This window comes from Elgaria multicarinata, chromosome 4 (genome assembly GCF_023053635.1).
Source record: "Elgaria multicarinata webbii isolate HBS135686 ecotype San Diego chromosome 4, rElgMul1.1.pri, whole genome shotgun sequence".
NCBI lineage: Eukaryota > Metazoa > Chordata > Lepidosauria > Squamata > Anguidae > Elgaria > Elgaria multicarinata.
The window spans coordinates 88,992,245-89,063,669 of NC_086174.1; the positions used below are offsets into that span (position 1 = coordinate 88,992,245).

The window sequence follows — 71,425 nt, forward strand, 5'->3', positions numbered from 1 at the left end:
TTTTATATTTTTCCTGCAACAATGGTAAGGCATAGAGCTACCCAGATAGGTTCTTTTCAGATTGCAACTGCATTTCATAAAAAATTGGGATGAGAGCATCAGGTCATTGCATTCAGATCAATAAGCATCTATCTGCAGTTAATTATGTTTGGTCACTACTGCTCTGGATCAGAGTTAAACCAATGATTTTGGTGAAAGGGTATGTAGCTACAGCTTACAAAAGCCCAATTATTATATGAACACAAAAAGTATGAGCCAAGTGCCCAAACTCATTAAAACTAGAGTTTTTATTTTCTTTTTTGTGGTGATATTGCAGACTCATGTTTGAGAAATTTAGCAGCATTGTGGGTAGATTAATTCAAACTCAAAGGAGAAGATGGGAAGAAATTAAGAAGCCATAGATGTGTCCTTTTTCATATCTCTGACTCTCAAAGCTGCAGAAGGCATGAGCGTATTGGCCTTGCTAGGAACTTCTTAGAAGCTAGAGTGGGACCAATGTTCTAAACTAGTTGACTTTCCTTGTGCTTCATGTGTCTTTCCAGTTTGAGATCACCTTGGGAGAGGAAAGCTGCCCCTACCCTACAATCCTGCCTGCTTTCTGGTGATGTAATAGGGAAAGCTTCACAGGCAACCTTCTTTCTGCCTCCTGAACTAACGTACAGGACATTCCTGTAAAATCTAGTAAGGGTTGCAGGAAGTTGAATGAATATGATATTCTTGCCCCCCTAACTTACTGATATTCCAGTGCAAAGGCTGTAGAGACTGGAACTGCACATCTCTGGCATTCACCATCACTTTACATCTTTACCTATTTCCCTGTAGCTGCTGTGCTCAAAGAATTAGCATGTTGGTGCTAAATGCCCTGGTATTACTGAATCCTAATTGTGCAGGAGGGTACCTTGGGCTTTAACATATTCACAGCATGCATGAACTTGCTAGAACCCCCCCCCCCAAAAAAAAATCTTACTGTCTCTCTTATACATGTTTATTTGGACATAAGGCCTTTGAGATCAATGAGACGTGCTTTCAAAGTCATGGAATCTAAGTTGGAGGTAGAGTTCCCCACTTTGCATGCAGAAGGCCCCAAGTTCAATCCCTGAGGACAATCATCTGAAATGGAGAGTTTGCCATCATTCCATGTAGAGTGGAGACAGTGCTGAGTTGGATGGATGGATTGTCTGACTCAATATAAGGCCGCCTTAGTGGAAGTGGGAAGCTTTCCTCTCCTCCTCACTTGCTTTTCTAACGCTGTTATAAAACCTTCAGCATGTTATCTTTTAAAAATCTGAACTGTTTTTTGTCATTTAGGCACTGAGATGGTTAAATTCATTAGTCTGTGGGTATAGGTCACCACAGTTTCTACTGTCTGCTCTAAGTGATGGTGTTTTGTCTATAGTCTTATCTCTGAGCTACAAGTATGCCCTTGAGATTTCTCTGAAGCAACCTTCTCTTTTCAGTTCACTATTCCTTGTAAACATTTCTAGGCAGTAATGATGCAGAAATGTCAGGGGCCATAACATGGTGATCCCTTGGTAGGGTATGCAGTGATAGCAGGGAAAGAAAAAGATACTGTAGGGTGGGTATACCATAATGTTTGCAAGCATCTATTCCATCAGGTGTCCAGGACAATGTTCAGCCTGGTAGGGAAAGTATGTATCAAGTGGCCCTTAAGAATATCTTGAATAGCAGAACTGGGAAGGTCCTCTGCATGAGCGCCTGCCAATCAAGATAGGATGGACCATTCTTACAACCCAGTATGCTAAGGACAAATCCTTATATGCTCTCTATCTGTTTTAGTCTACACTGCCTTTTCTTAATATTAAGGTTGCCATATAAACCATTTTTTTAACATGGTGAAAAAGATCACAACCAGTTGATTCTGGGTGGCTTCTTGTGTGCTCTTGCCTCACTACATCCTGATTCAAAGTGCTTTACCTGCAGGTTGTGAACAATACATTTGACATATCTGAACATTCATGAGCAACGACAAAAATCCCTTAAAATGCAAATTGAGACAGGGAGCGGGCAGAGAGACCCAATAACGTGGTGAACAAATAAGACTTAGTCAGGACATTTTTCAGAAGGTGCTGCTATGAAAAGAGAGATGGATTTTTTTTCATAAAAAAGAGTGGTGGATACATGTGGCTTATGTGATCTCAACCATGCTGATTTTTGGGGGGAGGGGGACATTAGCAAGTTACAGTGCGAAAGGGGTGTATATTTAATGTTGCTGCTGAGACTCAACTCCAGTCCTGTTGTTTCTGGTCTTTCCCCTTTTTGCTAACCTGGGGTTAAAGAGTGAAACATGTACAGGCCCAGACTAAGGTTAATCCATGGCACTGCAAAAGCCCAGACTCTATTTCCCAGTGATAACGGACTAACATAATTTCTTGTCAAAACACCATGCACAAATTCCTTTTGATTCAGAGTGAAACCCAGAATTATTCACACAGTTAAAAGTGCTTAAAGCAAAAGGGTTCTGCAACGTCGGATTTGACCCCCAAGAAATGAGGTATTTTATCTAATTACTTCCCAACGCTTATACAACATGACATGTCAGAACATGTTAGCTGCCCAACTACAATCAGGAAGGAGACCACACACACTGTGCTTTGTTTTTGACTTTGCCATTTTTGCTGGTGTGCTCATTGTCTCCGAGTTAAACATGTGGTATATACTACATTCCTTGCTATTGATCAAGGACGGTATGCTCCGATCGCCCTAGTCTGCACTCAGAGAAGTTCATCTGCAATGAGCAGCTGTGTTTCCGTTCAATGGAAACTGGAAGCGTGAAGTGTCAGTTTATTTACCTAATCTCTCATTCTAAGGGCCTTTGCATCTCTCTCTTGGTATGTGTGTAAAATAAGATACAACTGTAGCTTGTTACATGGAGGCAGCTATAATTTTATCAGCAAAGTGTTTATTCCATTTTTCCAGTTCTCAAATCAACTTTGTGAGTGAGATGTTGTTTTAAAACAACATCATTAACTAGTGTTAATCATTGCAACCAGGAGAGCAGGTGCACGAGTATTATATTGCAGCTGCATTGTTTGAAACTGGCATTTTGTACAGGTAGGATGGAGTGGAATTCCCCTGCTATCAAATACAGCAGTGCCGACAGTACATCTAGATATTAGTCTAAGCTTGCTATTTCACAAAAAAAGGCAAAACTCAGCAATGTGTTCTGCCTGTAGACTTACAAGAAAACTGTTTCTCATGTGGTCTACTAGATACCAACTATATGGTTTCTGTACTGCTGTTAGTAGCAGTGTGAACATGTTCATGCTTGTATATTCTGCTTGCCATCAAACGCGTCATCACACTACAGAATACCAGCTCCAAACTACTCACAATGATGTCTTATTCCATTTATTGCTTTCTTTCAATTATCCCCTGGCATTTTTATTAACAAGCTCTAAAGTATGCTTATGAGTAGTCTTATTTCAATTTAGATTTTATTAAGATGGATAGTAACTTGTTTAGGATAGGTCTAAATATATTGGGGAGACAATAGCAGAACAGTCCTTTTTCCAACCCCAAGGAAGAAATTAAGGATTGCTTTATATAGAAACCAATGGAACATTTACGTATCCAGTACCGTTTAGGCCAGCCTTCCCCAACCTGGTGCAGCTTCCAGATGCTTTGGACTGCTACTCCGAGCATTCATGACCATTGGCCATGCTGGCTGGGCTATGGGAGCTAAAGTCCAAAACATTTTGGACAGCACCAGGGGAGGGAAGGGTGGTCTACACTGACTGGTATTGGCTCTTGAGGGTTTCATGCAGAGGCCTTTCACATTATCGCATACTGATTTTTTAAAAAAATGGCAGATGTGAAGGTCAGCAAAGCATGTGCTCCATCATTGAACTATGGCCACTCTGGCAGCAAGACAGTTTGCATCTGCAGCTTTCGAAGTGACAGAAATTTACAGCACAATCCTATGGATGTTTACTCCAAAGTAAATCTGGCGTTCAGAAGATCTTACTCGATAATAGGTGTATTTAGAACAGCAGTCTTTGTGCCCTTTTTCAAAAGTCGTATTTGGAAATGTGTTTATTCTCAGTTTTATCACTGAGTTGTATCTTCCCATCTTTGCAATTATGTGGACGCACTGATGCCACTCTTGTCCCAACAGGAAAACAAAATTCAAGAGAATAAAGCCTGTTAACTAATGGGCAGTTCCAAAAGTTAGTTTGAACATCCCCTTTAATTTTGGCAATACCCTGATGTGTATTTTATTTATTTCTATATTCCCCAAAGAAGAAATATATAGGCATTTTGCTTACAATTGCCAGGAAAACGAACCATAAGTCAGGACAAGGGCAAATTCAGACTCAACCCATTTATTTGAAAATCATTTGTACTGACAAGGCTGTGTTTGCACACTCTGAAATTCTGCAGGACCAAAGAAAGGCAAAACACCATTGCAGTTAGTGCAGAATTCAGTCCTGAGAAAGCTCAGCTTTAATTTAGAAGTAAGCATGGTATGGCTGTGAAGATATGCTTGAAAGAGTAGGTACTGCCTGCTGAAAGCCCAGAAACTAGAGGAATGAAGGAATAAAATTTGTAGTAGTTAGATTTTTTCACTGCCTTTCCTTCCTGACTAGTAAAGCAAGCATAAATTATGCAACAACAAAAATAGCTACTGCTCAATTTACATAATTTAGACATCACAATTCGCCTTTTCTTATCACAACACTTGCATCGCTTGGGTGTAGAAGGTAAGTTTTTGTAGCTCAAAGTACATGCTACTTTGCATACTGAGTTTGAAAGAACTTCCAAGAATGCACTCTTAGGGTTGCAGTAGAGGCTAAATAAAGTACGAGGTGCAACATGCATTACCTGAATTTAGGATACTGCCCCCACATAGAAATCAGTGCAATGGCCAATTAATTTCATTAACACCCCCCCCCCCCCAAACACACACAAACACACAGAACAAAACAGGAGTCTTTAAGTTATTTTTTTTAAATTAAAACATTATGTACACATTGCACAAAATCAGAACAGAGCACCAATATCACAGCTGCAGAGTATCGACTGGTTGCAGACCTCACTGCGAAGGCTTCTCATGGTGAAAAGCGCGTTGAACGCCATACACTCATCATCACATCACAGAAATGTCAAGATCTTTGTATAAAAGCAAAAATGTGTTTTATGCTAAATCCATTCCAGTGCCTGGGCCATTATGGCAGCAACCTTTTCCTTGGTCTCCAGGTTACAGCACAGCTGCCATTGCAGTCTGATTTATTGGTTTTAAGCAGTATCTGGGTGTTGAGTATCCCTTGTTTGTCAGTGAACTGGCTTGGGGATTCTGATAATCGGTGCTATAGTCCACCATAGGCAAAGCATTTATTTTTGGCTTATCATACTCCTCCTGACTTTGTGGCGTTTGGTAGTTTCCACTCACCCCATTGGTCTGGCATAAGGCAATGAAACTGCCTGAAGAAAGGGAATATTTATGAGTAGAAGAAACAGAGGGAACGTTGTAGCAGTTCTCTAAATGAAACACCTTTTCTCTTTCTGCATGTCGTTCTATAATAGGAGTGGCATATTCAGGCTCCTGATTGGTCAATGGCAGGGCGTAATCATGGCGTCCTGCTCTCTGTGGACAGTGGTAATGGTTCTGCGTCTGTGAGCTACCTTTCTTCCCATCCTCTGTGTCCATTGGTCTGAAAGTGGATCCCTTTCGAGTTACTGTCCCAGTTCCTATCATGAGAGGCTGTTGATAATCTAGATGGAAAACAAAAAGCACTTCTGAAATTCAAGTGAAGTCAAACACTGGATGCCAACCACTACCTAAATTTACACTGATCACAGTGCAGTGAGATGGGCTTCTAACATTCTGCTGTATCATTTTTCTTTTTTAAATAGTGATAGATTCAGAAAGGCTGGCTCAGTTCAGACAACACATTTCTCAACGGTAGTTGTAGAACTCCACAGTGCAGTTTTTACACCACTGTTAAGAAATGTGTTGTTTGGCAGGAAAACTCAATGCAACAATGGAGATTTTTTTGGGGAAACTCTCCATGCAGAATATCCACACCATGCAGAGGAGAGTTCCTGCACAACTGTTGTGTTGCATGTTGTGTGGAGGGCTCTGTGGAGTTTCCTGTTGTGTTGAGTGGACTTTTCCCACTGGCTACAGAGTTCTCTGGCAAGAGCAGCAAAAGGAGTGTGTGCCACTCTAAGAGAGCCGCCGGGATTGTTTTTTAGCACCAATGGCTGATGGGATACCATCGGGAGGACCGGGGGAGGAGAGACGAACTGTCAAGCAATATCACGATGGATTTTACTCAACTCCATGGTAGCCCACAGTCACATAACGGTGGAGTTTGAACATGTTGTGTGGGGGATACCCCCTAAAAACTCAACCGCTGAGTGGAGTTTTCACTCTACGTTGAGTAATGTGTTGTCTGAACTGAGCCACCATTTGGTCCTGCTGAAAAACCAAACTTTCAGTGTGCTATAGGAAAAGAACAGGGCACTGCATTAGATACTTATAGAGCAATGGCTTTAGATTACTCAAGCAATATGAGTGATATGAAATGGGAAATAAATACATATGTACATCATATATCCACTAAGGGGGAAAACAGACAGATAACTCTAAAGTGTATCCATCGCATCCAGGAGGATGGTGCCAAAAAATTGTTACACAGTTAAACTCTAAAAAGGAATGTTGAGGTGAAGCGATGTGGAAGGCAAATTGATAGGGAAGGAAAGTGGGGGATGTCAAAGTGCTAGAGGTACCAAATGGAACTTGCAGGAAAATATCCCATCTGAAAACTGCATCAGAACTTCTAAAAAAAGAGAAGGGGATAGGAAGAGCAAGCAAACAGTGCTTCTTCTTGCAGTTGTTTAGAACATCTGAAGTTGAATATACACTTACATCCCTGTGTAGAGATGTGTCTTGTCATCTCTGTATCTGGAATATATACATATCCCCACAAGAGAAAATATGTGTGGGCTCATAAAAGTTTTGGAAGAGGAAGGACAACTCACTTGCTTACTCACTCTACACCTGTTAAGACTCTTCAAAGTCTCTCTGAATCAAGCCAAACTTTACAGACCAAGGCCAGATCTACACCAAGCTGTATATGACACTTTGAAAATGGTTTGAAAACTGTATTTGGAGTGTGTCCTGGGCCTCAAGAGTTGTCACTATTGTTCTAAACCATTTTAAAGCAGTAGTGTAGATTGTGCCTATGTCGGAAGGAAGAAATAAAATGGATTTTTAAGAGCACCAACTGATTGCAGTCTGGCATTCCTCATCCAGCAAGTTCTTGCTTGGTTAACAATGTCTACTCAGAAGTAAATCACATTGTTTTCAAAGGTTCTCATGGAAGGTGGTATAGGACTGCTAACTTAACTTTCTTTTCATTTCCAGCTGGCCATCAGGATTATCAAGAATGGTTTCACAAATTGCTACTGATCATCAAGGCAAAACATTTGATAGTCATTAATCTCAGGTTAGGAATAAAAGCAAAACAGTTTCTGAATCATCTAGCTCACTATCAAAGCAGCCCATTTTAGTCAAAATTCTTACAACTGCCATTATTATCTCACAGCAGCTTTCCGAAATGCTTCGGAAATTTCTTTTTATTTCTTTTTATTTTGCGGGATTGAGGACGCACCACCACCATTCCAACACTGCCAACAGGAGTTTAATATCTGGCAGAGTGGTAATACTAATATAGTAAATAAATAATATAAGAAATTATTCAAAGAAAAAATGATGCAAAATTATTCCGATTGTTCAAGAGGCAGGTAATGTGCTTGCAATTCATCTAAGACAGATACAAGTTTTTTAAGCAAGTAACTTACTATATTGTCACTGCAATGAATTACATTAACTTTCACTAGTTATGGATGGACAGACTAAACCTGTTCCTTGCACACTTACATTTTGCATAGTGACAGCTTTCAAAAGAGATTCAAGTTACCTGCTACATCTCTTGTGACCAGATCTAGCTTTTGTGGTGTTTCCTTTTCATTATTATAACTGATGGTGAATTCAGTAGACTGATGCCTCACAAAGGGTTGTTTGATTTGTTTCCAGAAACCTAAAACAGAAACACAGAAGTTAAAATCCCAATAGTACTAAACCTTAAAAAGTGACCCAACTTAAATACTGCACACACAGAAAATACAGTGTTGCCTTTTGCTAAATAATTCAGAAAGCATGTAAAAGAGTGGAACTACATATACTCTGGGTCAGAACTTAAGAAGCCTGCATTAGCTCAAATCAAAATATCTCTACAAGCTGCACAGGACTGAATCCAGAGACACTTGAATGGAATTGGGTTTTCCCACCTTCTTCCTCCCTGCTGTAACTGCTTGTGCTCCCCTCGGATCACACTTAAGGGTGGGGGGGACCCTTTGGGATGGCAAGAGATATGGTGTTGGAGGCTGCATCAGGTAAGTGGAAACCAGCAGAAGCCCATCTTAAGTGACCCGGATGTCTGCTCATACACGACACTTTCTGGATTCCAGCAATGTACCTCCTTGTGGAGCCAGGAAAAACGCTTTTTTTTAATAGCTTCTTTGCTGATCATTTTTGTATCCCTCCGCCTCCCCTGCAACTCTTCTCACCAGCAGTGTTTTCTAGAGCAAAGCTGAATTTGGACTTGCTGAGCATCTCATTAAAGCAGGACCGTGACAGAGGGAAACAGGAGTGTGAACAACAACAACATGCTTGTCAAATAATCTTTGTGCTTGCAATCCATGTTATTCATGTAAAGCCACAGGCGTGTGAAGCAAGTTCTCCAAAGATTCTGCTATAACCATTCCAAATATCAGGGAGGCTGAATAAGTGGTTCCACAATCGCAAACCGCTGCTGTGTATATTTCAGCTCCACTCACCCATCACCTATGAAAGGTTATTGTGCTGCAATTTACCAGATTTGGGGATAAACGCTTCAAGGGCAGTCACTCCCACTGCACCCAAAATATAGTATTGATACACAATAGACAACATCATTTCTCTCTCATTTTTGTCACATGACGAACAAAAACAAGACTTCACCACTAACCTGATTTTCCAGTGTCACATGAGCCATAAGTAATGCCTTTCTTTCCTCTCCTATAACGAAGAACAAGGTTAATGGCATTTTTCCTGAGTCAGTTCAATTGACCAATGAGCCTGTTATTGTAAACTCCTGGGCTTAAGCTGCTCTAAAAAGGATGCAGCCTCCCAAATAAGTCATGAATCATTTAAGGCAGCTCCCACAACAGTTCCCTGCTGGCAGACAGGACGTGTCTCATGGAGTTCAAGTTGGGCTTTGCATGACTGGGGCAACCGGAAGCAGCATGTCGAGCGGCTCCACTTATGCTCCAATGGATCTCGCTACTCTGTGCAAACCATAGGGTGCTTCTGCCCCCCTCTTGGAGGGCACTACTTAGGACAGTGAGTGGGTTGTCCCATCTTGCATATAGCAGCCAAGCTGGACATCTGCCCGGCAAATCACACCTATTCATTTCATGAGAATCCAGGACAGGGATGAATAGCAGACTTGAGCTTTGGCTGCAGAGATCATTAATTGCAAAGACTCTGACTAGCCCTGCAGGAGGAGGAGGAAGAAAAGGGGACCCAGCATGCTTTGCCACCGCATGAAAACTTGAGCATTATCCCAACGGATCCAATGGGTTCTCTACACACCTACAAATCTCTGCCTGCAGCTTGATCCTGTGCACGTTTACTCAAAGGCAAGCCCCAAGGAGTTCAATGGGACTTACTCCTCAGGATCACAGTCTAACAGCACAACATAGTAGTCATGGTTAAACTATAAATCTCTGTACTCTTCCCCATCTTCTTCAAACTTTTGTCTTGAGCAGCTTTTAAAAGAAGAAAAGTTTTTAAACCCCATGTTCCAGAAAGAGTGTGAATGCTGCTCTCAAGACTTTTCCATAGGTCAGGAACCAAGCATCTGTTCATAACAGCGATGCCTGACTACAAGCAACAGGAGGGGAGAATTGTACCTGACAGGATTTTCTCACTCCCCATCACCTTCTGGCTTCTCTGATAATTCAGCACTTAAAAAAACACGCACAAGTTTTTTAGAAGCGTAAGGTGACCACAGCTCCACATGTTGTGCGAAACCTCCATTCAAATAATTAAACAACAGTTAACAAATCAGTAGGGCTGCTTGAAAAAGAATCCTTGTTTATTTTTATTTTATTTATTTACTGCATTTGTAGACCGTCCCATAGCCGAAGCTCTCTGGGTGGTTCACATAAGACATGGCACATGTGTCTTGTCTTTGCTCCTTCCTGCTTTATAACTTGAGTTATTGATTAAGAACTGGGAGCTCCACTCTTTCCACGATCCAAAGTACCAATGATGGCTGAGAGCAAACATTGGGAGACTCAGATCAGTAGCAGCACCTTGCTCTGCTTATCAGGAAAGCCTAAAACAAAAAAAACCCAACAAGGGCTGAATTGAGCCCCTGAGGCAAGGGCTGAATTGTCATACAAATCTCCTTGCTACTCTGCTTGGACTTTTACCATTCTGGCACACTTGCCTATACAGTGCTGAGAGAATGCTTTTGAACAGCCACACCTTGTTAAGAGAGGCAGGCAGCTCTCCTCATCCCCATTCTTCACAATTCACAGGTGGAAGAGGGAGCTCACTAGAGGAGGAGACACCCGTACCCGCACCATTAGTGGAGTTGTGGAAGTTTGAGCAACATAATTAGAAATGCTGTGAAATAAACTGGGGATGTCAAACGAGCGACAGCCCTAGGAAACAAATACTTTTTTGTATTGTTTTTTGGTCCTAGCATTTTCCTTAGGAAATCATGGAAGAGAACCTCCAAGTTTATCATGGAATGGCCTTCTTCAGCTGGTAAATCCACCAGTTACTCTTGAAGCAAAACAAGTAACCGTGAGAAGGATCATGCTTCACAAATGTTAACCGGGGGGGGGGGGGGGAGAGAGTCACATACTTTCTCCAGGTAGCAGAGATACAAATTCCAGATATCAGGAACAGCAGAAGCACCACCACAACTGGAACAATAATGGCAGCAAGTTTCAATCCTTAAACAAATAAAAAACAAGAGCTAAAATAGGTTGGAAAGCAAATGGAAAAACTGACATGAGAGCTGGGCTATATATCAATGATCACAGCGTATGGGCAATACAAGCAGGAATGTAGTCTTTGCAAAGCCCACGCAGGTTGTTAAAACAATTACTCTTTTGAAATGAATGGCGTTTATTCCACTCAAAAAGAAACCAACATACACGTCCACTGAGTCACTGGGACTTTATTACCAGATAAAGGTGCATAGCAGGGGTGGGCAACTTGTAGCCCTCCAGATGTTTAGGCCTACTGTTCCCAATAGCCCTAGCCAGTGGTGAGGGGTCATGGGAGTTGAGGGACAAAACATCTACAAGCCACAAGTTACCCACCCCTGGTGCACAGGATAGGATTGCATGTGGTTCAAAATAACAAAGAGATTTTCTTCTCAACATATTAACAACTGATTGCTAGTTTTGTTTCTATCAAAAGATATGGCATCAGGAGAACAGAATTCTGTCCCATCCCCTTTATGCAACTTTTACAGTGCAATCCTATGCATGTTTACTCAGAAATAGGTTCCACTGTGTTCATTTGGACTCACTTCCCAGTAAGTGCTTTTAGGATTGCAGCCTAAATGGGGATACTTCTTGAATTGTAAAATCAAGCCTTGGTATATGAGTAATACTTACTAAACACTCTTTCTGGTATTTGGACCTAGTAAAGTAAAAAGCCATGTATCAAACAGACTGTAGGGATGGACAACCCTTTTACCCCTGAGGACTGTTTTCCCTCAGGGTAAATGATCAAGGGGACACACACACTTCTGACCCTTCTCTCTTTCTCTCACTCACAGGTTTAACCTTTCTCCTTACTGTGATTCAGATGAAGATTCCCTCACGCACACTATTAAACTTTTCCCTAATCTTAGTAGCAGCATAGGAGAGGTGAGGAAATCTTCATTGGGATCATGTAACAATGGAAGGATTAAACCTGACAGCGCCCCATTGTCTCCCCTGGGCTGCTCAATGCTCTTCTTTCCCTGCTTGGGCAAGGAGGGGGCTTCTTTCTCCCCTCCCAAGCAGGAAAGGCTCCAGCAAAGTCTGCCACAGCTGCCTGGGCCATGGGGTCGTCCACTCTTGAAATACAGAAGTAGGAATGTCGATTTTTGTCAACCTGAATAGGAATGTAGAATTTTATCCAGAAAGAGTATTTGGTCACAACTTTGTTCCCAGATATTTGATGATTAGAATTGTTTGCTAAATTTTTTTAGGGTTGGATCCAGATTTACACTGGATCAACTGCAATGACGGAAGTGGGCTTCCCTGCCCCCTCTTTCCCACACTAGCTCCTCTAGTCCCCTGGAAATGCCACATAGAGAATCACGAGACCCTGCTGAATGGGGTGAGCTTTAGTGTGCTGGGGAGGTGAGGGAAGACAGGTCTTCCGTGGGCAGAGCCCCTTCCCCTGTGGAAGGCAGATCCTGCATCCAACTTCATTGTGCTTCCCCTTTCCATTAGCTTGCCAGCTGTGACTATTTTTGAAAGATCATCACACTCCAAAGTAACTATGATTTCCCCCTCCATTTCATATAGATAAAATTCATGTTACATGGTGTTTAGTACCTAGGTTGTTTTCTTCTGAAGGAATAGGTTCTGTGATGGTTCGGTCTTCTTTTCTGATTGAAACACCTGTGCTTTGACTTGGTCTTTGCCACAGCGAAGGAATCAGGGAGCTGTTAACTGCAAGACAGAAGAAGAAACTAAGTGAACGTAAACACATCTGTGGGACATTCAGACCCTATTGCCTGCCAAATCTTTTTAGTGGTGTACCTTGTGCTATGCGACAACCGATAAGTTCCACCTTCAGAGCAATTCTTTTGTGCCAGGTCTGTGGAATAATTCTCACATACCGAGCTACTAAAGGAGGAATGAAATTATTCCGAACAATGTTTCCGTGATTCGAGTTACCTTTGAATACCTGCCATTCGAAAGAAAAACGAGTAATGTAGTTAGATTACGCATGTTTAAAGCAAGTGGACAACAGCACCAAAGGTAATAATGGTGAACGATCAATAATAAAGCACAATCCTTAAAAGTCATTAGAACATTCTTTAGCAGATCTCTCTCTCACACACACACAAAAAGCAGCAGATTCAGGGAAAACAGTTAACAAATGATGTTATGTATATGCAATTTGAAAGTTTAATACATAAAAAGTCTATCCAATCAAATGTGCAAACTAGCTCCTTGTACATTTCCCATGCAGTGCTCCCCAGTCCTGTGGGCTGTGGGACTGGCTTGTTTCCCTCATCCTGTAAGCTGTGGCTAATAGTGGAGGCTAGTTGCTCCAATGTCAGTGGGCTGGTGAATCTGCTTCAGGTTTCAGTCAGAACTCTTATTTATTTATTTATTTATTATATTTTTATACCGCCCAATACTGAAGCTTTCTGGGCGGTTCACAAAAATTAAAACCATCATAAAACAACCAACAGGTTAAAAGCACAAATACAAAATACAGTATAAAAAGCACAACCAGGATAAAACCACGCAGCAAAATTGATATAAGATTAAAATACAGAGTTAAAACAGTAACGTTTAAATTTAAGTTAAAATTAAGTGTTAAAATACTGAGAGAATAAAAAGGTCTTCAGCTGGCGACGAAAGGAGTACAGTGTAGGCGCCAGGCGGACCTCTCTGGGGAGCTCATTCCACAGCCGGGGTGCCACAGTGGAGAAAGCCCTCCTCCTAGTAGCCACCTGCCTCACTTCCTTTGGAGCCACCCAAGGTGTGAAGCCAGGAGCAGATTCACCACCCCACTGACATCAGAGCCACCATCCTCCACTGGTGACTAACACATATTTCCTCCCTAAAATTGTCTCATTGGGCTCAGAGGCCTCCAGAAATCAGGGAATCCAACCTTATTTCTTTGCCCCTTCCCCTTCCATCTCCCCACACAGTTACCTTTTCTTCATTGTTTACGATTCCTTTGTAAGTCCTCCATTTTGAGTTGTTATTTTTATAGCTCACAATAAACGTCTTAACATAATAGTTAAAATTGAGCATAGTGGACCCTGTGGTTCTAATTCCTTGTAATAAAAGAAAATAATAATAACAACAACAACAACAACAACAATAATGTTTTTGTTTCTTGGTTAATGGGGGGAAGAAATTAAGTACATTTCCTTCAAACAATAATTACTAATTATATCTGGACCAAGATTTGAAAAATGTAAGCTTGATGCAACATCATCACTTCGCCATTGCCTATGACCTGTAGATTCATCCCCACTTGCACATGCTGGGGCTCTCTGACTGTCTACAAGGGCAGACAAAAGTACTCCTGCACTTGTGAAGCTCCATTTGCCATAGCTGGAAACAACAACCTGTACATGTGCAAGCTCTGGATTGCAGGAATTATTTTTTACATGCAGGTGCTTCTAGCAAAGATAGTACAACCCACCATGGAGATAAGCCAAACTCTTGACCTTAAACATTGGCTTTGAAAAACTTATGTTTTTATAGATAATAATTGCAGTGATACCAGAGAAGTCTTTCAGGGTTCTTCCATAAACATTTAAAATTGTAATCATGTGTTACATTTATTACAGCCCTTCCTCAAAGATGCTCAAAGTGACATTTTAACCTCACAAAAACCTTCCAGCTTACAAGAACAGTAAGCAAGCTGCATTTTGGTGATAATTAATACTTGAAGAGATTTATAAATAACATATTGAATTAAAATAGACATGTAAGCTTGTTTGGTAGACAACTGACCTGTTATTCTTGTTTTTTCTCCTAGGTCAATTTCCAGCCACTGCCGATGGTTGCTCTGGTTTGCTGCCCAAGATGGGCCTTGAACTTTGAGCCAAGCCTTATTGGGAGACCAATGGACCACCTCCCCAATTGTGTTGGTTTCATCCCAGAATGATGATGCAGTGATTTGGCCATTAAAAGCATCTTCTCCTTCTAGGTTCAGTGATTTATTGCAACCTTAATATTCAAAATAAAGAGAGGAGAATGTCTATATGTATTATCCTGATACAGGCTGCATTCGCTAATACTGTGGAACTATAGTCATCAAGCTAGCATACTGGGGACTTTTATTCCTGGATCACATATTTTTTCCCGGTATCAGTATGAATTCCTGTAAATACTTGTTTTCCACACTGACCACTTTATCTTAGCCTGTCAGGGTTAGCAACCAATGGCTCTCCAGACATTCTGGCTTATCACATCCCTCACCATAGACTGTTCTGGGTAGGGCTGATGGGAGTTGTAGGTCAAAACATCTGGAGGGCTACAAGTTGCCCACCCCTCCCTTAAATCCCAAACACAGAGCCCGTGCAGCTGAACATAATTCTTGACCATGATGCAGAGCTTTCTTGAAGCACCTATAACTATTGGAAGTAAAAGAATTTGGTGGGCTAGAGGGAGAAGAAAAAGGAGACAAACAAGGAATCTTTGTTGCATTAGGATTCATGTACAGAAGCCTTTGGTTAGCATCCAGAACACGATTCTCTGACAATTCAGTGTCCATGTAATCTAGCATTTCTAGCCCTGGAAAACAGCTGGGACTGTTGACAGTAGCCTGAGTTGACAGTTATCTGCTAGATGAGTGGTTTTCAAATTGTTAGGAATCCCAAAGTTCCTCCAAAGCTTAGTTCTTCAATGAGAAGAACTCTAAAGGCAGAAAAACTACCAGAGATATACCATTGTTCATAATTTACACACCTTCAAGTGTGTAGGCCGGCTATGGCCTTCTTCACATTCTGAAATCAAACTCTAGAACCGGGGGGGGGGGCGGGGGCGGGGAGGGGGCTGAACCTCAGGCCCACGGGCCAAATCAGGACCCCAACTGGCCTTCCCAGGGTTCTTCAGATGGCATCCCCCATTCTGTCAGCCCCACCTACTTTCCCCCAACTGTCAATTGTTTGATGCTCTCCTGGCTTTTGTGCGGTTCCCTCCACTCCATTCTAAAATGCTGAAGGCTTTGTTACTGATAGTAAGAGCTTTAAGCTAAAATTTACTGGAACTTTTGGTATTTTTGCCCCATCCATCATTAAAATTCCTCCCCTCCCCGGATCTTTTCTGAAATTGAATTCAGCCTTCAGGATGAAAGAGATTCAACATCCTGTCCCTAGAATAACATACATAAAGGCCTCTATAAAGCACAGAGGTTCTGCAATCTGGCTGACACACAGATCTTCTTCAGCAGATAAATTGATGTAGAAAGGCTCCCTTGGGTACAGAGCTTAAGAATCACTGGGTTAAAATAGACTATTGGTCCAACTCATCAATCATACCAACAAGAATCAAGAATATTTAGGCTTTAAGATATGTGTTAAGTTCCACTGAAATAAAAAGAGACAAATGTACACTTCAAACTGTAACAGTGTGATCCTATACACGCCTACTTGGCAGCCACTATAAAATTCAGTCTGACTGTGAGTTATAATTGTATTTGGCTCCCAAGTTCTATTTAGTTTAATTATGCTTTATGTATAAAAACAAAAGAACATTTCTTACCATTTGAGTTAAAAATAAACCGCTTATCTGACAGAGAGCCACTGTAAAGAAAGGAAAAAAATGTGGCATCATAATCATCATTATCTTGGTCAATTATTTTCACATGCAAGAAGGATAATTTGAAGGTGAAATAGTTCTGTTTATTTCATTCCTAACCTGCCTTTTGATCTAATTTAATCCTAAAACTTTCTGCACTGGGATAGAGCACTATACCTGCATAATTCAATAAAACATTTACCTGGTTTGTTTAACCCATGGGTTGCTGAATTCTGGGTTGTCGTGATGTTCAAACCCAATGGCACTAACCATGGTTTGTTATTCACGAACATCCCAGAAAGAGAACCCATGGTTTGTTGTTGGTTGTGAACTCTACAAAAGAATGTAGTCTATGAGGACACACTATTACTTTATCAAAATCTGGAAGGATTCAATCCATCTGAAAGCAAAGGCTCAGGATTTGTTAAGTCAAACATGCAAAGATTATAGACAGCACATGTCACTGTTAATGGTAGCGAAAACTATCACATTCCAGTAAAAACCTTAAAGGGCTCAGTACATACAAGCTTTCACAGTAACTGATTTGATTTCAGTGTTTGCTATCAAAATGAACAAAAATTAGATTTCTAAAAAGCACAGTATGGCTTTTTAAGTGGCTGGAAGACATTGAAAGTGAAGTCAGTGTAGGTTATATCTTCTCTGTCTGATGTTGCTTCATACAATTTATGATGCATTTGTAACTGTTCATTTCCTACTTCAAGAAATCTCACAATGTAAGTAAAACTATATGTACGTTGGGTTACTAGAGACAGCAGGACTGTCTTGGGCATTGGTTTGTTTTTTTCCCCTCTTACAAAACTTTAGTTCACATAAATATGTGGTAATTCCGACACAAATCTTTACTTCACCCAAGTATATGGTATCTCTGACAGAAATTTGCCAGTAGGGAATCAAATCTGCTCTTTTTGTGTCCTCGGTTGGACTGAATTTGCACAATAAAGGGGATGGCAGTTATGCTATTTGATTAACTTTATTTACATGTTTTTTGAAGAATGCTAAATACAAGTGGGGAAATTTACTCCTCTTCAAACTAGTCCACAGTAGCAGTACTTTGGCATGCAAACAGCCTTCCTGCTATAGCACCACACTTGGTGAAGCTATCTGATTTACTGTTGCTAAGATCATGGACAAAGCCAACTGACTTCCAATGATTATCTGAGCATTCCAGTTTCAGGGGCTGAACTCTCACAAAGGCCTAGAAATGGAGTGTGTGTGTGTGTCCATGATTGAAGGGCCTGAAGTCCACTCCTACTTAACCAGAGAGGTCTGGTGGGAGGACTCGAGACTACTGCCTTCACAATACTGGGTGTATTTTAGCAGTGGTTCATGGAGCAGAGATTTAATATCCGGGCTAATTCTGAATAAGCACAGAGCCTGTGTTTGGACAATCATATCTTGGCTTCATCAACAGAGATGCAAAAAAGCCTTGTGCACACATACACTTCACCATTTCCTTTGGGCAAGTTGGCAAACAAATGAAGTTTTACATTAATTATAGTTTCCATTTTGTTTAAGCCAGGAAATTATGGTTAACGGCTTTGGAACAAGCCAGGATATGAATCTACGGATTGAAGGCATAGTTTCCCACTTCAGACAAAACGGGGAGCTATAGTTAACTGTAGACTTCGTGGCTTCCTTGCTCGCACAAAGGGAGAGTTGAAGCACCTACCTCCATTCGGAATGTGACCATGGTTTCCTGATTCAGAGAAAACTATGGTTAGTTAGTGACTACCTAGTTCACGAATGGGGAACCTCAGGCCCATGGTCCCAATCTGGCCCTTCTGGGGTCCCCAGATGACCACGTGCCCTTTTCCTGGCCCCACCACCTCACCCTTCGGCCATTGTTCTCTTGGTAGTTTCCCAGCTTGTGTTCACTTTTTTCTCCATTCTAAAAGGTTGAAACGCCTCTCCAGACACTTAGTTACTGGCACTGTGAGCTTTCAGTTACAATATGCTGGTCTTCTTTTGGATTTTGGTCCCACCACCACTGGAATGCAGTCCCAAGAGCTTCTCCAGAATCAAATTTGGCCCTTGGGCTGAAAGAGAATTCCCCACCTCTGTGCTTGTTTAGTCATGACTCAAACAAATGGAGGAGTGGAGGTGCTCCATGCACAGGCAAAAGGCCTGTGCTTATCCTGGCTTAATAAGATGAGATGCAATCATCTGAGTGCGGCCAATACGTACTCCTGTGAAAGGATGCCATTAGCTAGAATTCCTTGATACCGTCTTGTTCCTTTCAGCTGAATCACACTGATCCGGCCTCCCAGTTCATCTGCAATTACTCCAGCGTGTATGGCAGATTTGCACAATAAGGAGGTCTGATTTACAAAAATTAAATAAAAGGCAATGCAAGATTTTAGTATTCTAAGAAACTCACAGTCAACATGCTAAAAAAGACATATAAATATATTCCTGACATTCTTCAAAGATTGAAATCTAAGGAGAAAGAGAAAGTAGCAATTCTCAGTATATTACTAGGTTAATTGGAGAAGAGCATTACTTGTGAAAAGACGTAGACAAGTTTACTTGTTGGGCAAATATATTCTAAGGTTAATATTTTACAGAGCAGTGATCTTTTCTCACGCATGCTTATTTAGAAAATCATTAACACATTGTCATTTCCCCCATTATATAGGTAATGAAGAAGAATGAAACATGCTTTTGTAGTTTTGCTGTAGATATTCCAATTACGATGTTCATGGTGAAGCTGAGATCAGCTGTGCCTGTTTTGCAAAACTGAATAACAAAATGTGGCTGAGACTGGTATTTGAAGTGCCATGCCAATTAGATTGTATCTGAACACAACTCCGCAGCATAGCTTACAAGCCCTTATACGTATGCACAAAATACACAGGTATACATACTCTGGAACATCATTAGTACTCAAGGAACAGCTGGTTGCCATATTTCCTGCTAGCCAGATCAAAAATACACAATTTTCTATTTCCATCCATATGAATTAACTCTTTGTTTGCTTTGTGATAGAACAAATGTGTTTGCAGATTACATTCTTAATAATAAGGTCCCCCAAAAGAATTTTGATAAGTTGAGAAATGGAAGGGAACACAGGGTAGTATCCAATGGGGCATGTACATCCTCACCAATTCCCATCTGCAAGCAGTGGGTCCGACTGATTCTGTTGCACAAGCAGGACTCATCACTTATGCAAGGGAGATTAAGCATTTCTCAGTGGAAGCCCTTGTTTCTGGAAGTAGGCAGGTCAATGGAGCTTCCCAATGCAAGTGTCTTTGCTTGCTTCGAGTTGCCCCGAGAAGTGGTAAATCTCCCTTCCATAAGAGGTGGGCACTGTTTGTGGAAGGGAATCTGTAGAGAATCAGAGCCCTGGGTGTTAGCAATATGAGGACAGATTCAGCTAGCAGGCAGGACATATTCACTACCAATAATTTAGTATCTACCACATTTTTTATTACTTTTAAGCACTTTAAATCCCAATGCAATCCTATGGAAAAGGTCATCCTATTGGGTTGCATTGGGAACTAAATCCCAATCAAGGGGGCAAGCAAGCTACACACAGTATGGGTTGTTTGCCCAATCATCTGTCGGGTGCGCAAAACAATCCACCCTGCGTGGCTAGTCACCCATCAAGGGCTAGCATGTTGTATGAATGTGCCTAGAATTAAACTTCTGGTTTGTGTATATCTGATGATAAAATTAATTCAGAAAGCAACAGTCCCTCCATCTTCCTCTAGACTTGTTCTGTGTCCAGGTACTTACATCTCTGTAGCCTTCCACTATATTCCCAGAAATATCACCTGCTATGTCTCTGCAACCAGCTGGACAGTACTTGCTGCCATGGAGAAAAGAGAGAATCCTGTTTGAAGTAGGGCCTAGTTGACGTGCAATGCAGGCACACAAACATACATATATGCATACAAAGAGCCAATAATGTCAAGCAGGATAATATGAAAAGCAAACTACTTCAAGATCAAGGGTCCCCCCTCCCCACTAAGTTCTAACTTAGTAACATGCTGTATGTAATAGCACAGATGCCCAAACAAACAGCAATTGAAATTCATTCTGTTCTGTTTAGCTTCTTTCTGTCACCTTACATGTTCAGGGAAGAATTACTGGCTTACATGCCATTATTCTTTAAACCAACTGCACAAAACGCTTATTTGAAAGAACAAACTGATAAACTATTAGCTGTCAATCTTTCAGCCTGGTTTTAAACCCCACCTTCCTCGTTAGGAGCCAAGAGTCCTCAGTACCAAAGCACTATCCTAGCTTACCTTGGCATTACAGGCTAGTATGTTATACATAAGGCAGCATAGAGGTCTGAAACAATATTCCTTAATTACTCTGGAATGCAAAGACTCTGGGAGGAAGACTTTGGTGCCTCTCCCAGGCAAGCATCAAGTAGGATAATCACAGATTCAGATCCCTTCACGTGTCTCTAGAAAAACACATTTCTGTGGTTGGCAGCAGGGCTTCAAGCGTCACAAGTGGCCATGTTGGTTACAACCCTAAAAATGTCAAGTGCAAGATGCAACATGACAACCACAGCGTCTAGCTCCTAAAATGATATTTACCTGTATTTCGTCTCCACATAGTGATTTGCTCTCTCCAGACATGTTATTAGATCTGTTGAAAGTGAAAGTTATTTGTGAACCTGGAATGTACAGCAAACAGACACAGAAGATGCAGCCGGCCCATTAAAATGTTCTTTAAAACTTTCCTGAAGAGCAATCAATAGCCACAGAATTCCTTCAACATTTTTTGGTCTCACCCCCGTACCCTCCTCTCAGATTTGTTCAGCCGGATCTACTTTTTTCTCTCTACAGGAACAATTACACCAAACCCTACACTCAGAGTAATTACTTCAGGGAAGGGGATTATTTATTTTATTTATTACAGTAGTTTTATCCCGCCCTTTAGCTAAAAAGGCTCTCAACGTGGCTTACAAAAATATTTCTTAAAACAGTCCCTGCCCACAGGCGTACAATGCTACATCCTAGGGCAATTGCTAAGCAGATGTGGTGGGGAAAAAATCTGAAAGCCATTTTTTAGAATTTCTTGTAGAGTGAAGTTTATGGCCAAGACAAGAGACCTAGGTCTGAAGCAAAAAGATTCAATCAGGGTTATATGTCTGAATTGCCAGGATCAGGATTTATCTTTAGAGCTGGATCAAAACTTTGTTTGAAGAGAAGTTTTTGTTTATATCAGTTGAGCAACTGCTTGACCTATTATGTCCTGCCCAGTCATTGTGGTCATCTGTGTAAGCCATTTTGGTAGTGCCACATGCTGTTGAGGTTCATCTTGTGACTACACAGAGCAGGGCTTATAGTGTAGTACCACCAGCTTTATGGAACTCTCTTCCTATTTGTATAAGGACCTGCTTCACATGTAGTAACAACCTATTGGTTTAAAAACTGATGGGCTGTCATACATAAACAGGAGAGAGAGGGTGGGCTGCCTGCAATGCACCCACCTGTTCTGCTTTTACTCAGCAACCCATGATTGGCTCCTGCTGATCATAACATTCAAACCCAAACAAGCAGGGTTGTTTAGGGGCTAAACAACCCCACAGTTAACCCATGGCTTGTTGTTGGTTTAACCACTAAGTTGTTTAACCTCTAAACATCCCAACGTTCTGTCTTTGGATGTCATGCTCAACAGGAACTGATCTTGGATTGATGAGCCAATTGTGAGTTGCTGAGTAAAAGCGAAAGAGGCATGCGCGTTGCAAGCAGCATGCCTGATATCTCCCACTCATCACTGACAACCCATTGGTTTTTCAACTGATGGGATGTCATTATGTGCAAACAGCACCAATGTGTGCCACAATAATACCAGGGCCCTTTCTACACCTAAGGGTTATCCCAGGAAAATGGAGGGATCCCCTGTGTGGCATTTGGAAGCACAGGAACGATCCCGGGATACAGGGCTGGTGTAGACATGCCCTAGGTTTTCGGTGCATGCAAGCACCCCCAGAGGTACAATTTTAGCTAAGTATATTACAAAGCCATTGGCACTGCACTGAGTTTATAATTTATTGTGTTTAATTGATTTTTATTGTGTATTCTGCTTAAGCATTTTTGAATGTGATTTATAAATATTTTAGATAAATAAATGACCCCAGGGGTTTGATGAAGAGAAGCAACAAACTCTAATAAATGGAATTTACTTGTGAAACAAGACAATGTGAATGAAATTATCATTTTCAGATGGCCAATGATAAAATGTTCTCAGAAGTGGTGTTCACAATATGTGTAAGACATGACAACAGTACTGTCTATAAAATGGCATCAAATTATTAGAATAACATCCAAAAGTTGATTTCCATTAGAGGGAAAATAAGTGGATCAAAGGTTATCAGACATAGCTGGTTGAGGACTAAACCCACAAAGCCATTTTGAATTAGTTATGAAATTTGAAACCATACCTCAGGCCAGGTGTCTTAGCTAATGAAACCCAGGGTCAAACTATTATGGGGCAGGCATTCATACAGTATCTCTCCCAGTGTCTATCTTTCTGAATCTTTCCAACATGTAAGTAAATGTTTCTGTCAGATATTTGTTATCATTCTTCGAGAGTATTACAGAGTGTGTGTTCATATTCCAGTTTCTTATCCATATAGCAACACAAATAGAATCACGGGACTAATAATAATAATGTGCTCTCTTATAAAACTAGAAACATATTTTTCAATACACAAACTAGAGGGACCCCCGCCCCCGAGTGTGCTTAAAGTGGTTCCATTCACGCTGAAGGCTTTTTCCAACTTTGACTTTTCAGATTTGGAAGCCAATTCCCTCCTGTTTCCTAAAGACAGGCAAATAGCAAGACCAAGACCAAAGCCAGGGTCACTTTGGTTTCTTGCTCATGTTCAGAATGCCAGGCATATTAGCCAGAGGGAGATTCCCTCATTCTTCTGATGCCACCCAAATCTGGCTTCCCTCCCACTTCCATGGCAGACAAGGCAAACAGGCAGCAAGGTAAGAGATGGGGGGCGGAGAGAAGAATTCTTCCTCTCACTCCATGCTCATCCTGAGCCGAGGTGTTTCAAGAAGACCAGGGGACCAGGGAGGGAGGGCTGAGATCCTCTAGTGCCAGCCCCTACTCCAGTCCATGACGTTCTGTGGAATTCAACTTTACCTGGATGATCACTACTAGCAAAAGACAGCAGAAAGCCCCTTCCAGACACATGAGACCTGCTTTCAAAGTGAACAGTTGCTTCATTAGAATCCAAGATGATTTCTTCTGGGACAGGCACATTGCCACAGTATGGTCCTAAATACAGAATAAATAAACATTTGCATTTTTCCGATGCCCTAGATACACTAAACATAAAGCATATAAGTTGTGTTCATTATCTATGGAATTCCACCTAATCACATGCATATTTGATGGAATTTTTGTTTGTAATCTTTGAAGTTACTCGGACAACTGAATTCTTGCCATTCTATGCTCAGTAAAAAAAAAAGAAAAGCTGGTATTAACATTTCAGATTGTTTTAGCTTCAAGCAGATGACTGGTGCTCACTAGCCTTTGAGGAGCAGCATTCTTAAAGGGTGGTAGCCCATTACAGAAAAAGTCCAATACTGAAAGTCAATTGAACAGTCATGCACTCTCAGTGAGATAGCATTACCAGATACAACCAATTGCAACAGTTTTAGCTGTAATTACCACAGAAAGGATGAGAGGAAGAAACAGACACACTTTTCTTCAAGGAGAAAGTAATCTGTGAGTAATAAAGGCAACTAATATTTACAACAGTATTAGCTATTTATAAGCCACACAAATACTTAACTGCACAATGTGATGCCCATAATGTTTGTGCCATGGGCATTGTACTGCGGGAAAAAGTAAATGATGTAGCAAGTTCAGCCATGTAGATGTAATGCCACTGGCAGCACCAGGCCAAAAAAGTGGAGGAGGCAGGGGCTGGGGCTTTGGGCTCTGCCAGGATGCGACCACTTGCCAGAGGATGATGTATGCTGGTACCTGGCCTACTAGTAGGAGGTGACAGACTTCCAACATCTTTGTTCAAATTTTAATTTCTTTTCACTTATACAGAATTTAGTAAAACAACAACAACAACAACAACAACAAAATAAATCTATCCATCATGTAATGAACAGCAAAGCAAAACCTTGGGATAATCTTTTCTTTGCAAAAAATTGTAGGACGGATTAAAAAAACCAAAAACCTAGCTGTGAATATTGGAAGAGAAAAATGTAGTACATAAATGATTATGTGCAAAATAGTTATGATTAAATAACATGAAGGAAACAAAGCTATAATTTGTTTAGTTGAAAGCTTGGAAAAGTTTATCCAATGAAGACTGAAAATTAATGCATTCAACAATTTGTGTTGCCATAAAAGGAGAATTAATTACATTACTGCCCTTCTTCCTTTAACCTTCTTTTCTTACCTAAATATGTGCAGACTATATTTATATGCTCTTATAACTAGTTTTATGTATTATATTATATTTAATGTTGTTCTCTGCCTCGATCCAGAGGGAGTGGCGAGTAATAAATAAATTTATTATTATTATTATTATTATTATTATTATTATTATTATATAACATAACTGCACAAAGCTATTATTGTATATTTTGATTTTTATATCGTTGGATACTTTTAAAAAATTATTTAAGATTTTAAAATAACAGCAAAACCACCTATACGGATCCAACCAGGAGATTCATATCAAAACACCAAATTCCAACTTGAAAAACCCAAATCCCTCTTGAACAGCAAAAACTTGAAACATTTCCTGAAGAGCAAAAGGGATTCAAGTCAAGCTTGGCAGACATTTGGCAGACAGTTTAACAGTGACCGTGCCACTCCTGAGAAGAGTTTAGTCTTAACAACCTTTTGAAACACGTTTAACAGTGAAAGCACCTTAAACAATGCCTCTCCGGCGGATATTAACACACTACCAGTGAAGACGCATTACCACGGTGTATCTCACATTTAAATATGTATAACTATAATTTCGGCATTACAATTCTAAGGTGACTTACAATAATCATAAAAAGCAGGCAAAACTAACACAATCAAGTAGCATAAAATGCCACCTAAATAGTAGGGAGCAGAACTAAAAGAAGCTTCAAACCGCAGACGTGATCCTTCATAGAAAGCACAGTCTATGAGAGCTCAGTCGCAGAGAGCAGGCTCACAAACCCTGGATTGCCCACCCTTGATAACTCTTTTTATCTGGATTGGGCTTCAGTTTTTCAGCCCCCCATTACTGACTCTCTAGACAATCTTCATTCCCCCATAAGAACATCTTAGCCAAATAATTTCCAATGTAGGGAAGAAAATACACTTTGCTAGGAAAGTAAGGACTGATCATTCATGTTAATATTTAAATGCATCATGCCATATCTTGCACGAGCTAGACAGGCAACACATTCTTTAGATTAAAGAAAACAGAAAAGAAAGTTGAACAGCACTGTTTTGTATTTTGAAGGAAATGAGACAACTAACCTTCTTCCCTTCCCCCATTTTTGCCACCACATATTTTCCCACAGATACATTTCAGCCGTCTCTTTCTTAAGTTTCTCAGTGATCTGTCTATTGCTCAGGTATAACTAAGACCAATGACTCATCCTAAGACTGACTGGTCTGTGGCTATGAGTCTTTCAAAGCAGCACATCTAAGAGTATTCCAGATGACTATGAAAACCTGCACAAAAAGCCTAGACAGAGAGAGAGAGAGCACATGCGCACACAAGCGTGAGAGACTTTCATCTGAAAGTCTTAAAAATTCAGTTCTGAAAACATGTGTTGGCAACTGTTTGTGCCCATCATTTCTAAAAACACTTATAGGCTCCATATTTTAATGATAGCTGTTTTCTTACTCCCTTTGTACTGTAGTTGGTGGAATGGATTTTTTTTTCATTCATATGAGCTATCCTCATTGCTAGTGTAGAAACACAAAGTCAAATAATTCAGTTCACCTAGGTAGTTTTAAAATTTTGACAACTGTAAGATCTATGACCGTCACAGAACGACCTGTGGTCATTTTGAGAGCCTTAAGAATGGTATCTAGACAGTAAGCGGAACTATAGAACATTCACGCCAGAAATAGATTAGTGAGAGAGACAATAGATTCTCCCTATATCTTTGTGAGTGTTGTTGGGAGTGGGGTGAGATCAAGTATTTGACAATTACATTACAATGATTTTATGCATATTGCTGTCTGATCCAACTTAAATATATAAATGTAAAAGCACATCTCATTCATTTCACTGGAAGTTGGTGCTAACTGCTCCATCGCAAATTCTACAGCATTCATGAATGTAATTGTTCATAGTATTGCAGTCCAAATCAAGAAAGTGTGCCTATATTACTGCATTTCTTCGATTGTAAGACGCGCGCTAATTTCAGTACCACCAACAGAAAAAAAAACCCTAAGGCACACCCGCGATTCTAAGACGCACCCCATTTTTAGAGATGTTTATATGGGGAAAAAAGTGTGTCTTAGAATCGAAGAAATAGGGTAGGTCTTTTTTGTTTTTCACTATATAGGATTCTTTCAACCCTTTCTCTGTTGATACTAGATGCTAATTGGAAGTAAAATAAAGGTAAAAACTTACATTTTTGAAGATGGACTCAAACTCAGCACTTATCCTTTATAATATCTAACAGCACAATCCTAAGCATGTCTATTTAGAAGTAAATTCCACTGAGATACTGTCTCATAAGTGTGGTTAGGATTGGATGGGTTTGCATGGTTGTGGAGGGAAAATAAGCCATGGGTTCTTGGGTCGTAAGTAACCCCCGCCACCCATCCTTCCCAGGTTTGGGCATCATGACAAGCTGCGCCCAGTGCAGGTAATTATGTTAATTACGTGGTGCATTCCAGCTGACATGTGGTGGGAAAATAAACCATGTTGGCTTCTTTTCCCTCCCCGACTGTGTGAACCTGGTCAGTGCCTAATATTTTGCAAGTTCTCATACTTGACAGATTGGGATAAAATTGATATCTCTTGCTAGCTCATATTGGCCACACAGTTTTATAACATTTATCAGTTTGCCATTTTTTTTACTTCAGTAGAGCATGTGAAAGTACCAAGGATATGGACAAGCTGCTTGGACGAGTAAGGAAGACAACTTATCCTCTCGATCCCTGTCGCCCAGGGAGGAGATGCAGTTAGACTACAACTACAACATATTATTAATGCATTTCTCAGGGAGGGAAGTTTTCCACCATGTTTAAAAGAAGCGGTGGTACGGCCGCTTCAAAAAAGGCCCTCCCTGGAGACATTATTAATGTTAATAATAATTAACATAACTAACATTATTAATGTTAATAATAATTAACATTATTAATGTTTTAATAATTACAGACTGGTATGAAATCTTCCATTTTGGGGCAAGGTGATTGAGAGGGCTTTCCAACTCCAAGCAGACTTGGATGATACAGATTTTCTAGACCCATTTCAAACCAGCTTCAGAGCAGGATTTGGAGTTGAGACAGCTATGGTCGCCTTAGTGGATGGGTATTGACAGGGGGCATATTAGTGCATGAGTATTGACAGGGGGAGTGTGTCCCTGCTGGTACTTTGGACCTTTCAGCGGCTTTCGATACCATCAACCATGGTATCCTTCTGGAATGCCTGAGGGGATTGGGAATTGAGAGCACTGTGCTCCAGTGGTTCTGGTCCTACCTCTCAGGTAGGTTCCAGATGGTGATGTTTGGGGATAGTTGCTCCTCAAAAAAGGAGCTGTTGTATGGCGTACCACAAGGCACCATCCTATCCCCAGTGCTGTTTAACATCTACATGAAACCGCTGGGAGAGATCATCCGGAGGCATGGGGCAGGGTTCTATCAGTATGCTGATGACGCCCAAATATATTTTTCTATGCCTTCAATAACAGCATCAGCTAAGGATAGTGTGTCTCCTCTGAATGAATGCTTGGAGGTGGTAATGGGCTGGATGAGGAAAAACAAACTGATGCTGAATCCAGGCAAAACAGAGGTGCTTGCTGTCAAGGGCTCTGATCTAGGTTTGGAGGTGTGTCAACCAGTTCTGGATGGAGCTACACTCCCCCGAAAGACTGCGTTCACAGCTTGGGAGTGCTCCTGGATCCAGCGCTCCAAATGACACCCCAGATAGATGCAATGGCCAGGAGTGCCTACTATCAGCTTTGGCTGTTGCACCAGCTGCGCCCTTTTCTAGAGTTAGAAGATCTAAAGACAGTAGTGCATGCACTGGTAACCTCGAGGCTTGACTTCTGCAATGTGCTGTACATAGGGCTACCATTGTACCTAATTTGGAAACTTCAATTAGTTCAAAATATGGCAGCCAGGTTGGTCACCAGTACATCTAGGGGTGAGCATTTTACCCCATTAAAATCATTCCACTGGCTGCCAATTAGTTTGTGGGTGAAGTACGAAGTGTTGGTCATTACCTTTAAAGCCCTACATGGTTTGGGTCCAGGTTACCTGGGGATCGCCTTCTCCCATACAGTCCACCCCACACACTCAGATCCTCTGGGGAGAACTTACTTCAGTCAGCCAAAACTAGGCTGACAACTGTTACCCAGAAAACCTTCTCTTCTGTCGCCCCCAGACTGTGGAATGGCCTGCTGGAGGAAATCCATAAACTTAACTCTCTCTCTGAATTTAAGATAGCTTTAAGACTAGCCTTTTCCGGCAGGCCTACCCAGATGAATGTGAAACCAAGAATTTTTAAGATGTGTTGATTTGTTGTACTAAAGTTGTTCCCCACCTTGATCCAAAGGGAGATGCGGGTAAGAAATAAATTATTATTATTATTATTTTAAACACATACTTAAAAAAGGAATATTCATCATGTAAGAGTAATGGTTTATTTTGCAAGCTGCTTTGTCTACTTTATTTACCACAATCACTGTCCACTGGTCTAGATCCTGAATTCATCTGTGTTCTGCTTTCAAATTGGGATAACTATATTTCAAATTGGGATGACTATACTTTGTGTTGTGGTTGTTGTCTTTTGGCCCACTGTGTTGATCTGGGCTTTGTTTTCTGTATCCAGAGAGATGGGCAATAAGATTTCAGCTGTGGTTGGGAATAAGACTTAAAACGCCCAGCATAGCCCCTTTCCCTTCCTCTGCCTAGCAAAGTTGTAAGTATTGGAGATTGAAACATGAAAAGTAAGAAAAATAATGCAAATTTGCCTATTTTATATAGATTACAGAACTCTAGAATTTAGCTTGCCTGGGTATAGAACTGTAACTTTTCTTTTAGCATGAAAAACATGGAGTCCTTGCCATATTCCATTGGGAATGCAGGCAGATTGTCCCAATATGGTGAAGGTAAATAAACTTAAAGGCAATGCTATACATGACCATACAACTTTGTAATACTTCCATAATACAATATTGAGGCCCAGTATTGGGCAAAAGGTGGGATAATAATAATAATAATAATAATAATAATAATAATAATAATAATAGAGCATGCTAACAGAACTATGTTACCTGAAGCAAAGAATGGAGAAAGAAGTCCTTACAGCCATTTATTTCCCATCTCTGTTCAAGAACAAATCTTAAGCAGTTATGGTGGGACTAACCTCCACTCACAATTCATTAAAACTTTAACAGTACTATCATATGCGCAACTACCCAGATGAAAGTTGCATGGGGTTCAATGGGATTTGCTCCTAGGTAATTGTGTATAGGATTGAAGCCTTAATATTCTTACAATTCTGTCTTAGCAATATCTCCTTACATACCATGCACTGTTGTTGAACTGTGGATGCTAAGATAGTTAGATTCACATTTCTGGGATTCAATATCCAAGTCTCCGAATTTTAAGATCAGCCGTTTCCCCTGAGGCACCCGAATTTTCTTTTCACAAATAGTGTGGTTGGGGTACGTCCCAGGATAATTCTTGGACGCCAGAGTTCCACTGTCATGATAGATGATCATAGGTCCACATCCATCTCCTGTTTGAAGTGGGGAGGATCAAGAGAGAAAAAGGGGACAATTAAAATTACAGTTGTCATCAAAAGGCATACATCTTCTCCACCTGACTTCCCATCATAACCCTTTGTTGTACATCATGTTGGTGGTTCTGCCAGAAAGGCAGTATAAAAATAATATAAAACAAGAAATAAAATTCCCCACTAGTTTAATATAATTGTGCATTTGTTTTTTTTTAAGCAGTTTCTCAACAATTTATTATGAACAAGGCAACTGTGAATATAAGGAGATACATGAGTCTGCAATTTAGGGACTATTAAAGAAGCAAGACCTATGCTTCTTTTTTTATCATGGAAACCCATTTGTACTAAACTGCTTCAGGGTGCAACCCTGAGACAGCAAAACGTCCTACAACTCCCAGCATCCCCCAGCCAGCCAGCCATACTGAGTGTTATAGGACTTCTTTCTGTCTAAGTGTGCATGGGTTTGTGGCCTTAAACACTTCAGTTCTGCTCGTGCTAACAGAAGTTACAGTAAGGGAGAAGCAGGAATACATTCTTCTATTGCCCATATAGATGGCAAAACTATCTTTGGGTGATCTCTCTCACTCCAGAGTAACTTGATACTCTCCAAAGGTTAAAGAAGAATTTACCACACAAACAGGTTTAAAGGTATAGTAATAGGTGTGGTAAAATTGTAATCTGTTCCAAGTGACTACTACTCTCATTCTAGAAGACAGAAGAATGTTTCCTATAATAATACACTTTATAAAACACGACCCATCATGTGGAGAAAGGTAGGGAATCTTGAACTCTTCTTCCCCACACATTCCAGAGGGGGGGAAATGGAAGTAATTGGGATTGCTGAAATTTTACATTTGGGCACCTTATGAAATGCTGTAATGATTTGTCTTATTTACAAAGATTCATGATTTGGCTGTGGCCCCATATAGTCTTTACATTTTAATCTCTTGGGATTTTTGCCTAGAAAAATGGTTTGGGAGGAAATGATTCTAACAGCAATGAATGACCTAACCAGTGAGCCTCTTTCCTCCATTAACATGTAGCCAGGGGATTCTTTATTGGCAAACATTCCCTTTTGTATTCAGAAATAGAATGATGGTGAATTGTTGTAATCCCTCCATGGTCCACTGGCATTTCTACAAAGCACATCTGAAAAGCCAATTCCATAAAGCAGCAAGAGGGTCAGAATGTTTTTTTTGGCCGGCGGATGGGGAGTGGGGAGAGAGAGAGACATTTATTTATTGAGCTAGGTTTTCAGCAATCTTATATATCTAGGAGTTATGCTTTCCTTGAAACCATAGATACCCATGTGATTTAGGCTGCAAACTTATGCAAACCTGGGAGTAAGTCCCACTGCAATCAGTGGGACTTACTTGTAAATTAATATGCACATGATGTTCTGCAGATTGCCTCCTTTTCCATGTTGATCATTCCTGAGGATTAAGAGTGATCTGCCCTGTACCATAAAAGGACAAATCACAGGATATTCTGAAGGAAGTCACAGTGTTGGCCTGCCTCACACATGGAGGTATTTCTATATTCATTTTTAAGCAGGAAGAGGCAATCAGAACCTGCCAATATCTTCTGGGGGGTTTCATCTTGTCTAATACCACTCTAATACCATTATAGGAACTATGTTTCTCATTCAGATTCACTTGAGTATAAACCTGAAAGTATCTAGGTCTGTCCCCCATGTATCCGAACTCTTGTCTGATCTGTCCCATCTGTGTGAACATTTGAATGAGATCACTGCTAAAGGATGCAAGTATATCTTCAAAAGCACCACAAACTGGATCCAGCTGACCCAGGTGATAACAGTATATTCTACATACACCCATACTTGAGGACGCAGCACCAATAGAATATAACCAGTGCTGTGAATCATATTCAAAGTACATATTGATTATTTACTTTTACTCCAATTAGAGGAGGCCTCTGGAACATCTGAGGGCAACTGTGAAGAGTGTCTGGAAACCCTCTTCCCTATAAGTTTCTGTTTACGTGATTGGGATCAAACACTGAGATTTCCCAATATGGACTTGAAGTTTATGAAAGTTTTGTTTTGGACAGCTCATCCAGGTCTTTCAAGTCTGACATTACCAGATGAGTAAGTATTTAGTCAGATTTGTTAGGGCGCAATCCTTTGTCTCCCCAGACAGTGTCAGGGTGGGTGGGTATTTGATTGTTCAGTTTCTGGGTTCTGAGGTTGGAAACAGGGCTCAATTTCAGAGCCCAGAAACCATGCTCCCCAACCCTCTCCCATCGTAGCCAGTATGGTTCTGGCTATATATCCACGCTCGCAAATGGAGCACAGAGATGGAGAAAAAGGGCATTCCAAGAGATGGGAGGAGATTGGGGCATTGCCCATATGATGTTTCCTTCCTTCTCTCTCCGAAGTGCCTATTTAGCAGAAATGCAGGGTGACTGGAGAGCGGAGGTGAAGATTACCTCCGAACTCCTGCTGCCCTGCATTAAATACTCAGCAGCTTCCAAATTCTGAGGCTTCCGGCTATCTTCACTGGATTGCACCCTTAGGGAATCAAGATACTATATCAACATTACATGGAAAAATTGAGGGGAACCTCATTGGTCCTCCATCAACTAGCAAAATATTTTTCCCAAACATTTTTCTTGAAGTTTACCACCACATTGACTCATCCCATTTAATGCAGTGTCTGGAATATATTAATATACACACAAATACTAATTTGCTAGATTTTTTTCTTTAAAAATCCCTTAGCCAGACTATGTCCCTCCAACACACATGGTTTTTATATTTCCAGAAAATCTCCTTGATTTACAAAATATTGTCATTCTGTCATTAATACTGATAATCTCCTGTAGCAATTTTTAAACTATTTCCCAAGAACTCTGGGACTCTCTTGAAAGCCAATCAGGTATTTCTCAATCAGAAGAAGATTGGTATGAGTGGACATGCTTCTCTGAAAGATAGCTTACACCCACTTCCTGCTGCTGCAAATTGCAGAGGAGAGCATTCAATGACTTATTTTAGATAACAAGGCAGCCATCATAAGTTAATAAACTCCTGGGGTGCTGCACTACATGCTGTCTGCCATTATGATTATGCAAGCCCTGACTGGGGATTGTTGTGTTTTTCAAACCTGGGTGGCAGGGGTTATTCGAGGGTTAAACAGCCCTTGCATAACCCATACTGTTTTATGGTTGTGCAAGGGTTTTTTAATCTTTGAATAACCCCCGCCACCCATGTCTGGATGACATGACAAGCCACGGCAATCCCCTGGCCAGAGCTCACATGTTTATAATGGTGGCCTGCATATGTCGCAGCTCCTTATGGGTTAATTAACCCACAACAGGCTGTCAAGTTGTTCAAACTGGCCCAGTGTTTTCTATGATGCACTCAGGACAGTGATAAGACCAAAAGGTTTGGTCTGTGCTCTCCATGATCAGATTATACACACTAAAAACATGCTTCAAAATCTACAATGCACATGAGTTCTTCAGTGGACTACTGGAAACTGTTCCCTGAAAGTAGAAAGCCTGAAGAGTATGAAAACTACTGATCTAGTACCGAATTGACAGAGGGTGAGTCAGTGGCCACTTACAGTTGTGCAATTCCACAGGATTCACTGGGGCTGCTAACAGTGTTAGAGGTTTATTGAAAGTCTTCATAATATCTCAATGAGTTTAACCTTTGATGTACACAAGTCCCAGCTTAAAAGGCCAAGTTTCACAAACTACTCATTATTAAATGGAAGCATCAGAAGTATTTTTTTAAAAATGTTTCACAATCTGTCATGCAATTAACTTAATTCAAGCTTTGTTGTCCAGTTCAAAAAATGGGAGAAAATGGAGAATGAGTAAGGTCATAACAAAGTTCAATAGCTAAGTATCAAAAGCTTAAATCCTATGCACACTAAGCTGAGAGTAAACAAGGGCAAGCTTAATATACAATCCAGGCAATCATAGATATGAGTGCCTAGAACGTCCATCTCTAGGAGCGGGAATGTTCACAAACACTGGCACCACCAGTATACTTTTTTTCTGAATTGCATATTGCTGTCCACGCCCAAAGAAAACTAGGATTAAGAAACAGACCCCAAGATGTAAGTCAAAGTTCAAACACAATTGTGGTTAGGGCTGTAAAGCAGGTTTCTCCATGAGAATCCTGAAGACAATCTTACTCAGCAGCATAACAATCTATTAGATATCACTCATGAGAGTTCTGTGTTCTTTCCAAACCATTTTGATGCATATGAAGCATCCATAAGCATTATATATGGCATTCAAACATAACCACAATGCTTCAGATCTAACCCACTTTTTGGTTTGTTTTTGGTTTACATAGTAAGCCAGATCACAGGGTTAACTAGAGCAGCTCAAACCTTTCACTTGCTTTTTTGTTCAAAAAGCAATAGATGGAATAAACAGAGAGAAGTCAGGATTACAGTACTAAGTCCCTTGTGTTGGACTATTAACATGAAAAACAAAAATGAAAATCTTGTGACACCAGCCTTTTCCTCTTTGCTCTGCAGATTTCTTTCTATATAGTATCTGCCACTATACAGGAATTTATACAAGCACAGTGATGGGACTTCAGTACATCCTTGGGCAGTATATGCATGCAGATCTGTGGCTTCTGTGAACTACATCACATGGAGAATGGGGTGTTAATGCAACATGTAAGCACAAATGCAGGAAATTTGCTGAAAACGTTTTTTTCTTTTTATGGAAATATCTGCCAACCTCAAGTCATATAATTTTGCCAAAACAATTGTCACGAATTGCAATGGGACTTATAGCCAACCTACATCACTGCAGACATGTTAAGTCACACTGTCAAATGTTAGTTTTTTCAGTGAATGGTCATAGGGCCACCAGATGTGTGTATGTGTGTGTGTTTATGAGTGTATGAAAACCTATTGGGAACCCTTATGTGCATAAGAACTGCATCCAGCAATGTAATTCATGTACCGAAAGCTGTTACTTCTACAACTATGAAGCGTGATCATGCAAACTAGCCTTTCGCAACCTGGTGCCCTCTAGATGTTTTGGAGTACAATTGCAAGCATTACTGACCGTTGGCTATGCTGTCTGGGGCTAATAGGAGTTGAAGCCTTTTAGCCCCAGCCAGGACACCAGGTTGAAGAAGGGTGATGCAAACAATATCAACTAGGAATTAAAAACATCATTGGTATAGTAGTAGCACTCCCACTTCATAGTGAAAAAAAACATGTCTCTACAAGGAGAGAGAGAGTGTGCTCATGCAGTAGCCACTCTATATTGCTTTGTTTTTGTCAGCCCAGTGGAATAAAAGAGGGAAGGAACTTCAAAGCTGCATAGGAAGCAATGCAGTTTACTGTGGCCAGAATGCATTTCAGCTTTTCAACCCAGGGGCATGGGGCTCCCCCTGGATTGTCTTACAAATTATTCCGGCAAACACAGTGTACAACGGTCTCAAGCAGTTCTTTTCAGGAAGCCGCTTCAGATTGTTGCCCCAGAGGTGGAGTCTTTAACTCAGAATCCATCAGGCTTCAATAAACTCCATTGTTTCTTGTGCAACATTTAGGTAGCTCCTCTCTTTTGTTTCTTGGACTCTCTCCTTTTTTCATCTTGCAGCCAGTGGAAAGCTGAAGAGTTGCCTGATCTCTCTCTCTCTCTCTCTCCTCCCCCCCCCCCCTTGTAGACAGAAAGAGAAGGCAAACACTTCCGGGGAGAGGGATGACACTATGGCTATTGCATCTGCTCAGAACTCTCTTTCAGTTGCATGGGGATGCACTGATTGCCAGGAGGCAACTTTTGCTTGTCTCAGAATAATTACCAAGCAGCTTAAAATTGGCGCCCACTGTACTTATGTGCCACATTCAACAGATAAGAAGCTTCAATTATGCTTCAGGATGTCCTCAAGCAAGTGCCACAGGGAAACACTCTTACTTATGCCCTAAAAGTGGTAAACATTTTAATTCATGTTTTGCCAGCAAATAATAAGAGTGAGAACAAACCTATGACCACCAACACAGCGAAATGGCTGAAACGATAGGAAGACATTTCAAGTAATTTTAGACAAGCTGATCATTTCAGTTGGTACACCAGGCAGTTTCACTAATAGTAACCTAAACTTAGGTTAAAGTGTTCAGACTAAGGTGGATAGAAGTTGAAAAATGAAATGGCAAGAGTGCCACCAATACCGACTTAATGCAAAATTAGGACATTGTTATTAATCTAATGCATGATTAACTTTTCATTGATTTAATACTGGTTTTAAATATTCTAATCTTGAACCAGTTTAAAATAGAATCACATTTCTTCTAAACCTGTGCATGTTAATGTATACACAATGACATATGAAATATTTAACAGGATGCTTTACAAAAACAGCTTATTTTAGTGCTTCCTCCATTATAGCATATGCTCCATGCCTCAACAATTAGCAATGTGCCAGGAGGATGAAACATAGGAACTTCAACTGCACGAAGTTACAGAACGCAATTACATATCGGATAACAAAAAGATATCCAACAGGCATCAATAATAAAGAGTAGAGGAACAATCTACTGAAAGATTCTCCAAGACAACTAAAATTAATGAGAATTGCGCAAACACATTCTCATGTAGCTCCCCATTCATTTCAATGGAGCTTGAATGGGAAAATGTCTTCATAGAGTCTGCCTTAATATTAAATGTAATCTTTAAACAGATGCATTAATAGGATAATAGCATGGTTCAGATGTACATTTCCATCTTACTAAACCATAGTTTAGCAATGGATGCACACGCTCCTCTCTTCCACAGCATGCTGATCCTGGTTAGCATACAGTTCCCCATTACACCCAAATTGGGGGACTGTGGTTTAATGTCAGTTTACTAAGATTAAGACCTTGGTTACTAAACTGGTATTAATAGTATAATCCTATGCATGCCTACTCAGAATTAAGCCTTGTTGAGTTTAATGGAACTTACTTCCATGTAATTATGTAGATTGGAACCTAAACCATAGATCCCTGTTTCAGACATAAAAAAGGGAACAGTAGTTTAAGCTAATTAGGATCAGTATGCTGAAGAAAGGAGAAGTGAGGGGAGGGATAAGTGTACAGGCCTAATGTTTTTTCTCATCTTGTTAAAATATGGTTTAACAAGCCAGGTATGTATGACCAAACCAGCCTGACAACATTAGCAAACACACAACTTTCAACATTCACATATTCTCTATGTTACTCTTTCTGTCAATGTTGTGAACTTCACTGTAATCCAGTTTTCTGCATTTACACATACATCAAAAAAGACAACAGTGAAGGTTAATTATTTCACTGCTGACCATTTTCTATACTACTTTATAAGATAGTCTCATCACCTGTTACAACCTTTCTGATTATAAAGGAAATAACAATATTAAATACATAATTGAAATAAACTAATATTATCCTATTCACCAATGAGTTAGCGCGATACCCATATTAATGGTTAAAATTGTGTTGAGAACCTTAGCAATCATTCCCATTGCATGCTGGTCTGTTTAACTAATATTAAAATCTCTCTTTATTCAATGTCCTGTAAGTCATCAAAACAAGTCCTGTAAGTCATCACTAAGCACAAATGTTATCACAGAGTCTTTGCTGGTCATGCCTATTGTACAGCATACCTAAGGGCAAGCCAGGCATTAGAAAAGTTTTTGTAGCTGTTTACTGACATAATATTTATATAGCACTTTCCCAATGTCTAAAGAACTTCACATTATCTCAATCATCCTTACAAAAATCCTGATAGGCAGGTCAGTATTGTTATCCACCATAATGCGGATGGGGGGATGGAGGGAGGGGAATGGGAAGGAGCTTGTCTAAGACCACCTAGTAAATTCATGATGCACCCAAGTTTCAATGAGTGTTCCTAGCTCTCATTCTTAGTCACTGTACTCCAAAATAGGAGCTCCACTTTGGCCTAATCCACACCAGCCGTTTATTCCATAATAGTATCGAGGTGGTCCCTACCACACCACATCACCACAGCTGATCCCGTGGTGATCTAGGGACAACCCTTCAGTTTGCCCGGGTTATCGATGACAGCTTTTGTCCTGGTTTTTCCCCACTCTCGTAAAACTCCCAAGGTGCGCAGCTCGTGTGCCCTCCCCTCGCGAAGCTGTTGCTGTTCCTTGAGAATAGTGGGGCTGTGTGAACAGGCAATCAGCTGTGCTGAGCGAGCCCATGGGTCTCGGGGGTGAGGGGGAAAACATTGCTGACACGTTCTGGATGGGTCTCGGGGTCTTTCAGCACCGAGTGTGTTTTAAAACCAAAACAACCCCCACCCCACTCATCTTCGCCAGGATTGCAACTCTGCTCTTGTGCAAGAGTCAGGAGTCATAAAAAACAACAACAAATCGCCCCAGAACTGCTCTCCTTAAATTGCAGGAAAACTCGCTGGCACATGCCCTGTGAGGGACAATCGCTGAAGCAGAAAACTTTGCGATCTTCCCTCCCCTCTCTCGAAAGGGCTCTAGATGTAGATGAGCGCTTTGAAGTACAGCTATACTTCATTCTCCCCCCTATGATTTATTCTGTTTTTAAGAAACCTAATTAACAGAGAATTATTTTAAAACTCATCCGTTCTCATAAACTTTAAAGATGGGTCACTGTTATAATCTTGTAACTACTCAGACATACGGATAAACTAGGCATGGATTAACCCGGTCAAACTATATAAAGCACTGAAATCAGCTAAGATAGCACAATTCATGGTTATACTGACAGGAATGTATTTCCCAGCTGCCATAAAAAAAGAAAAGATATCAGGGTGGTAGAAAGGAACGGAGGACCCAACTGTCCCCTACCTTTAAACTAGCTTAGGAAACATTATTCGGCAATTCCATTTCCTAAAGAAATCCTTTGGGCATAGTTCAACATTTCTTTTTAATGGAATATTTAGACTGTCCTCCCTCTAGGATTGCCAGATGTCTCAGCTCCACTGAACATAATAGATGCCCCTTATTTCAAGAACTCAGCGGTTTTAAAACAATCACTACATTTCCATAGTGGCCCTTAACTGAGACACTTGCATCTGGCAACCTGGATCAATCCATCGTCTATTCCTGAGTTACAACTGACAGTTTTGCTGGTGGAAATTCCCACATTATACCAAAAGTTATAGAGAGCAAAGTTCACCAAAGGAGTGTACAGATTGCTAGCGAAAAAATATGACAAGGAATACCAACTTTTGAAAGAAAGGAAAGTAAGGATACATCCTGGGAGTAAACCCCACTGAATACAGTGGGACATACTTCTGAGAAAACATGTTTGCAATTTCAGAACTAGTGTTCTTGTTGTGACTACAGGAAAACCAGTTTTGAAACTGCAAACAATGCTTTTAAAGGTAGAAAACAAGGAAAAGCTATCTCTCATTGCAGGTTTTATTGGTTGTCTAACTCAGGTTCCTTAAAGTGTGTGTTGCCAAATTAAACAATAATTTTTAAATGTAATTTTGCAAAGCAAAACATAAAGCACAAAACCCAAAGTAACAAGTTTCAGAAACAACAAATATTAGATTTTACATCCAGAAATCTTGTTATTTAATGGTCAAGCCTGGCTTTAATAGAGAGGTTTTATGAGGAGAAACCCAGTTACTACAAGATACAAGGCCACTTGATAATATGTGCTCGCATTAACCAGAATCAAATGTGGAAAATGAGTTTGATGTAACGTGTGAAATGTTTCATTTCAGCACTAAGTGTGTGTTCTTTGGCCTTAAGACTATAAGGCTGGAGTAAGCCCTAGAAGACCTAGATTCAGATCCCAGGTCAGCCTTTAGCCCTGTCTGGACATTCATAAACTGTATCGGTGGAGATTTTGTGAGGCTGTGAGTGCTGGACCTGCTCCCACCACCCTTGACTTTCCCATCTTGAATAGAAAGGTTGGAAGGGAGATTGGAAGATGTTCAGCTGAAAATTGTTACAATCTCCCTTCAAATCTGCTTGCTCAACATGGAAAGGTCAGGGATGTTGGGAGCAGGGGCAATGTAGAAATCCCTGAATGTGGCTTTTAGCTCACTACCTTAAACCAGAGCTCTGCATACACACAGTTTTAACAAACTGAGCAAGCAGGCTTCTTCATTCACTTCAAAGAAGGGGGCAGCTCCAGTGTGTACACTGCGCTGAACCGGAAAGCTGTGATGTGCTCATATGAGCATAGCTGCAGAGTGCTTGAGGACAAGGAGTTGGATCAGGTAATTGTCCCTCAGCTAAAATTCTCTGCAAGGTTGGGGGGGGGGGGGGAGAGACTCTTTCCAAAGTTTTGTTGTAATGAATGACATATGGAAACATTACCCATGTGGAAATTTATGGTTAAAGTAGTGCACTATATAATAGCAGCACTAATTCTGGTACTTTATGCTAACTAATCCCTAATAATGTCTAAGCTTTGGTCCCATTTATTTGCAGTCATTTAGGAATTCAGATAACTTCAGCCACACAACTGGTCACTGCAAATGAAGGAAAGACGTTCCACCCCGCCACCCCACCCACCCCATCAGCCATTCCAAATATCACCTTTAGATTAAAATAAAAATAAATGAAAATGATGACGAAGCTGGAGGTTTCAAAAACCATTATAAATCTTTAAGACTCTGGGATAAGAGATCTTCACTGGAAGGCAAGGAACATCTGGCAGCTTGCACAGAGCTAACCGCACAGAACTAACCACAGGCTTTCCCAGTAAGTGCATTTATTCACTCGCTCACTATGTAGACAGAGGGAAAGAAGAGTCGTGTGTGTGTGTGTGTGTGTGTGTGTGTGTGTGTGTGAGAGAGAGAGAGAGAGAGAGAGAGAGAGAGAGAGAGAGAGAGAGAGAGAGTGAGTTTTTGTGCGTGAGAGTAGATGCAAGTGTGCGAGAGACGTGCACAGAGCGCGCGCACGCACGCACTCACCACCCCATACGCCTTCCCAGCCTCAACTCCGAAATCAACTTTTCCAACTCGACGAAATATTGAGACAAACCAGGACGTCTCCGACTCACCGAGCTTCTCTGCGGAACTCCTGAGCAGCAAAGCAGGGAGGAGTAGGAGGGCGGGAGTAGCCCCCAGCCGCTGGCTGCTACAGCCCATAGCCCCACCGGCCTCACGGTTGCCTTCTCCGCGCCGCCACCTTCCGCTTCTCCCGCCCGAGCCCTTTCAAACACCCGCTGCTGTTACGCCTAGCAGAGGGAGGAACAGCGGCCCACTCCCGCCGGTTCGCCTTCTAGGGACGCGACCTCTCCTGAGGGGATATGCCTCCCACAACCGTGAGAGCAGAGCTGTTCCCCACACGACCGGCGACTTCTCCTCCTCCCGCCGAAGGAAGGAAACGAGGAAGGCAAACGCCACTCTTCCCATTGGACCTTGCGGAGGGGCGGCCCCCCAAGCAGCCCTACCCTCTTCCTCCTGTGGGAGAGGCGAGCTTTTGCTCCAGGACTAACTATCTGAAAAAGAAAAAAATCCACCGCGGTGCTGCGGTTCGAGCCTGCCTAAAAGTCAGCGGTGAACCTAAAAGCACTATTTCCCCCTCATCCGGGGTGGGGGGATCCAGGGCTCCTCAGGTACTCAGCAGTGCGGCTAACTTATTTATTTGTTATATTTTTAATCCGCCCAATAACTAATGTTATCTGGGCGGATTTCAATAGTCAAAAGTCTGAAATGTCATACCAACAGTTAAAAATATAAAATGCAAAAATAAGAGACAACAAGGAACAGAAAACAGCACATGAATAGATAAAGCAGCCATAACAATCTGTAACTATGTCTTTAAAATGCTTGGGACAAAAGAAAGGTTTGCCTGGCATGGAAAAGATAACAACTGAGGCTCCAAGCAAACCTCTTTGGGGAGGTTATTCCATAAAGGGGGTGGCATAACTAAAAGAGCCCCCCCTCTCTTTTGTAGCCACCCACCTAGCTTCCTTCAGCAGGGCCCCCCAGAAGAGGCCTCTGAAGATGACCCAAGTGGGTACATGCAGGAGGAGATATAATTTGGACTTAATGGGCTTGTTCCCCCCTCAGCTTTTATGGTTATATGTGCTTCTTCACTTACTTCAAAATGAGGTGAAGCAGCCTTGCTATGTTTGTGGGCCCTTCTACTCGTTTTGCTGAGTGGACCCTGGACTTCTGCCCAAAGTCCTGCCACGATTGCCCCACTGCGGAGTTTGAACACTCATCTATATAAATAAAAATGAAAAAGACCGTTCGTTACTGTCGTTGTATCTCCAAAAGTTCTTCACCAATTGCTTTGAAATTTTGACACAGCGTTGCATTAGAATACGCGAGCGTTGTTATGTAACTATGTTCTCTATGGGGTCAAAGGTTTGTCTTAAAATCGAAGAAATAGGCCTCCTCAAAACCAGTCCTGCTGATCATTGTGACATCGCCAACCAGTAGGCCAATCCACTGCCTCTGCCTCCTCTCCTATTTGCATATTCTCTCGCAATTGGCTGAGTGAATATAGATGTCACACCTGTGTCAGTTACACGTTCAGATGAAAGGTAACTGCCAGGAGTTTCCAGTAACCTCCTCACTGTAAAAACATGCTTTTATATCTCCGAAAGTTCTTCACCGATTGCTTTGAAATTTTGACACAGCGTTGCGTTCGAATACGCGAGCGTTGTTATGTAACTATGTTCTCTATGGGGTCAAAGGTTTGTCTTAAAATCAAAGAAATAGGCCTCCTCAAAACCAGTCCTGCTGATCATTGTGACATCACCAACCAGTAGGCCAATCCACTGCCTCTGCCTCCTCTCCTATTTGCATGTTCTCTCCTATTTGCTCTTATAGTGACATCACCAACCAGTAGACCAATCCACTGCCTCTGCCTTCTCTCCTATTTGCATGTTCTCTCCTATTTGGTCTTATAAGTCATTGTGACATCGCCAACCAGTAGGCCAATCCACTGCCTCTGCCTTCTCTCCTATTTGCATGTTCTCTCCTATTTGCTCTTATAAGTCATTGTGATATCGCCAACCAGTAGGCCAATTCACTGCCCCTGCCTCCTCTCCTATTTGCATATTCTCTCACAATTGGCTGAGTGAATATAGATGTCACACCTGTGACAGTTGCACGTTCTGAAGAAAGGTAACTGCCAGGAGTTTCCACTAACCTCCTCACCGTAAAAACATCCTTTTTAAAAAACCAAACAGTAGGCCAATCCACTGCCTCTGCCTCCTCTCCTATTTGCATGTTCTCTCCTATTTGCTCTTATAGGTCATAGAAGCAATAATCTTGACAGGACCTTTCAAAGGTGAAGATGTCCTCATTCCTCGCATTCCTATGATTCCAACAGATATGCCATTTCAATTTAAGAGATTGCAATTCCCAATTCGATTGGCGTTTGCAATCACCATCAACAAAGCTCAGGGCCAATCTTTAGAATTGTGCAGTTTAGATCTAGACAGATTGCTTCTCACATGGACAATTATACGTTGCGTGTCCTAGAGTCGGCAAACCAGACAATCTCTATATCTACACAGACAATGGAACAACTAAAAATATTGTATATCCACAAGCATTGTGAAATTAAACATATTAGAAACATCCACTTTGTCTTTTTTTTCTTTTCAATTTAACCAGACTGAGCCACAGCAACGCGTGGCAGGGTACAGCTAGTGAAGAATAAATCACTGCACATTGAAAACTAGCTTGTGGCTGAGAAACTTCTCTTCTACATCCTGTTTTCTTTTTAAAGGTCAGGAGATTTTTACACGCAGGTTTGCAATGCCATTGCAAAATAACATTGATGTATATACACCCCAGGAACAGTTTTAGCACTTCATCAGCTGTTTGTGTATACTAGTTGGTTTGCTTAAAAACCAGCAGCAGCAGCCCTGTCCAGGGGTGCTTCCAGACAGATTGCTCCTAATGTTACTCATCCGAAGACATTGTACAACTGTTCTGTCTTTTCCTCCTTAATTTATTAAGGAGGAAAAAAGGTGGAAGAAGAGGTTGCAGATCATGTCACCTGGAACCCCTGTAAAATTCTTTGAATAAGGCAGGCCAACAGTAAAAAAACGCACGCCTGGAAGCAACCCAGGTGCCTGCCTGGTCATCTTGTATATTTCTAAAGAAACAGATCTTACTAAAACACCCTAAGTATTCAGTACTCTCTCTGTACTGCCCCTCTACTGGCTGCCCCTGGATGCTCTCAACTGCGCAAGGAACTGCGGAGTTTTTCAAACAATGTGTGTAAGCAGAACTGGCAAATCCATATTTATCTACCTTTGATCTGGTGGATTGCTGCCACAATAAAAAGTGCAGGGTTAATGTATTTTGTTTCTGTCTGTTGCTATTATAACAAGGAGCAATGCCTATCCCAGGAGCATATTATTTTTTAATAATTCCTTCATTTTTCCAGACTTGTCTTCATTGTTCATACCATAGTTAATTTTCTCCTGCTTGAACTTTCCTGGGCTGAAATAAATACCTGGCTGATACTTAACATACCATTTTATCCGGTCATTATTCCACATCAGTGAGAACAAATCCCTGTCTCCTGACCGGTTTAGTGAAGTATCTCATGCATGACTGTCTTTCCGATCTGTTCCAGTTTTTAACAACCTTGTTTTCGTGACCTCTTCTATAATCTGCAGAGATGCATATTGATCTTGAGCCAAACTTGTGCTTTGTCATATTCATTTTTTAAATCCCTGTTTGTATAAAACACTGTAAAAAACAACAACCCAGAGTAGGCTAAATATAAGGCAATTATAGTGTATTGCTTAAGAGAGCAAGCAAGAAAGGAGAAAATAATTTTGAGTTTCACAGTCCTCAGGCATTTCTGTATACTTTCTTTGCAGAAATTCTAAATAAGTGTCAGTTCACTCATGCAAGCCAATTACTCCCCCCCCCTTTGCATCAGAAGTATAGGATCATATGGCAAAACTTCAGTATTAAGATAAGAAAAAACTGTAGTCATTCCTGGGTTTGCAGCAGCATTTTGTCCATCCACCGCAATCACAGAAATGGTTGCAGACTCTCTGTGTACACCCCTGTCACTGGTTTACACTGGGGTTTCTCCACATAACTCATGGTAGGGAAATTATAGTTGGTTGGCATGTATGAAGCAGCCCTAAGCCAATGATTCCAGGGGAGTAGCTGTATAGACATTCCTTCTTTTTTCACTAAACACAAAAAGTCTGTGGCACCTTAAGGACTAATTTATTGCAGTGTGGGCTTTTGTAAGCAAGAGCTTAAGTGCTGTTTCAGGGGGTGATATGATCTTTAGGAAACCTTGGCAAGGCTTCCATCTCCAGGGACTGCTTTACTTTCTGTGCATTTCCAAGGCAACTCCATATGACAAAAGGACTAGGATGTTATGAGACACACAAATCAGGCTAGCTGGGCTACAGCTTGTAAGTTTCCCTGATGGTCCTGATATACCTGTGTCTGTTAAAATATTGCTTGTTGTAAAGAGATCCAAGGTTGAAGAAACCTCGTCAAGACAAGACAGGGCGAGCAAAGGAAACTAACTGTAGAACTGGGAGCCTGTGTTGGCCCATACTAGGGGCACGCCCAACATTCAATAAGGGGCTCCCTCAAGGAATGAAAGCCATCATTCTCCAGAGCTCCTTAACAGGAAACAAGTGTTGTTCTGATCCTGACAGGTTCCCACAGCCTGTCCACTGCCAACTCCAACTGGGCCAAAATAGATCTGTCAGCCAGCCTAACACTACCCCAGCCTAGCCAAATTTGCTTTCCATGATGACTTGTCCAGCAAATACTTCCTTTTTATATACAATTTACCAAGCACTTTCCTACTTTTTAAGGCTCCCAAGGCGAACTGCAATTAATCACAGATAAAAACAACAACATACACACTAAATGCTAAAGCAACAATATAATATCATTCAGGAGATACCAACACTACAGCATTATTTTGTGAACCGACCAGGGAGCTTCGGCTGTTGGGCGGTATAAAAATGCAATAAATAAAAATAAATATCAATTTCAGCTAAAGAAAAACACCTGGGAAAATGAAAGATTTTCACTCTGTTCTTGAATTCTAATAGTGAGGTGGCTATAGGGAGAGCAAAGCCTGCAGTCACCCATTTATCAACGTCTGACTAAAGTTGCTAAATGGGTTTGAAGCTCAGATAGAAATGCAGGTTTTGCTCAAAAATATTATTTTTTAAAGTAAGAGCGCCTCACACATTCAGGTAGTGTGTTTAAAAAACTTTACAGCTTTATAAGTAACTCGGGAAGAGGTATTTAAAAACAACAAAAACAATGCCTGTTTCAAATCCCATTGCCAACAGAGAGACAGTAATATTTAAAAACAGGAGCAATGACCACAAGTCTTTGAGCATCATCACACAGGGGGAAATCGTGTTTCCTTACCATCACTACTACATACTTCCTCATTCTTCATGGAGGAGAAAGAGGAAGTTAACAAAGACCACGTGGCCTTTCAGAGGCTGTTATTGTGCCGCTTTTCCTGCACACAGCAGGAGATTGCAGCACATTTCATTTTGTAAAAAAAGTCAGATTTAAAGGGGTCTGTCTTGCTGTGGAAAAACAAGTGGAAGGAGCGGGAGGCAGATGATGTCGTCTAAAGGACGCATGCACATCCGTAAGTGGGCAGTAGCGACTGTGAGATAAAATGCTCATCTGATGAAGCTCTTTGTGCTGTTAAATAGTCACATGGGCAGGATCTACACTTCTGCTTATAACGGTTTATAATGGTTTTGACAACTGTTCAAGCCCAGGACACATTACATATACAGTTTTCAAAACGTTTTTAAAGTGTTGTATCCTGCTTAGTGTAGATTGGGCCCATGCATGGTTTCTGGAGTCCCATGTTTTTGTTTTGTTTTTCATTTTTGTTTCTTTTCCATTCATTTCAATGAAATATTAATTTGAAAGAACAATTAGTGTGATAAAGTATTGGATGCTTTAAAAAAAAAGCAACAACAACAACAAAAGACTCTACTTCTTTAAGAACTGAATATAATCTTAATATCTTGTCCCACATTTCATAAGAAGGGTTGCAGCCATCAGGAATGTACTATTCTTGATTTTGAGCACCAAAACTCAAACCAGATTGTATAATGTTATAATGTAACAATATTACCATTGAGCATGCACGAAATATCTTCTTCTCAGTACCCACTGCAAGCAAGCAGACATGCCTTGGCACCTATTGCTTAGAAATGTTACTGTATGTGCTTCATTTCATACACAAACAATGTTGATTATCAACTAGTTTTCCTTTGCGGCCATTTTGAGAAAAGGATGAGGAACAACACTCAATCCCCATTGCCTAAAACAGCCTTCCAGCAGTTGTCATTCTCCCTACTACACCATATTTGCTTTTAGGTTAGCAAACATAGGCGTGTGCAAGGGGTGTGCAGGGTGTGCCCAGGCATACCCTAATGTCTCAAGCAATAATGTCTCTCTGCCAGAAGCCATGTTTCAAAGACGCCAGGAAGATGGCCCCCGAAGGCTAATATTGCCTCCTTCAGCCAGTGTCACCACAAAGCCCCACCAATGCTGGGCTTGAGGAGTGTCTCCTCATTCCCACCCCTCCTCACCTGCAATGGCTCTTCCCTGGTCAGGCAAGCTGAACATGGAGTAGGGCATCGGGGTCTACAGTGTTGAATAAATAAATGAATAAAAATAATGTCCTTTATGATTGAGTAAAATGTTCACCATCTGTGAACCGCCCAGAGAGCTTCGGCTATTGGGCGGTATCGAAATAAATAAATAAATAAATAAATAAATAAAAATTCTTAGCATGTTAAGAAAAATTCTTAACATAGATCAGAATGTCTTGGATTTATGCCACTGAGGTGCTGCTGAAGTGAATTCTGTTGCAAAAATGACGGTGACTAGTTTATTAGTAATGTGTGTTTTTTAACAGTGTGCTAGACAGAGCTAAAATACAAAGATGACATGGATAATATCTTCTCCTTCACAGAAGATAATATACCTACATTAGGGAAAATCTGCTGACCCTGTACATGCACCCAACATGACCTGCATGTTTTGCTCTTCAGGGCATAGTCACCCCATGGCTATCTGATCAGCAAGAATCTTTACAGTGAAGGCACAGCAAGTCATATTTGCACTTCCTGGAATAATGTTAGCATGGAGTTCTTCCAGGCTGTGCAATTCCTATTTAAGCAGACACATTTGATTATGCATCAGCCCTCATGCCTTGGGTAAAAGCATGGGTAAAATGCAGACATAGCCTTAGGTGATACAGATTGAACAAAAGTGGCTGCAATCTCCAGTTATGTGTTCTCCCTCCTTTCTTCCCCCACCCCTAGCTGCCCCACTGAGCTGAATTATGACTCCTCTTTTCACTTCACTGATTCCAGAGAATGTTTTTTCTTTATGCATGCATAGAATTAGATAGATGGAAGGATAAAAAAGCATCCAGTTTGTTTGTTTTTTTTAAAATTGCTTTTAACTCCAAAGTCTAATTTATGGCATGTCGCAGTGCCACCTAGTGGAAAGGACAATGAATCTTGAATTGAGTTGCCAGCTCACGGGGGGGGGGGGGGAGAGAGAGAGACTTCTAGTCCAGTTGCCAGATTGTGTGCATACTTTAGACCTGATACAGCACACTGCACAGTTAGGAATCTGCATTAGAAGACACAATCAGTTCACAGGATGAGAAGAACAGGTGAGAATCTTAAGTGGATTTGTCACAATCCAATCTTTGCAGTATAAAACAGTAAAAGCACAAGCTATTTCATGTGCATAAAGAAACGTTCTGCCCCCAGGTTAGAGACTGGAAGTGATTAGGACATCAAGTAAGACCGCACATAACAGCTTGAAAAGGATCCACTCTGACCCAGTGCCAAGGACAGAAGCATTTATGACAAGCAATGTCATAAAAGGTTTACTGTTGTCCAACTAAAGAATGATTTATGTAAATCTCATAGTGCTGTAAGTTTTACTCCTAAAATGAACCAGTGTTCACTGCAGTTTGATTTCGCTAAACATTTGATTACCAGAATGAAAGAAAATGAGTAATATAATGCTTCACAATTCATTCCATGCTTCCCCCTCTCTCCCCCTTTTTTTAATTTATTAGATTTCCTGAAGCAATTTAGTGTTATCGGTTTCTATGAAGCACAAAGAGGCATATCCTAGAGCAATGAAGCTGTGCTTATCATTTTGGAGTTCTCATATGAAAAGACCAAGTAAAATAATCATGCCTAAGATAACATTTGGGCTGATTGTCACTTGAAGGTTAATAATTACCTAACAGTTCCTTGTTACAAAAGACAGATGGGGCTTTTATCTTGACCCTCTATGATCTAAGTGGTCTCATAAGAGGAGCCCAAAATAAATCAATAAAAGAACAGGACCCATAGCAGAAGATGGATTCACTCAACCCACCAAAGCTGCTGTTGTCATTATTGATAATATATATTGTACTTTTAAAAAGTAGAAGGATTTATCGTCAGTGTTTTATTCATGTTTCTAACTTTGTTATAGTTTTTTGCTGGTGTAGCCATTTATATATGTGGCACTTTGTGCCAACTCCAACCCCTTCCACCTGTGGAAGAAATTTGGTATGGGAGGAAGGAGATCACCAGTCACTTTCTCTGGCTAATAAGGAAACATTTAGGCAGCCTGTATAGGAAACATATAGGCCTTAGCTAGACCTAAGGATTATCCCAGTCAAATGGAGGGGTCATTGGCTGGGATCCCCTGCGTGTCATGTGGATGTACAGGGATGATCCCGGGGCGATCCCAGGATATAGGCCTAGTCTAGCCATGGCCATAGTTGATGCTAGTAGGTTTAGATGGGGCAGGGTGTGAACATATCGGCACTGTCCCCAGGTATGTATTCTTAAGAGCAACATAATGTGCTATTGTAGCTCCAGGATATCATCCAAAGCAAGTTCCATGATCACAAATGTATTCTTCGGAATCTCAGAGATCATGAAAATCCACATGTTCGTGAAGGCTGAATCTAGTTCAGCTGGCCAACTTGGTCAGAATATGGTGTTCACCAGTTGAGGCTGTGGATGTACTAAATCAGTGCCTGGCGGAGACCAGGGACTGGATGAGGGCTAATAAACTGAAGCTCAATCCAGATTGGACTAAAATGCTGTTAGTGGCTGGTTCTTCTGATTGGATTGAGGGTGCTCATCTGGTTCTGGATGGGATTGCACTCCCCTTGAATAAGCAGGTGGGGTTCTTCTGGAGCCATCTCTGTTACTTGAGCCTCAAGTGGCCTCAGTGCCATGGATTGCCTTCTACCACTTTGGGCTGGTGCCCAGCCATGTCCCTATCTGGGCAGGGATAACCTGGTTTCTGTAAACTGTGCTCTGGTAATCTCCAAATTAGATTATTTCAATGCACTCTACTTGGGACTGTCCTTGAAGACTGTTCAGAATGCGTTGGCCATATTAATAATGGAGACCAAAAGGTCTGAGCATAGAAGAACAATTCTGGCCTGATTGTGTTGGCTTCCTACATGTTCCCAAGCCCAATTCAGGGTGCTGGTTTTAACCTTTAAAGCCTTACATGGCTTGAGACCACAATACCCAATGGAATGCTTCTCCCGACCTGAACATCTGGGGCCTTCCTCCAAGTGCCAGCTCCAAGGGAGGCTGGGAAGGTGGCAACAAGAGAGAATGAATTCTCCATGGTGCCCCACAACTATGGAATGAGTTCCCCACTGCGGCCTGCCTGGCACTGACACTATCATCTTTTCAGTGCCAGATTAAGACTGCCCTCTACTCCCAGTCATTTAAGGGCATATGATAGAGCTTCTCTATCTGCTGTCTTGAACAGGACTATTATGGGGAAATTGTTTACTCTACTCAAATGGTTTTTTTAGTTGCTTAAATTGTTTTAAATTTTATGTGTTAAAATATTTTAGACTGTTTTTATCATAATGTCATCTTTTTATGAATTGATGTAGACCGCCCAAAGAGCGTCAGCTATGGGGTGGTATAGAAATGCAATAACATGAAATGAAATGAAATAAATGAATAATAAAGCCAGAGACATGGGTTTGAAGCCAGGAGGAATGGATATGGCCTAAGAGTAAGTTGGACTTAATGGGGCATTCTTTTGTGGTGCAAAGAAAGCAAGGAGTGGGAGGTGCATGGGAAGCAAACGATGTCATGAGAGGGACCCGCAAAGTTCTCTAGGAAAGCAGTATGTGGAATGTGCCCCAACAGTTATCAGTGCACTTCAGTACTGCTATAAAGCAGTAGTGTAGATATAGCCTTGGTATAAGTCTGCTTTCTGTTAGGATCTGTTGCCAGTGGCTAGAAATGGTTCAGAGGAAGTATTTCTCTGACAGCTACATTTTGGGAACAAAAATGAAACAGGAGTTGTAATCAAGTACCAATGCAGCAATATTGAACCTTGATGCCACACCAGCAGGAGGCCTTGGGGGTTGGCCATAGGGCACCATTTCTACCGCTGAACAAAATCAAGATTTTAAATCCTTGTCATATGAACTACAGCAGTGGAGCATTGGAGGACAAATCCGTCTACTGGACAGTCTCTTAGGCACAAATCTAAAGTCACATTTGCCCCTCCTCCACCATAAATGTTATGAATTCAGTCATTTCTGTAGTGCCGTATTTGGTCATTTTAAATAACTAAATTAATTGCATTTGATGAATTCAGTCTTACAGAGATCTTGTGAAAATCTGGCAAGAGTTGTAGGTGGCAAGGCCTTTCCAATCCACGCTGGAGTTAAGAGCACTTATTGCTTCTGAAATTCTATTTAAACTATGTTATACTTGTCTCACATTGCACTTGTCTCCAAAAGGATATGAGGTGAGCCCTCTTGTGGTCACCATGTGTAAACTACCTTAATAATTTACCAAAGTTCCACATGATCCTTCTGTCTTTGAGAAAGAAAAAGAGGTACACTTAAAAAGAAATAGCTGAAATTGCAATGACAACAACTCACTTGTAGTCATTTGTACTCTGCTACATAAATTTTCGGATATGACCTTCAAAATACTTAGATCCATGCAAGCCAAAAAGCACATGGGAATAGGTCAACAGAACTCGTCCTCTGGGTAGCATAACATCCAGCTTGCAAAAGAACATGCTGCAGTTCACCTGAAGGAAGAAGATATGACACCTGACTGTTCCTCTGAGGTAGGGCTTCTTCATACTAGTCCAGCCTTCCCCAATCTGATGCTGTCCAGATGTGTTGAATTGCATTTCCCATCATTCCAAGGTAGCTGGGAGTAATACGAGCTGCAGTCCAATGTAAGTGGAGGACACCAGGTTGGGGAAGACTGTACTATTCAAATGAGGGACCAGAATCCAAGACTCCATTGTGTCTCCAATTGTCTAAGACCCCTAAATTCTCTGAAAGTTTATGGCAGAGTTGACAGAGTTCCAGGCTCCTTGCCAGTGGCCTTAGCTAGACCAAAGGATTATCCCAGGCAAATGGAGGGGTCGTCCCTGCCTACTCCCGGGATCCCCTGTGTGTCATTTGGATGCACAAGGATGATCCCGGGACAATCCCGGGATATAGGCCTGGTCTAGCCATGGCCAGTGTCTTGCTAGATTTGCAGCTGCTGCTGAAGATCTGGGGGCTGTCTAAATGCCCTATTTACCCTGTGGTGGCTGTGCGGTGGCGCGGAGTCTGTTGTATAATGCAGCTGCCAACTTGCAGCCACCACAGAGCTTTTTCCTGAAGCTGCAGGTTTAAAAAGTCATGGGCTTACCATGACTTTCTTTTACTGCGAGGTCAGCACTGTTTACCCACCATCTATCACTTCACTTTGGCTTTGAGCTGGAGGTGTTCTGCGGGGGTGGATTGCGACCAGTGATTCGTTGCCAGAAGAGCAGGAAGGCTAGGCAGATGGCAGGCCTGATGAGCTGAATGGCTGCCAGAAAGCCCGTGCTTCCTCCTGCCATGGGGGTTAACTGCCCCTACCCAGTAGTTGCAATGCTGTGAGGTTTTAAGGGAAAGTGGGGCCAAAGCAGCGCTGTGAAGACATGCTCCTGCCACTCACTAAGGTTGCTTCACTCATTAGCTGCTCAGAAATGCAGATTCTTGTAAGTAGTAACATCATATGAATGCTAATGGATTGCAAGCCTGGCCATAGACTTGCATGTTCCCGGAGTTTGAGTGGTATCACCAGTTAAAGCCTGGGAAAGTTGATGGAGAGATGCTGCTGATCAGAGTAGACCAAGGATGCTGAACTTGGTTGGGCTGGGGGTCAGATAACACCACCACCCCGGCCTTCTGTGGGCCAGATGACATCAGTGGGCACAGCCACACACACTGATGTCATTCAACCACACCTTGGCAGGACCTACACTACTGCTTTAAAACAGTTTATAACAGTAGTGACAACTGTTGGGGCCCAGTACACACACCATATACAGTTTTCAAACCGTTTTCAAAGTGTCACATCCTGCTTAGTGTATATCTGGCCCTTGTCCCATTTTAGCTTTTCTCTGTCCTGGTACAGAATCCAGCCATTCATGTCCTTGTTGGGGTTAGACAGTCAGATCCTATTACACCAATTCTGAACCAGTGGCATTGTTTGCCAATTCAAAGGGCTGATGCTGGCCTTTAAAGCCCAAAATGGTTTAGATCCAAATTATTTAAAGTTCCTCCTAAGCTGTGTGAACCTGCTTATGCTTTAAGATATTCTATGACCTGCCACTAAGATCAGTATGTTTGGTGGGCAAATGTACCCTATAGAATTTCCTCCTGAAAGATATACAGCAGCTGACTCCATCTGTGGCTGTTTTCAAATGAGCTTTTCAAACACACTTGTTCACTGTAAAGGCTTTTATGCTATTTGATGCTGTTAGACATTTCAAATTGCATTTTGTTTTAACTGGCTTATTTTAAAACTCTTTACATATAAAGAGCTTTCGTAATTTGATATTGAATGTTATGGATTTATATTATAAGCTGCTTTGGGACAACCACAGTCCTGAAAGGTAGCTAAGAAATATACAAAATAAATAAACAAAAAGGTAGGCATGAGGTGAACATCTCTGGGGTGTGGGGGAGGGGCACCACTGAAAAGGCTATCTATGCTATACCATCTCCTCCTCATTCCCCCCCTTTTCTGTTGCTGAACTCTGCATGCAAAACCATCTCTGAGTTGAGCCTTGCCTAAGATCTGATTTAAAGGACATTCTCCCTAACAATTCCCGCACACTTAGGTCCTCTGGGAAGAATTTACTTCAGTCAGTGAAAACTAGGCTGACAACCATTACCCAGAGGACCTTGTCTTCTGCCACTCCCAGACTGTGGAATGGCCTGCCGGGAGAGATCCGCCAACTCAATAGTCTTTCTAAATTTAAAAAAGCTATGAAGAGTGATCTCTTCCGGCAGGCCTACCCAGTCGAATTTTAAGATGTCTAGTAGTTTTTATATGTTTTTAATCAGTTTTATATATTTTATAGAATTTTTATATTTGATGTTGTTTCCTGCCTCGATCTAGAGGGAGAGGCGGGTAATAAATTTATTATGATTATTAACTTATAAAATGAATGTAAATTAAATGTAGGTTCAGTCTTAGCTGAAGCACAGAACCCAGATACAAGTCATGTTTCTGTTGTGGTGATATCTTTTGTATCTTCTAAATCCCACTTAATTAACTAGCTTATCTCAGTCATTGTGAGTTGACTGCTTTATTACAGGCAGCAGAACACACATCGTGGTTAAAACCCCCGCTGAGTGCTGGCCAGAGAGAAACTCTAATAAACCAAAGAGTATGTCAAAAGACTAAATTTATGTTGCATCTTATGATGTAGGTTTGCATTGCAGATTACCAGCTGTACATCATCCTCAGAGATTAATATGTGTCATATTGTGGAAAAAATCTGTCTATCTATTTTTGTGACCAATGGAAGGAAGGGTGTTAAATTACTCGGTGACCCTGGAGTATGAATACTGCACATTTTTTCTTTGCCTTAATGTGTCCAGAAGAGGAGATGAACAGCTTGCAGACAGAGATGAGTGTGGAGTGGCATTGCAGGGGGAGCGGTGTCAGAAAGGGCTAAGGAACATTAGTTGAGTAGAGGACAAGGAGAGAAAACAAGGGACAAAACTCTCCGTGAAAGCAACAATTTGAGATGGCATTGCAGGCAAACATCTTCTATAATAATGTCTCATATGTCTGCAGGTCCTGTTGGATGTCTGTCGGTCCACTTTTGCCTCTACAACCATTTTACTCAAATGGGCAGTAGCGATACTGAGGGGGAATTTTTTTCTCTCCCTACCAGAAAGAACGAACGCTCAGATCCAACTGCCTGAGGCTCTGGGACTATAGAAGTAAGGGGGAAAGACACTGGGGCCCCATCCATTGCTCTGGCCCCATCTATCATTATTATTATTATTATTTATTTATATAGCACCATCAATGTATATGGTGCTGTACAGAGTAAAACAGTAACCTGTAGAAACAAGAGCCACCAACTGCTATTCAAGCAAGAATACCGGTAAGGGAAGAGCCCTAGCTAAGTGGGACAGAGCACACGCTTTGCACGCAAAAAGTCCCCATTTCAATCCCCAGCTTCTCCAGGTAGGATGAGGAAAGGATCCTGCCTGAAACCCAGTTAGTGTTGACAATGCTGGATTAGATAGACCAAAAGACTGACTCATTGGGCCTGTTCAGACAACATGCTAAGCTATGGTTAGTCTGCTAACCTTTTTGCAGCAAATGGTTAGTGAATATGTTTAAACCAAGGTTCACACAACACACTAAGCCATAATGTTTAGCTCAAAGTGCTTAACAACCATGGCCCTGTTTCAGCCAACACGCTATACCAAGGTGGTTAAGCATTTTGAGCTAAACTTTATGGCTTAGCATGTTGTGTGAGCCATTCCTAACCATGGTGGCTACATAACCATGGTTTAAACACCCTCACTAATCATTTTCTGCAAAAGGGTTAGCGGCCTAACCATGGCTTAGAGTGTTGTCTCAACAAGCCCAATAAGATAACTTCCTTTGTTCCTAAAAGAAGATCAGCCTTGCCCAAAGTGCATTTAAATGCCTTAAATTATAGTTCCCTGCTCTGATCCCTGATCTGGCCTTGATTTTCCTCCTGTTCTTTTGCCTCCATTCCCCTTCCCTTGTGTGTCTTGTCATTTTAGTTTGTAAGCTGATAGTACAGTATGTGCTGTCTCTCTCTTTTTTTAATTGACGCGAGCCGCTTTGGGAGAAAGTAGTTGTCTGAAATTATTTTCTTGTTGTTTGTTAAATATCTCTGTGTGTATGTGTATGTGTGCATGCCTATGTGTTTACATGTAAATGGCTTATATTATTTGCTATTGTATTTTGTATAGAAATGTAATAAATGAAATGAAAAGTGGGATAAAAATGCAGGGAATAAATAGAAAGAAAGAAAGAAAGAAAGAAAGAAAGAAAGAAAGAAAGAAAGGGATCTTGCAACCGTTCAGTCATGAATAGCACCCCTGCCCCCCCCCAACCAACAAATCCTTCTTCTATCAAGGAACTAGCATCAGTGCATTTGGGAAATCAGCCCATTATATCAGTTCCCAGCCACACAAAAAAGTCTATTTATTCATGTCCCTCCTGTCCACTTCAGTGGGCCTTGTATAGGAGAGGTTCCTGGTGGATAGTGCCCATTGCACCCTTTGGGGTGGGTGGGCAACCCACATGCCAAAAGTCATTTCAAAAACACCCCAACTGATTTAGTGTGTTATCAGACAAGTGTTTTATTGCACGCTTGTTACTCAGCACTCATGGATTTTTGCAGGTCCTATTCACAACCTTGTCTGCAGCCTGCGTGCGTCCTGCCCCTTCTAGCCTTCTTTGCATGACAAAAAAAGACCCCGATAAATCCAAATTATTTTTGAGACAGAGCTATTTTGTACTGTGAGCAGAAGAAGCAACATTGTTTACTTCCTCTTTCAAAAGAGGAAGTAATGAGGGACAAGCAGAGGTGGAGAAGTGACAGTAAGGAAGCATGATTTTCCCCTGTGTGATGATGATCTTACATTCCTTGATGTCACTGATTCAATGAGAGAGAATCTGATTTTTTAAAATAAATAAAGGGACTAAAGCTATGCTTTATTCTGACCACACAGTGTCACTCTCGTTCCATATCTAGTTTAAGTGGGCAGAGGCACACGCGGGGCTGGAGTGGGGTGTCATCCAGAAAAGAATGGAAAGCATTTTCCTGTGAAAATTATTAGGTTATGATCATAAAATCATATATAAAAAAGGAGAATAGGATCTTGTCTCAAAGTGGTTCAATCATACACAGATCTTGGTTATAATATTAAAGCATGTCCTTTTTATGTGACTAGCTTTCCAAGATAATTAATCTTTTTATAATTTCTATACCAATGACCAACACTTTTGAGCACTGTTATTTTTTGGAAGATAAGAAGCCATAATCTCTAATATAATGGCAGGGCTTTGGAATTTATCTCCAAAAAGAGCTCATTAGTGCCTGAATGCTGAGGAAGGTGCTATAGAAGTGACAGTGTGAAAACACACACACACACACACACACACACACACACACACACACACACACACGAGAGAGAGAGAGAGAGAGAGAGAGAGAGAGAGAGAGAGAGAGAGAGAGAGAGAGAGCGCTTTTATTTTAGACAGAGTTCCATTATAAAAGAGGACAAAAAATCAAAGTCAAATGTAAGTAAAATTTCCCTGGAATATTCAGAAACCTGGATTCCAGAATGCTTTTAATCTTAATTATGAGTCTGCTAGAAGAAAGTTTAAATAATATTGAATAAAGGATGCTACTTGTGTCCTACCCAGCTATGATATTCTGGTGCTATATCAATAATAATTACAGCTCAGCCTTTATGAGAACGCAATGCATGTTTCAAATATTTGTATTGCATTGCAGTCTTTTAAATTTAATCTTTGCATTGTATCGTATTCTTCTGACCCTTTGTAATCTGTCCACGGAACTCTTGTTATTGGCCAGATAAAAAATATAATAAATATATAAGAGTAATGTGAGTGTTGGTTTGTTTTCAAAGAAAGCCATTCTTGTTTAGGTCAACACTTTCAGTTTTCAGGAAAGTGAGGCAGTGTTTGGATTGGAACAGCAGTGAAACATCAGCAAGGTCCATTGCCCCCCCTCTCCCATGCCCGGCCACCAAGGCAATATCATGCTTATGATATGTGAAGGACTGACAGCAGTGGTATGGTTAAGCATACTTGATGCTGTATAAGCTTTCATGCCGGCATACTTTCCTGGTGCTGTAAGTTACCAGTACAAGAGTCCTGTGAATATATGGAGGCATTGATCTGCCTATGATAAAGTTGAGAAGCTTAGCGGTTTTTCCCCCCTGTTGTCAATATAAGTCTTTACAAACCTCTCTTTTTTTCAAGTGCCATATGCCTTAAATAAACACCTATCTGCTTAGGAAGAGATTCTCCCTCCTCACCCCCACCTTGCCGCCTTTATCTGAGGTACCAGAAACTGCCATGGTTGGCAGAAGGGATGCTGGGTAATCTGGATATGTGCTAGAACATTTTCTTGCAAGGAGGTTGTTGTGTCTAGTGGAGGCTGGTGGTTTTGGTGTTAGTGGGGCTTTGATTCTATTCTGGGTTTTAGTCAGAACTAGCTAGAACTCTAAAGGAGCTAACCAGGATGCTGAACCCATTTTGGAGGGGGTGGGGTTCAGCACCTTGGATAGCTCCTTTAGAGTTCTGACATTAGCGCTTACGTCTGTGTGGCAGAAGCTGTCGTTCACATTGGGCAGGGCTGTTAGTATGAAGAAGTTTGATGCATGAGTTTAATCTTTATGTGAACATGGAAGGGCCATAGCTCATCCATGGTAGGGCACATGTCCCAAGTTGAATCTCAGGCATCCCCAGTTAAAGGGGGAGGAGAGCAGGGAAGACTTCTGCCTGAGATGCTGGAGAATTGCTTTTAGAGTAGACAATGCTGGCTTGATCATGGACACAAGGCCTGACTCAGTATAAGGCACCTCCATATATTCACACGGATCTTCTCTGTTCAATAGCTGACCATTTAAGGGAATCTGCTCTTTGCCTTGCCTTCTTGGGTGGGTGAGATTACTCAGGGTGTCTTAGGCTAGATCTACGCTACTGCTTCATAGCGGTATTGGAGTGCACTCATAACTCTTGGGGCACAATATGTATCCTATATATTGCTATCGCAGTATTATTTCCTGCTTTTTTCCCCACATTATCCAAAATACTGCAACAGATGTTATCATGTGGCTATGACGTATAAATGCCCAAAAGGGATATACCATTACCATGGTGGGATTGTAATGATTTGACACAAGGTGTAGATTTGGCCTGTGTTACTGAAATATATCATGATGAGAAAGACACACAGAGGATGTGAAACAAACATCTACTACTTTAATAAATAAGGCTTATTGAGAACAGGCCATGCAGCACACTACTACGCATTGTGCTGAACGGAAACTGAAACCACAGTTCCTGAGAACTAACTCTGACACTTCCTCGTATGGCAAGCCAGGAGGGCCAATACACTACTGTTACCTCTGTACATGCTTATACCATACAGAATAGCAGACATTCCTCTTTTCTGGCATGTTTTTTTTTGGGGGAATATTGATTCCTTTCCCTGTTGGTAATCATGGCCACAAAATGAGGCTGCAATAGTTATTCTGGATTAACTGAACTATCACAATGGAGCAAACGATTGTGTATGCATCCTCAGCCAAAAAGCAGTCAGCCTAGAAACTTGTGTTTAAAATGTCAGAAGAACATAAGAAGAGACATGTGGGTTCAGATCAAAGGTTCATTTAGTCCAGCATCCTGTTAACATAGTGGCCAACCAGCTGCCCATGAGAAACTCACAAGCACAGTGATATTAACCATCAAGGGGCAGTCACTGCAGGACAATACTAGAAGGTAGTCTAAAGGGATATTGCAGTCATGACTTTCACAGCTGTATACTAAAAAGAGCAGAACAATGTTGCTGTTGATGAAATTATTGTTTGTCCAAATAAGCTATGGCTGCCTTGTCAAATCAGAGAGAAGGAGAGGATCTGTGATCAGGGGTGGGCAAATGTGATCTTCCTTTTTTCTTAGAAATTCAGCTATGTGGCTTTTCAGTTCTTTCGGAGGCAGGCTTTTCCGGAGGCAGGCTGTTAAATCTTGTTTTTCTCTTCTTGTCTGCTACAACTAGTTGGCTTGGGGACTACATAATGTGCGCAGAATTTGTGAGAGTTCAAAATGAGACCAATGCGAAAAAGGAACAGCAATATACTTGTCAGCCAGCTGATCGCTATGAGAAACTTGCAAGCCGATTTGCCATGGCTTTTCCTGCCAAGGTCATGCCATGTTTTCTCTCTCAGCCAGTTAAGCCTGATGCAAAAGAAGAACCGCGCTTGAATCTTGGGAACCCAACTCCACCTCCAGTGGAGTCAAATGGCCAAGGTGCAGGGCTCTAATAAAAACAAGAAGCTATGAAATCCTAGCTGCAAGGGGCAAATTAAAAAGAACAGAAAGGAGGCCTTGGCCCTCTGAATTTAGAACGTGCTGGCACCTGCTTTTCTATGCCAGGCTAAAGATGTGTGATCTCCTGCTCCGCCAGAATACTATGATCACCATGTCCTGCAGCCAGTCAGTCTCACAGATGTGGAATGAAGCAGAGCAGTTGCAGGCTTGACAGGGAGACCATGGAACTGACATGATGAATGAGAGGAGCTGTAAATAACGCACACTTTGGTGGGCAATATATCACCATTTCATGTGTTCTCTGCAGGAATGAGCCCCATAACTCAAGCCAATCAAAGTCAGTTGAGGTGTGGATGGGGTTTTAATGATTTAGTGTCGTTTCCTTATGTCATTGAAGGCAACACCCAGCCAAAATTAAGCACTTTTGAGTCTATTACTTCAAACGGCGAGAGTTAAGCATGCCTCTTTGTCCAAGGTGGGTTGTCTGTCTTTCTCAATAAAGCAAGCAGCCAGTTCTGTTCTAAATGGCATTCCATGGTGATTTGAACTAACTGACACTTATTATGCCCTGAATCATGTAAGTAAGATATATGATTGTCTTCCAGGATGACACTTTGACTAGTCAATGCTAACAACTTATATAGTACTCCTTGAAATTAATGAAAGGTGTGAGTGCCCAGCATCTCATAGAATTGGGCTTGATGCCTGGAAAAGATGAGTCATCTCTTGAATAGACATAGGGTTTGGTTTTCAAGAGTTCATCTTTCAATTTGGCACTTAAATAAAGGACAGATTTTTTTAAATGTGTGCTGAGAAATCAAGAGCTCCAACTTTAAAATGAAGGGCAAAACCTCCATAGGACCAGAATTAGATTAGCTAGGACAATTTAACCAAGAATCACAGGACTGAGAAGGAAATCCCATCACAACCAACCCTGATATCCCCCTCAACAAGCCATAGCTTCAAATCAGAATTCTAGACATTTGTGCCTTTCTATCTTCAATAGATATTGCTGCAATTCCTTGTCAACACAACAACAGTATAGATGGCCTAGCACAACATTAATTGTCTCCATTACATTTACATGGGATTGAGGTAATTAAGAACATAAGAAATTCCATGCTGGATCAAACCAAGGGTCCATCTAGTCCAGGGGGGGATCTACACTACTGCTTTTAAAACGCTTTAAAGCACTTTGAAAACGTTTTGAAAACTGTATATGTAGTGTGTCCTGGGCCCCAACAGTTGTCAAAACTGTTATAAAGCGCTTTAAAGCAGTAGTGTAGATCCCCCCCCAGCACTCTGTTCACACAGTAACCAACTAGCCATCGGCCAGGGACCAACAAAGCAGGACATGGCGCAGCATTACCCTCCCACCCATGTTCCTCAGCAACTGGTGCATACAGGCTTACTGCCTCAAATACTGGAGATAGCATGCAACCATCAGGGCTAGTAGCCATTGATAGCCTTCTCTTCCAGGAATTTATCCAACCCATTTTTAAAGCCATCCAAATTGGTGGCCATCACTACATCTTGTGGTAGTGAGTTCCATAATTTAACTATGCGCTGTGTGAAGAAGTACTTCCTTTTATTTGTCATGAATCTCCCACCAACCAGCTTCATGGGATAACCCCAGGTTCTAGTAATATGGGAGAGGGAGAAAAATGTCTCCCTATCCACATTCTCCATAGCATGCATAATTTTGTACACCTCTATCATGTCTTTCCTTAGCCTCCTTTTTAACAAGCTAAACAATCCCAGTTGACGTAACCTTCCCTTATAGGGGAGATGCTCCAGCCCCTTAATCATTTTAGTTGCCCTTTTCTGCACCTTTTCAGCTCTATAATATCCTTTTTTAAGATGTGGTTACCAGAACTGTACACAGTATTCTAAGTGTGGTTGCACCATAGATTTGTATAAAGGCAGTATGATACTAACAGTTTTATCCTCAATTCCTTTTCTTATAATGCCTAACACGAAGTTTGCCTTCTTTACAGTGGCCACACACTGGGTGGACATTTTCATTGAGCAGTCCACCACAACCCCAAGATCTCTTTCTTGTTGGGTCACTGCCAGCTCAGATCCCATTAGGTTATACTTGAAGTTGGGCTTTTTTGCCCCACCATGTATCACATTTTACTTTCTTGCATTGAGCTGCATCTGCCAGTTGGATACCCACTCTCCCAGCTTGGAGAGATCCCTTTGGAGCTCTTCACAATCCCTTTGTGATTTAACAACCTTAAATAATTTGGTGTCGTCAGAAAACTTGGCCATTTCACTGCTCACTCCTAATTCCAGATCATTTATGAACATCATTTATGAATTAGAAGACTGCAAGCACCATCTAGTTACCCTGTCATTATTTTTTTCAGTACAAAATGTACAGTGTGATCCAAAGCATGTTTAAAAGTAAATCCCATTAAATTTAGTGGGTTGTTTTCTAGTGCAGCCTTCCCCCACCTGGTGCCCTCCAGATGTTTTGGACTTGAGAACCCATCAGCCCCAGACAACATGGTCAATATACAGGAATGCTGGGAATTGTAGTTCAAAATATCTGGAGGGCATCAGGTGGGGAAGTCTACTGTAGTGCATATGTGCTTAGACTTGCAACCTAACATTTTTCCATCTAAGTCAATGGGACTTAAAGATGCTTAATTTTGCAGAATGGCAGCTTATGCCATTAAATCATACACAGAAATGGGGGCCGGACATTGCTTGTTTGTCCAAGAATGCTAGGGGTAACCTGATACCTGCAACACCTTCAAGGAACTAATTCATTCAATCTGCAATCTCCATTTTGAAACTGGGGCCATAGCTAGACCTAAGGTTTATCCCAGGATTGTCCTGGGGTCAAACCTGTTCATCTAAGTGCCACACAGGGCATCCAGCGCTCAGGCAGGGACGAACCCGGGATGATCCTGGGATAAACCTTAGGTCTAGCTATGGCCTGGGTCCTAACTACTGGCCTCATGGCTACAAGATCTGGTCTATTTATTTATTTTTTCTGTTCTTTCCATTTTATTTTTTTAACTGTCTAGTTTGATGAAGAATTCTGGAGAACTCAAAAGCTTGTACAATCTTTTGTGGTATTTTCATTGGTCATAATAAAGGTATTGCTCAATCATGGATTTTGAAGGTGGGGTGTGTGTGTGTGTGTGTTGGCAGGAAAGTGTGGATTGACAATTTAAGATGTAATGGTGAGGGATTGCAAACTGCTGTGAAATAAGTAGGAAACAGATTGCTGTTTTGGTTCAAACTTCACAGTGCCTATCAAAAATTAAGAAGAAACTTAATCATGGGCTAACAAAACTGAATTTTAGCTGAGGTAGCCTAGGAATTGCTGAAGTATTGGTCCTAGTGTTTATTGATTATTATTATTATTACCCTGCTTTCGTGACTCACAAAGTAGGACCACAACAATTCACAACAATTCAAAAACACAATACTAAAACAAAATAACCAACTTAAAACAACAGCAGCAGAAACAACAACAACAACAGTGCAAGAGAGTAACATCAACTTGTCTCATAAAAACAAAGATAGCCATGCTGGTTCAAGGGGGGGGGGGGGACAACGAAAATCTTCAGTTAAACAATACCTTTATTTGGATCAACAAAAATGCCACAAAAGATTATGCAACCCTTTGAGTTCTCAAGAACCCTTAATCAGACTAGGTATAAATGAATGAAATCTTTATTGCTAAAAGCGATAAGCCATCACAATTCAACATTAAAAAAACAAGTTAAAAGGTAAGCTAAAATAAATAAGTTAAAAATGGATAATTTAAAGTAAATAAAAATAATGAACACAAATGGAATATAAATATAAAAATCACATTAACATACATTAAGAACTCACGAGTGGGGAACTAGATCAGTACATATACAATCACCAGCATTACGAAACTTGTTGGGAGTCTTGGTCCAGTAGTAATATCTTAACTCTCCAAATCGATTGGCCCAGTGGTGTGGAACTTATTTTGATTAATGTATATTGTCCCCCTCAGAACTCTAAGTATGAGACTGATTTTAATCAGACTAGGGCCTTAGCTAAACCTAAGGTTTAGGTCCCGGGATCCCCTTTGTGTCATTTACTTGAACAGGGATGAACCCGGGACAATTCCGGGATAAAGGTCTAGCTAAGGCCTAGGTAGTGGTGGGGGAATAGACTAAAGAATGAGGAAAGAATAGAAAATTCCAAATATTTAGGCCAGACAGTGTTATTCATGTATTATTATATTATTAAACTTATTTTATCCTCATAACAACTCTGTGGGATAGGCCAAGAGTCAGTGACTGGCCCAAAGTGACTGAGGGAGCTTCATGGCCATGTGCAAACTAGAACCCAGATCTCCGAAGTCATAACACTCTAACACTCACACTGGCTCTGTTGTGTTGTGGCCATGAGGCCTTCAATTTAGACCCACTCTTAAAATGAAGGGTGTACAACAGGGAAAGTGTCCTTAATAAGAAGACAAGGAGAAGCTGCATTCCTGCAAGCTCTCGTTCTGCTACAATATGACCGTAGGTAAGGGGCCCTGCTGAACCCTGTGGGATGACCAACGGGGATGGGGAGTGATGGGGAAGGGGATAATTGCCCAACTCCTCCTCACCATGGAAAACTTTCCCATCTCCTCCTCACCATGGACACCCCTGCCCCATGTCCCACTGCAATTGTTCAAGAGACCCCCATCCCTATCCAGAGAGACTTTTCAGGAGGCATAGGTAGCTACAAGGGGGAGAAGTGGGTGGGAAACTTTCCTACCATAAATTTCCTTAAGGGCACAATCCTATGCATGTTTAGGTGGAAAATAAAAATGTCCTACAACTCCCAGCATTCCTCAGCCAGCCATCCTGGAGTTGTAGGACTTTTTTCCTGTCTAAAACATGTATAGGATTGTTAAAGTATAGGATTGTATAAATGAACTCATCTTAGGAACCAAGCCATTGTAACCTGCGGGGTCAGGGTATGATATCGATGACATAGGATTAAAATCCAAAGGCCTGAATGAGCTCTTTTGACTCTTGAACCATCTTTTATCTCAGTCACGGAACACTCAACACCTGCACAGAGGTTCTGTCAGCAAAGTCAAGAGCTTATTGCTACTTTTCTCCGTCATTAATGGAATTCTCAGATTCTTGGAATTCTTCACTCCTTCTATATTATCCTGAACCTGCATTGGACAGCAGCAGCCATTAATCACATTTCCTCTGCATTTTAGCTTTCTCGTAGTCATTTTACAAAACAAGCAATCAATAATAGGAATGGAGTTCAAAGGTCAAACCGCTTCCGCTAAGAAGTGTTTTGGAGTTTGTGGTATGTGGTAGGCTTATACCAGAAGGGGTGAGAAGAACTGACATGAAACTGTCAGACATAAAAGACCTTGAGTCGGTGGGAATTGTTTGTGTGCATGTGTGCAACAGAAAAAAGGGCTCTTGCTTTTCTTTTCTTCTTCTTTTTTTTTTTTTTTTGGAAAAGGGGATGTCTATGGAAGTGCATTACACTGATCGCCAGAGAAGGGATGGTACAAGTCAGGAAATGGGGCTGAGCAAAGTAGCAGTATTATTTTCTCATCAAAAGGATGTCTAAAGTTGTGAGGGGCAGTCATACACTTGTAGCTATTTTCTGATGAGCTTTGTTTTGATTTTATTTGTATTTGGGGCACAGTATAGAAATGTTATAAATGAATTAATACATGGAATAAAATAATAAAATTGTGAGCTCAAGGACACCCTGTAGTGGGAGCTAAATCTGCTCACTGGTGGCCACAGGTTTGGAGGAAAGTAGAGATGCTAGAGTTGTATTACTATGGGCTCGTCTACACCTAAGGGTGTAGCATGAGGGAGGGGGGAGGATCGCTGACTTACCTGCTTCCACGATCCTCCTCCAGCTTCTATACAGCTGCTCGAGGTCCTGGAAGGGAAGAGGGACGTCACGGGCACCATATTTTTTTTAAGAAGAGGAGCCAGTCGTGCGGCCAACCTGAACAGTTCTGTGCCCATTTTGAAAGTCGGAGGAGGTGAGAAGAAGCAGGGATGGGCATCCACACCCCCACGGGGCTCAGGTTCTTCCTGAGACTGCAGGAAAAATTGGGATAATCAAGGTCTTGGTTTTCCTGGGGAAAGTCTCTGCCTGTCCCTGGTTGCCCCTGGGGTCCCCTGTTCATCATCTGTTTTTAACTTTTGTAAACTGCTCAGACAGCTTTGGCTATGGGGTGGTATATAAATGTAATAAACAAACAAACAAACAAACAAACAGGGATACTCCTGAGCTGATCCCGGGATAACTGCATGGTGTAGTCATGCCCTACGTCCCCATTACCTATGTTTAGGCCAAGTGCTCCTTTAGTCTCTTCCAACTCCATGTTTCTATATGTGTTCCACAATGACCTATCATGACTGAGCACAGCACTAAGTGGAGACCACTTGGAGGTCTTCCATTACACCATTTTACTAGCTGAATCCTGCTTTGGTTGTGAAATCTGAGGGGATGAGAATACAGTGTTTAGAGAGATGCCTTAACACATGTAGATCTCAGTCTGGTTACACATAAATCAATTGCCTAATTTTAGCAGTGCTGGAACGAAGTAAGAAACACGGCCCTTATATATGCAGGTACTTATATACTAATGTTGATGCTACCTTGAGCTTTCCTTGCTCTCTTCCTCTTTTGTCTCCAAAACATGCTCTTGTGTCCCTCAATAGCTCTCAAGGTAGAAATTACCACCAGCTGTTCTTTAATGTTAAGAAGTTGTGGAGATTAAAAAAAACGCTGGCACCTTGGACGGAGTGTCTTTCAGCATGTGCAAAGGTGCTGACAGCTGAAGGGAACGTCGTTTTTTCCTCCCAGAAGGGCAAAATACCCTTGAATACTTGCACAAAACAGGCAGCCTCTCCAAATGCGCCTTTAAGCATGGTGCCAGCCACCTCTGCACACCCTTTTGTAAAGGTCTGATGATGTTCTGTGCTTGAATATCTGCAGACTACACCACTCCTAGAATAATGCCATTTCCTCCAATGTGCTAAGTTTTCTCTGATAGTCAGTAAGAGGCTTTCCGATTGCTCGGTACTGAAAGACTAACCTGCTCTCCTCACTTGAGAAGCAAGAGCAGATGCCTTGCCTACTTCTCCCTAGAGTCATGATTCCAGCTTTCATCACAACTCTGATTCTCACACGTGTGGTGTAGTGGTTGGAGTGTTGGAATGGGACTAGGGAGACACGGGTTCAAGTTCTCCCCTTAGCCATGAAATTCACAGGGTGACTTTGGGATCTCAGCCTAACCTATCTCACAGGGTTGTTGTGAGGATAAAATGAAGAGGAGGAGGTTCCTGTATGCTGCCTTGGGCTTCTTAGAGGAAAATGGAAGGTATAAATGTAACAAATAAATACATCCGATTGTGTCAATTGAGTTTGTCTGCTGCCGACGTAACACTCTAGGTTCAGATTGATATAGGAGCCTTGATCACTGGAGTTAACTGAAGTAAATCATGATTATTCAATTAACCCCAGCAAAGGATGCATACTGCTTACAAGCAACAGGTGAATAGGAAATGCATAATATTAAGACCAAGAAGTTCATAACTTTTATAATGTACCATTAGTGATATTTGTTACTTTGTGGTTTATTTTTAAATTGTGAGCAGAAAGGCAGTATATAAATTATTGCGATAAACCGACAAAGAAGCAAACAAACAAAAAAGATGTGGCGACCCTGTGAAGCAATCTCATGATTAACGTAGATAAAACTCAGTATAGATTCACTCAGCTCACATCTGTGGTTATGCGACTCGATCACTAACAGCAGTTCCCAATTTCGGGAGTGGGTCTGTTTCAGCACAGCCAGATGTAAAAGGTGCTTCAGCCCACCGTAGCCTTTCAGTATGCTGACAGGGACCAGCATGGTCTATGCCAGCATTCCCGAACCTGCCATGTTCCAGATGTGCTGCACTGCAGCTCCCATCATCCCCCCATCCAGAATGGTCATTGGGAGCTGTAGTCAAACACATCAGGAAGGCACTGCGTTGGGAAGGCTGTTCTGTGCTATCTGCCTGGCCAGCCACCTATGCTGAGTTCCTGGGGAGGAAAAGTTACTGGCATTTCCGTAAAATACCTCTCCCAAGCTGCAATCCTATGCATGCTTACCTGGGACACTGAATACCTCTTGAGTGCATATTCATAGGATTGCACACAAAGATGCTCTGTGGAAGTCCCTAAGGGCTAAGGCTGTAATCCTATAAACATTAACCTGGGTTTAAGACTAATTGAACTCAGTGGGGCTTTCTTCTGTAGATAAACATAGAATTGCACTGTTCGTGAGCATCCTGGTTAGGAGAACATAGGATTTTATTTTAAACAATGTGTACTTTTTTAAACAGTAGTTTTATGTAACAGTTTGCTACAAAAGAACAGGGATAGATTTGTCCCCCCCCCCCCTGATTTCATGAATACATAAGTAAAATGTTATTTGGGAGTATTTTAATGTTGAGGTGCAGATATTAATTGCAATAAACACCTCCCCTCACACCTCACAGTGATATCAGGTTTAGAAAGGAAAAACAACATTTTATTCATTGTGGAATTCTCTTGACCTGTTGAGGAAAGAATTAGTCCTCTATCTCTGTATCTGGCAAAAAATATCACAGTGACCTCATAGCCACATTTGTATATGGATCACCTCATCAGCTCTAGATAATTATACAGAAAAGAAATGTGGCTGCATCTCCAGTGTTCTATACTTAGCTGGGTCAGGCAGCATGTGTCTGCTCTGTAAATACTCCATTTTACTTAGAAGTAATTATTTTAACTTTTCTTTCTTAAGGTTGAACTGCAAAAATACCCTCAACATTTTGCCAGTTCTATGAATCTAAGATAGTTTGCCTTTTAAGTCCCCACAAAATGCTTTATTAATCAAGGAAACAAAATACCAAGATTACTCAACATGCTTCAAGGCAAGGATTGAATGACTAAATATTGCCTTCATAATCCTAAACTGACAATGAGTGTCAAATGATTTTTTAAAATTTTTTTTTGCTTAGCTTAGTTTGTCATCATGGTTTGGGAATGTGTTTTGTCTAGAAACCTGTTTCCATCTCCCAGGCCTCGTATCTGAATTTATCTTTCTGACATTTACTTTCAACTAGAGATCTTTTCTAGCTTTTCTGATCACGTGAAATTGATTTACAATGCATTCCTATACATGTCTACTTAGAAGTAAGTCCTATTGAGTTCAATTGCCTTTTGTAAACCGCCCAGAGAGCTTCGGCTATGGGGCGGTATATAAATTAAATAAATAAACAAACAAATAAATAAATAAATAAATAAATTAGGCTGTAATCATACCTGGGAATACTTTTGAGTACAGGATTGCACTGTTAAAATCTGAACAAAAAGGGGGCAAAAGAAAATTAAATTACATGATGATCTAGATTTTCTGTTCAGGGTATTGCTTTTGCTTTCTAAGTGACTGTGAACATGGGTGTCAGTCACATGCTTCATTTTCTAGGAGTGAAGAAAACTAAGTGACAAGTCTTCTTGAACATGATATCAGAAAAGTCTTTTCAGAGGAATAACAAACATTGGACAGTGAGTGATTTTCTTAAAACCATTCAGAAAATTGTTAGGAGAAATCTGAATCCATTTTTCCAGACTCCAAGCCTAATTGTTTTAGCTATTGGTATGAAAAGTCTCTCAAAAATCACAAGCCTCTTCCCTGTGGATCAAATTATACATTACCTTAATTACATGAGGCTTCATTTCTTGTTTCTCTTTAGTCTAAGATAAAGTATGTGACCCTGATCTGGATTGGGACTACCAGTGTCATCACATGGGGAGGGGGGGGGGAGGGGAACTGCATTTCCTTACCTTTTTATTCTCTGCCCCCTGCTTGTGTCCCTTTGTTTACTTCCTCTTTCCCCTCTTTTTGTCCAGAGAGGAAAGAGGAAGTAAACAAAGACCACGTGGCCCATTCAGGGGCCATTTTTTTTGGTGCCACTTTTCCTGTACACAACAGGAGATAGCTGCACATTCTGTTTTTTTGGAGGGGGGGTTAAAAAAAGAAGTCGGATTAAAAAGGGTCTATTTTGCAACGGAAAAATGAGCAGGAGGAGTAGGAGGTGTGCTGGAGGCGGATGTCGTCATCTAACGGACTTGTGCACATCTGTAAGAGGGCAGGAGAAAACATGCGATAAAATGCTCGCCTGATGAACCTCTACATCAGAGGGAGAAGGGGAGATACATCCTTTTCTTTCCAGCTGGTTCCCTCCAGAAATCATGCCTCCCTCTTCCCCAGCACAGCAATTAACTTTACAATTATCTTTACATCTTACTCTGCTAGGAGAACTTTGGTTACTGGCTGGTGTATTAAAAGAAATTCTCCATTGGTGCCAATAGACATTTGTGCCTATTAAAATAGCAGTGCCTCATACTCAGCTGGATTTTAATATCTGCTTTATTTTGTATGAGTAAAATACATATTATATAAGCTTAAAATGAGTATTGAGGTAAACATGATTATGTCAGAAATATTTAAGGAACAAGTTTTTTTTTTTAAAAAAAAAAAATCTAA

The 71,425-nt window shown here is 41.2% G+C and overlaps 1 protein-coding gene across 2 annotated transcripts; it reads right to left on the minus strand.

The window, feature by feature from the left end:
* Positions 1-4,949: 4,949 nt before the first annotated feature.
* Positions 4,950-42,700, minus strand: DCBLD1 (discoidin, CUB and LCCL domain containing 1). Of its 2 annotated transcripts, none has more exons than XM_063124738.1 (15): positions 42,534-42,700; positions 30,299-30,511; positions 23,719-23,853; positions 21,153-21,204; positions 20,338-20,410; positions 18,787-18,920; positions 16,546-16,586; positions 14,794-15,009; positions 13,981-14,105; positions 12,850-12,997; positions 12,643-12,759; positions 10,947-11,037; positions 9,036-9,085; positions 7,947-8,066; positions 4,950-5,733 (listed from the first exon to the last, which is right to left on the minus strand). In XM_063124738.1, exons 2-15 carry the CDS (start codon positions 30,492-30,494, stop codon positions 5,219-5,221), a joined length of 2,013 nt encoding a protein of 670 aa, XP_062980808.1. In that variant the 5' UTR covers positions 30,495-30,511; positions 42,534-42,700; the 3' UTR covers positions 4,950-5,218. The 2 variants fall into 2 exon arrangements, with proteins under 2 accessions (XP_062980808.1, XP_062980807.1); XM_063124737.1 differs by lacking the exon at positions 42,534-42,700 and adding an exon at positions 41,488-41,786.
* Positions 42,701-71,425: the final 28,725 nt, after the last annotated feature.

What these genes read in the sequence shown, in the direction of transcription:
- DCBLD1 (XM_063124737.1), bottom strand. Translation starts at nt 41,575, where the DNA reads ATGGGCTGTAGCAGCCAGCGGCTGGGGGCTACTCCCGCCCTCCTACTC. An exon ending in CAGTTCAACAACAGTGCATG is followed by an intron (nt 23,854 to 30,298) that starts GTATGTAAGGAG and finishes TTCTGTATTTAG; the next exon opens with GACCATACTGTGGCAATGTG. An exon ending in TTCAGAAGAAAACAACCTAG is followed by an intron (nt 11,038 to 12,642) that starts GTACTAAACACC and finishes TATTTGTTTAAG; the next exon opens with GATTGAAACTTGCTGCCATT.